The 70,573-nt window shown below is 49.1% G+C and overlaps 2 protein-coding genes across 3 annotated transcripts; one reads left to right on the forward strand and one right to left on the reverse strand.

Annotated features, from left to right (window-relative positions):
- Positions 1-681: 681 nt before the first annotated feature.
- PML (PML nuclear body scaffold) lies at positions 682-52,076 on the reverse strand. Of its 2 annotated transcripts, XM_052659426.1 has the most exons (9): positions 51,853-52,076; positions 49,162-49,628; positions 23,090-23,670; positions 21,411-21,481; positions 15,131-15,250; positions 14,462-14,720; positions 13,101-13,153; positions 4,117-4,267; positions 682-3,089 (listed from the first exon to the last, which is right to left on the reverse strand). In XM_052659426.1, exons 1-9 carry the CDS (start codon positions 51,985-51,987, stop codon positions 2,311-2,313), a joined length of 2,616 nt encoding a protein of 871 aa, XP_052515386.1. In that variant the 5' UTR covers positions 51,988-52,076; the 3' UTR covers positions 682-2,310. The 2 variants fall into 2 exon arrangements, with proteins under 2 accessions (XP_052515386.1, XP_052515387.1); XM_052659427.1 differs by lacking the exons at positions 682-3,089; positions 4,117-4,267 and adding an exon at positions 11,474-12,428.
- Positions 52,077-54,781: 2,705 nt separating this feature from the next.
- STOML1 (stomatin like 1) lies at positions 54,782-63,565 on the forward strand. The gene is made up of 7 exons (XM_052659822.1): positions 54,782-54,914; positions 56,491-56,597; positions 57,829-57,978; positions 58,250-58,453; positions 61,496-61,691; positions 62,151-62,360; positions 62,884-63,565. Exons 1-7 carry the CDS (start codon positions 54,782-54,784, stop codon positions 63,075-63,077), a joined length of 1,194 nt encoding a protein of 397 aa, XP_052515782.1. The 3' UTR covers positions 63,078-63,565.
- The last annotated feature ends 7,008 nt before the right edge of the window (positions 63,566-70,573 follow it).

Below are 70,573 nucleotides of genomic sequence, written 5' to 3' on the forward strand. Positions count from 1 at the left end.
GTGCAGGAGATGCAAGAGACACGGGTTCGATCTCTAGGCCGGGAAGACCGCCTGGGGAAAGAAATGGCAACCCACTCCAGTATTCTTGCCTGGAAAATTCTATGGTCAGAGGAGCCTGGTGGGTTAGTCTATGGGGCCACAAAAAGTTGGACATGACTAAGTGAGACAGGTAGGTGAGGCTAAGGATGGCGGTACTGATCAAATCACATTACCTGGGTCCTCACGCAGGCCAGGGGGGCACTAATTCCTACAGTGCCTGTGCCAAGGGAACCCCTGCAGGCACCAATGAGAACTCCGCCAGGGTACAGTTACCCAGCAGGAGGCAGACGTAAAGTCCCTGGTCTCTCTGGTCCCTGACTCCCCCTAGGGGGTGATTCTTGAAACTGGTGCTTCTTTCCCTCCACGTGGTTACCCGCCTTGGAGATGATCCCAGACAGGTCCGCCCTGGTCTCCCACTTAGAACGGGGGCTCAAATCCTTGAGACCCTCAGCACTGAGCAACCAGGGGTTCTCAGCTCTGTTGAGTCCTGAGAGACGCCCTCACAAAGAACAGCTATGCCAGCAAGCTGCCCCTTCACCAGGCAAGAGACTGCTCAGGACTCCTGGGGTGGGTTGGGCAGTCTGATTGGCGCACCAGGCTTTGAAGATTCATGTCTTTATTAAAGGCTATGACATTGGCAAGAGGGCTGAACAGTCCTTTGCTATAACAAATGTGATCAACTCCATCTGAAGGAAGAAAGCCTTGTGGGGCTGGGCTTGGAGCTGGAAATCAGCAGGTTCAGTCTTGGGGTGGGGCTGGGGGGAAGATATGGTGAGGAGGGGCCCAAGTCCTGCCCTGCTGCCACCAAGATGGTCATCACAGGCAGACTGAGGCTCCAGCCCCCTCCTCCCCTCACCCAGCCGCCAGTTTTACTGAGCTTCAGAGCCAGCACTCTCACAGGGCAACCAGTTCCTGTGTGATCCCTCTGTGGGTCTTCAGGGTCCCCAGTGGATGGGGGCAGGGGTGTGGGCACACAGCCTTCACGTGTGTGAAAGCTGAGGCCATGGGGGTATCCCCAGGATCAGGGCGTCAAGGAAGAGGGATGGCAGAGGGGCTGAGGGGAAGGGGCAGTGGTTCCACTATGAGATGAGACCACCGGCCTGTGTTCTGCTCAAGTCTGGGGGCCTTAGTTAGCTTAGGGTTGGGGCCAAGGGCTCAAGAATGAAAACCTCCTTCACCACTGCCCCAGAGGCCTGCTGCTCATTCCTAAAACCCCAGAATGGTGGGGCTAGATGGGAGCTCTGGGACCATGCAGGCTAACCAGCCCATTTTATAGGTGGGGACGTGGGGGCTCAGGAAGGGGCCCTTTCCTGGGTCCCACTCAGCACACAGTCAGGGCCAGGACTTTCTCTGCTGCTCCACACTGCTTCTCCTGGGAGGACAGTCTATCAGAGCAATGGTGCTGAAACCTGGTAGGCCTCAGAATCATCTGGAGAACCTGCTAAAGCACCCTGCTGGGCCCCACCCTAGAGATTCCCATGCTGCAGGTCCCTGGACTCCACTGAGAGCAGTGCTGGGTTGGAGGTCACACCTTGGGAGGCCTTGGGGCAGGTAGTGGCATTGCAGAGAGCCAGAAGGGCCCAGTGTGGTCAGCAGGAGGGAAGCAGGCTTGGAAGGTCACGTCTGGAAGCAGGGAGCGGCAGGGAGCGGCAGGCCCTGTCTCCGCTGAGAGGAGGCCCTTGGGGGGTGAAAGTGCCCCAGAGCGGACGTGAACTGGGCTGGCCTCAGGGCAGGCAAAGGCTGGAAGAACCCAAACCCCCAGGGAAGGTTTGGTTTGAAAGGCACTTTGGCACCCGTGGGGCCCCTGGTGGTGTAGGCAGTGTCTGTGGGTGCTGTCAGCAGGGCCCCTGGGGCCATGCCAGGGCTCAGGGAGGAGCAGTAAGGGACCCTCCGGAAGCTGGGCTCGGTTGGCTGGGGCAATATGGGGGCTGCTTCGAGAGCCCAGTGGCCAGCCCTTCTTCATCAGGGACCCTGCCCTGCCCTCGCTTCTGGCTCCCGGAGTGGGAGGCCCAGGGGATCTTCGAGCTAACTCTTGGTGCTCCCAAGGCCGCCCGGGGATCTTGTGGCCCCCATCGGGTGGTTGCTTGGCCTTGGAACCTTCTCTGTGGAATTTTTAGAGAGGTGGAATTTGGTCCCGGAGAAGGAGAACTGATTCTGGACCAAATGACAAGAGAGATAACTGGACCTGGGGATGCTGTGGTGGGCAGGGGCTGGCTCAGGGACCCCATCTCTCTCTGTCCCCAGAGAGTCTGAGCCAGTCAGCCCCTCCCCTCAGGTCTGCTGCGTAGCCTTTTCTGCCAAGCTGTTGCCAGCCGGAGGGGCAGCGACGCCTCCTGCCCCTGCTGAGGCCGGCTCCCCCAGCAGGCCTTCGAAGTAGGTGCCCAGAGACTGCAGGTCGAGCGCAGGCTGGGACGACGTGGGAGTCTGGAGGCTCAGGAAGCGGTTATACTTCTTCAGGCCGCCCTGGGGGTCATGGTGGTGTGCGGTCAGCAGCTCTATGAAGGTGACCTTGTGGAGGGCCAGCAAGCGGGCCTCGGCCCGGGGCAGGATGGCCGCCCGCACCAGGGGCTGCAGGGATGAGAAGCACTGCAGGCTGCTGAAGGGGTGGATGTGTGGGGCCAGCTGGGGGCCAGGGGACACCTCGAGGAGTCGGCACAGGTCGCGCATGGCCAGCACGGCCGCGAGGGCGCTGCGTTCGCTCATGTTTCTTGCCAGGTAGGTCTTGGCCAGGCTCTTGAGTTTGAAGCTGCTGGCCCCCGGCACGCACTCCCGGATGAGGGGCAGGGTGGCCAGGAAGCCCGAGATGGACTTCTGGAACTTCCCCAGCATGTTCATCTCCTCCAGGGCCTGGAAGAAGCTGGGGAGACTGGGTCCCCACAGCTTATAGCAGGCCAGGATGGGCTGGTGCATGCTTGCCAGGAAATACAGGAAGTGCTGCAGTCCCACCTCTAGGGAGACAGCCTTGGAGTACACGTTGAGCGCCTCGGGCTGGATGAGCGCGCGGAACTGGCTTTCCTGGTTCACGGCTGCCAGCTGGCTAATCTTCTGGGCTGGGCAGGAGAGAATGGCAGCGTGAGGCCTCAAGGGCATGGCGGGGGGCACCAACCCCACCATCCAGAGACCCCACCTTGGGGCCTGATGGCAGGAATCAAGCATCAGCCTCAAACGCAGCTCTGACCCTGGCTCCGATAGGGATGCGGGTCAGAAGTGGAGGTGGGGCTGCCCTCCAGGGCCCCTTCCTCCCCTGCCGGGAGTCCTGTTCCCCCCTGCCCTGCCACCTTCCAGAGTCCACCAAACCCTTTCACTCCAGTCTGTCTGCTGCCAGCCTCCACCCACCTACCCTAGGGATCCCTCACTGCTTCAGCCTAGCCCTCCACTCCCTTTCCACCCCCCCACCTCCAACCCCATCAGTCACATAGTTAAGGCCCCCAGCCATCAGAGCGCTGGGTCAGAAAGCACATTTGCCCAATCCACTCCATTCAGAGCATGGTCCCGAATCTTCCAGTGAGGTCTGCAAACGGCTTCCCTGTCCTGTGAAATACCCGCTGTTTGTGTCTCCCTGGGCTGACCCCACGCTGAGCCCAGGCAACTGGATGGGACCTAGCCTCCCGCAGGGCTAGGGTAAGCACCACGAATTTGGGGGAGAAGGGGTCACATCTCTCTGTGACCTTGGCTCTGTTGGCCACCCCTTGCAGCAACCTTGGAAAGAATGGGCCCTGTACTCAGCCTAAGGCTGTGTTTGGATTGCTGGTGTCACCTCGGCGACTTTAAGGTTGTGTTTCTGTTTACAAGTGTGTTCCCAAGGCTCCCTAATGGAAGCACCAGTCAGGGAGGAACTCATGGAGGTGCCTGCCTCATGCCTTCAGGCCCTGGTCAAAGCAGACGTCCTTATTCAGAGAACCAAGTTCAAACACCCGAGAGGCCCCGGGAGGTGCGGTGCTCTGACCACCCTCTGGCTGCAACCTCTGGCCACAGCTCAGGGCTCTCCCGAGCTCACAGATGGCTCTGCCTGCACTTATCCTGGGGACTTAGGGACTGAGCAAGAAAGGGTTGGGGGGTGGCCACCGGAGAACCCACTTTCATTGTCAATCTTGAGGTCAAAGAAAACCAGGGGCTTGTCTTCCACCAGGGAGTTGGAGAGGCCATCGTCCAGGACTCCGAGGGAGCTGGGGCCCTCCAGCTGGAGGTCACTGGACTCGCTGCTGTTGTCGGCCAGCTCTCGGGAGTCCTGCAACACAGAAGAAATCAACAGGTCAGGGGCTGTGGGGGCCGAAAGGGGGCAGTGGCCATGTGAGCCAGATCCCTGGGAACAGGCGTGCATGCTGGCGTGTGCGTGAGTGTGGGGTAGAGGGCGATGAGAGCGCGTGGATATGGGGGGGGGGTGGTCTGTGTGTGCCTCAGGGAGGGCCTGTTACTGGAAAAGGGAGGAGGCGTTTCCAAGCGAGTGCCTGAACAGATGTGAATGTGCATATGCACGTGTGAGGGTCATGCGTGTGAACCAGGGCACGTGTGTCAGTGCGTGAGTAGGATGGGATCATGGGGGGAAGTGTGAGTGTGAAAAAGTGTGGGAATGAATGCAAATATTGTGTGTGTGTGTGCATGGGGAGTGTGGGTTTGCGAGCCTGTGTTGACACACGTGTGTGTGCAAGTGCGATACTGTGTGGCTGAGTGTGCACATGGGTGAGCAGGGCTGGGGGGTAGGCTCTGGGAAGGCGTCGGGGCCGAGATGGGCAGGGCCCCATGTGTCTGCTCCTTGCTTCAACTCCTTGAGCCGACTCAGAACAAACATCGTGAACTGGGGGGCGGTGGGGGAAGGAGTCCCATCTCGAACCTCAGGTGTTTCTCTGGAAGGGGCAGGATGCCTGGCTTTTCTTGTCCCCCAGGTGAGCTGAGGTCCCGGCACCCTGCACAAAGGAGAGGGGAGGGCCGCCCGGCCCCTGGGATGCCGCCTCCATGGGGCACACGGCGCCTGGCTGTGAGAGTAGTGGAGAGAAGCAGGCTCAGACCCGGGAGCCCTCTGCCATTTGGCGTCCAGAAGGCAGCTGCTTAGGCAAGCAGGCCGGGGCTCTGCGAGGCTGGGCACCTGAGGCTCTGTTCTCTGCAGCACCAAGGTGTGAACACTGTTGAAAGGCCCTGGGGGTGGGAGGGGCTCTAGCTGTAAGCATTTAAACCCCAGGGGCTAGGGCGAAGGAGGGAGATAGAGCCTTTTGTAATATAGAGTTAATTGCTTATCATCTGCACACCTGGCAAAGCTAGGCTTTGGGGGGCCTCTCAGAACTTCCTGTGTCACCTGTGGATATTAACCAGACACCAGGGGGAAGGGGTGTGGCCATTGACACAGGGCCTGCTGAGGGCACTGCTGGGACAGAGTCCAGAGCAGGCCCCAACCTTCCCCTCTGACAGATTGCCCCTGGTGGCTGATGGAGTTGGCCTCACCCAGGGCCATCCGAGGCCTCTCTGAACTCCAACCTCTGGCTGTCGTCCCTGGCCTGGGGCAAACTAGCCTTCTGTCTTCCGCCCTTCCACTCTCCAGGTGAAACCGCTGTTTTACTGAAACTTCAGCCAAGTGCAAAGTCTTTGCTAACCACAATGAAAATGTGCTGAGATTTTCCTGCGAGTGGCTGATTTGGGCTCTATTTGCATTTCATAGCCCTCTCCAACTTCCTTCTAGGCACTGATAAAAACAGACACTCCCTGAGTCCATATAGAGCTGGTTTGGCTTAAAGCAGCCTGAGTTTTCTGGGACTTTGTACCTGAGGCCCTACGGGGACAAAACATAGGCCTTGTGGACCAGTATCCTCGAGTTGGCCACGCATCCAAGGCTGGTTCGGCACGTCCTGCTGAGTCTCTGTCTTGCTGTCAGGGTTCCCTTGCTTCCCTGGAGCGAGCCTTCTCCAGGAGTCGTCTTTGAAGTTGCTAGAGCGCTGGCAGGAGACACCACCTTTTTCCGCCGTGGGAGAATCTCGTTGTTTCCTATCTCCAAGCTTCCAGTGCCTGTTCCGATCACAAGGCAGCGGTGCTCTCACACTTGGGCTGGTGGAAACAGCTGGACTCCCCTTGCTGTGGCCTCCCCTGGGCTTCAGATGAAGTGCTGTCCCCTTGGCCGAGTCTTCTCTGCCACCCACCGACATGGCCTTCCTCTCTTCCTTCTCTTTGCTCCAAACTGCCAAAGCCCTCGCAGTGGCCCTGAGTGCTTCCGTCTGTCTTCCGGCACTGTCTCTTCAGGCTGGAAAGCCAGTGTCTTCTCTTCAGATAGTCCTTTCCAAGACTTGATCTCCCTGGAGAGCAGCATCTTTGAGCTAACTCCCCCATCTTTATACCAGGGTCACTCATGATAGCCACGAGACCCTCACTTTTTAAGAGCCTCCCATGGTCCTGGGGTCATTCTCTCTTTTATAGTCAAGGAAATATCCTTTGTCCTGAACTTACTGAAGACCCTGCTGGCCCCCTTAATAAAAGAACACCCCTTTCCACCAAGTTGTCAAGGGAGGGAAGGCTGAATCTTCCAGCCCTGACTCCTTCCGCCCAGATTTCTCTTGCCCTTGGGGACGACCATAAAGTATGGCTACTCCACCGGGCTGGTCTCACAGGAATGCCTTCCACTGAACTCCAGCTAGCACTGCAAGCAGTTCCCCATCCCTGCCTTAAATCCCAGCAGTACAGCTGGGAAGTACTGACATTTAAAAAAGACTTTCCTAAAGACCCACGGTTAACAGAATCAGCACAGCTGATTATCCAACTGATATCCAGCTCCAATGCTGGATATCTTTCTGTCCCTCTTCCATGCCCCCCACTGCCACTCCTCGACCTCATTCCACAATCAGGATTAAGTGAGGAGGGGGGGGTGGTGGTGGTGGAGCATGGAGCATAGAGGGGGAGAGTAGCAGAGATCTGAACCCAAGAATCCAGGAGAGGGCCTTTCGTTGGAAAAAGCTTGAGATTTCCTTGGAAGGGAAAGGAATGGCAGAAAGAACCAGAGCAGGGAAGAGATCAGAGCCCTCATGTGAGGACTGGAAAGTGAAAAGTGAGAAAAGGCTTTGAGGGACCAGTGAGTAGGAGACGATGGTGGTGAGAATGAAGGGATGGATTCAAGGAGTGTTGCTGTGAGGTATGAGTTGTATTCTCTGTAACAGTCTTTGAAAGATGACTGGTTAATGGACTGTGTTTCTTTGACTGCAAAACTGAGCCATGTGGGATCTGGGATATTTCTCAGGATACACAGGCAATCAGGATACATGTGCCATCGGGTTGAAGAGCTCAATTTCACTTATCTTCATCACAGTCAACTTAGCAGATTAACCACACCTCAACTTAACACAGCAGGTGTAATGGCCATACTGAGGTGCTCCGAGGAAGCCGCTAGCTTATCACCTTCCAAGAAACCTCTAGGAGGTTTATCTGGAAAGACCCAGCATCTCCCCTTCCCAACCTGGATCATATCCCAGCATGTATATGTCACCTCTGTTCAAGGCTGATACATACACAAATGAGCAGCATTTCTTTCACACAGATATGCAATCAAATCCCTCAAGAGGAGAAGGGGGCGACAGAGGATGAGATGATTGAATGGCATCAACAACTCAGTGGACATGAGTTTGAGCAAAGGGAGATAGCAAAGGACAGGGAAGTCTGGTGTGCTGCAGTCCATGGGGTTGCAGAGTTAGACGTGACTTAGCAACTGAACAACACAACCTTGATTGTGCATAAGCAGTTAAAAAAAATCCTGATGTCCCGGCTGAGCCCCAGACCAATATAGTTAGACTCCCTGGGGGTGGGACTCAGGAATCTGTCCTTGGTAAAACCCCCAAGTGATAGCAGTGCGCAGCCAGGATTGGGAACAACTGTCCTAATTACGGATTCATTCCACGTTTGGGCATCAGCAAATCAGAAGCCAAGCTCTCTGCTATTCAACATTTTCACCTGAAGTATCTAATATTGACATTAATGCTAATCTAGAGGTCCTTGGCTCCTGAGGAACTTTCTCAGCACTTGAGCTTACAGTTGGGATCAGAATGGCCAGACACATGCATGCCTGTATTTTGCAGGCAGAAAACCCTAGCTCTTGCAAAGCCTGAAGGCCCTAGAGATACCGCACATGTTATTTGTTAACCCAGATGATCCCATTAGCCAGCCTGTGGTCCCTACGGCCCTCTGCCTCCTGCTCTGGCCCCTCTGCAGGCTCCAGGGGCCACGGCTCCCATCTTCTCAGCTGAGCACCTGTGTCTTTTTCTGATGTGCACACTCACCACCACACATCCCTCCCCTGGGTCAGTTGCTCCCCTGGGCCTCCCTTCCACTGCTGGTCACCATGCACTTCTTCCGGGGGCTGCCCCCTCGGCAAGGCCACCTCCTGCTTCCACTTGGTCCTGTTGCTACCGGGAACTGGGGCATCTTCTGTTGCAAGAGTGGGTGAAGACATCTACCTTTTTCTCCTTTGGCTCTGTTGACACAGAGCCCGCAGTAGAGGTGTGGCTGACCCACCTCATTTTTAAGCACAGTCCTCACCACCATCAGACCTGGGACTCCCTCTCCACCCCAAGACTACAGCCCCACTGCCTCTCCCAGCAGGGGCGAGGTCTCTGACAGAACACCTGTGCTGCTCGAGCAGCCTCTCCCCAGCCCTGCCCACCACACCAGATCAGTGCCAGAGCCCCGACATGTCTGGATTCCAGCCATTGACACAGCTGCAGCCCAAGCTGGGGGCTTGCTTGCCCTGGTCCACTTGGAAAACACAGTATCTTAGCAGGCCACTATTCCACAGCTCAGCAGGCAACATTCAAGAGATGTGAGTTCAACCCCTGGGTGGGGAAGAGCCCCTGGAAAAAGAAATGGCAACACTCCAGCATTCTTGCCTGGAGAATCCCATGGACAGAGAAGCCTGGTGAACTACAGTCCATGGGGTCACAAAGAGGTGGACACAACTGAAGCAACTAAGCAGGCATTCCGAAGCTCTCACACAGGGGCAGGATGGATAAAGGCCACAGGGAGGGGAGGACGTGGGAGCCGGGAGCATCCTGCAGACATCGCCCTGCCCCCTCCTGCTAAGGAACTCTAGGGAGCACCAGGGGTCTGGAAGGGGGCATGGCAGGTGGGTGAGAGATGCATCTACTTAGGAGGACCTAAATTGTTTGCTTTCTAAAATTTTTTTTTTCCCATTAAGTTTCAGACTCCCGTAATGGTTAATTTTAAAAACGTGTCTGAAGAACGCCCACACAAAAGCAGTGACCCTCTGGTTCTCTTGCCTCCAACCTGGTCTCCAAACATGAGCAGCTGCTTCTAATCATTTAATTCTTTGTAACCTGAAATGCACTTCTTCTTCCTGAGTTGATCAACCTCAGATAGCACCTAGTGGCTCCTTGGTACTGACAACTAAGTACTAGTCTGACCCCCCATCCCCATGCCACCAAAATATTGCTGGTTTCAGTGCTTCCACCTGACTCTCACAAAGCCTGGCCAGATTAACAGCATTCGAATCCTTTTCTTGCTCTTTCTTTCTCAGGCTTCTACTTCCATCCAGGGTTAACCTTGTTTTCATGTTATCAAGATTATGGGATAGAAAGAAGTAACCAGCTTTCTGAGGAATTGAGAACATGGTAAGATTCACAAAGTGACTGGCTCTGAGGAATAGTGAAAAGGGTGGGGGCACTCCTGGGCAGCTCTGGGGTCCCAGCTTCTGCAACTAGGCAGATGTGTGCAATTTACAGAAAGAACAAGAGGCGAGGTGAGTTTGAGGTTTCTGTGGGGCATCTGACTGGAGACACTGGGCTCTACTGGTCTGGCGGGCAGGAGCCCATATGCAGCCATGCACATGGTTGAGATCATGGGGAGAGTGTACAGATTCTAGAAGGAGATGAGATCCCAGAACCTAAGCTGGGGGAACAACATTTAGAAAAACAAAGAGACCTGAACGGGGAGTGAGGAGGACCAGCAGAGCTGCAGGAGGAAACTTCCTGAACCCAAGGGAAGCAGAGTGTGGGGGCGTTAGGACTGAAGGTGACCACTGGACTGAGAGGCACGGAGGTTACCCTGGAGGTGGTGGCAGGGCATGGTGGGGAAAGGCACGGGACTGGGGCAAGGAAGGAGCACCGAGGGGGTGAAGGTTGAAGGGTAAATGGTATGTGTGTTGGGGGGTGGTGCATGCAAAGATGGGACTTTCTCCAGGGTGCTTAGTTATAGCCCACAGGAAGTGTTTGAAGATGCAAATGAGGATGGAGAGATGGAGGGAGGTTCCCCAAGGGGGCAGGAGGGCATGGCCAGGGAGAGGAGGAGTGAGTCCTAGAGGGGGGTCCTCTAGTCCTAACAGAAGGGACGGGCAGGGATGTGATGGGGTCGGGTTAATCAGTCATCAGAGAGCAAGATATGGGCCGCTGCTGCGCCACCTGTCCTGTGGTCCTCCTGGGGCAGGAGGTGCAGAGCGGCCAAGAGCGAGGGTGGGGAAGAGGGAGCAGAGCTAGGGAAGCAGGGGTGCGGCGAGGTGCCCTGGAGAGCAGGGGGCGGGGCATGCCTAGGCAGGAGGCTAAGGAGTCCAGGAGACAAATCGTTTGTAGCTTTCCTGCCTTCGACTTTTCTCCAACAGAAGTTGGCCTCCAGGTGGCAGTGCAGAGCAGGGGACACGACTGCATCCTTCCAGGGCTGTCTTTGGAGGGCAGGCTACCAGGAGGGGGGCGGTGGGGAGACAGGGCACCAAGATCCTGGTGGAAGACTGGCTGAAACGGTGGACCTTGCTGGCTGGTGGGAGGGAGGTAATGGCAGAAGGAACTGGGAGGCAAACAGCCCAAGTCCTGGAAGTAACTGATGGAGAGCTCAAGGAAAAGGAAGCTATGGTCAGTCTGGGCCAGTCTAGAGAGGGAAAGTTCTCAGTGATGGAGTGGTCTGGGGGGAGGAGGTAAGGGGGATGGGGCTGGCAGCTACAGGGGAATGGGGCAAAGATCCCTGAAAGGTCAAGGAGAGGAGAGGCCAGGGTGGTGGACGTTGAAGTCATCCAGGAAGAAAGTGGGACCCGGGTGGGGAGAGGAAACCTAGGAGGCAGTCTTCCAATACAGTGGGGGAGCCCAAAAATGTCTAAGATGAGGTGGGGAAAGCAGGGTTCATCTGGAGGGCCCGAACCTCAAGGGCATGGAGGATGTTGCCAGGTGGCAGAACCAAGACAGTCCAGGAGGCACAGAGGGCCTGGACCCCACCTCCCACCTCTGCTGCTCACACAGGCTATGGCGGAACGAGGGTCACAGCAGCCCCACAGGTGAACCGTGCAGAGGAGACAAAGACCACTAGCCGGGAGGAGAGGCCCAGCAGGGAATCTGATGGTCATGGAAGAAGGGTTTGCGAGGGTAATTGTTCAATAAGTGTTTATTGAGCAGCTGCACCTGCCAGGGCCTGGGAGCCACACAGTCCCTGCCCTCATGGGCTTACATCCTGGCAGAGGCCCAGTGGGAAGGCTTGGGGTGGGAGAATGGGGCGCGAGAAGCTTCCTTGTCTTGGGCAAAGAGACTTGAGGATGTGAGGAACGAGAATATCCTGACTGGGGAGGCCTTAACCCTCTTTGTTCAGAGGTCCATGGAGCCATGCATTCCCTGCTTCATTCTGTGACAAGACGTTCGGGATGCCAACCTGCCAAGCTCCAGGGCTGCAGAGGAGGGAGGCGCTTGGGACACTCAGAGGCTTGTCTGCGGGGTGTCTGTGCTGGTGGGTGGCCTCTCCAGAGGGTGGAGTGGTAGGAATGCACTTGGAGAGGCCTTCGGCGGGACCTGGACTGGGGGATTTTCCATGGGGGCCCTGACAGAATCTCCAGGGGAGACCCCTGCTCCAGGAATTTGGGATGCTCTGCCTCCCCCCATTATTCTCCTATAAAAGGTGTTACGCTGGGAGATCCCAGGGGAGTGAGGAAGGGGAAAGATGTTGAGCCACTGGGTCACAGGAGGGAAGGGGTCAAGGGGTCGTGCAGCCAGTTGCACCAGGTGAGGTTGGCCGCTGGCCCTTTGGGGGCAGGTGGGATCCTCCTGGGGATTGGCAGGTTGGCTGGGAGGCCCAGTGGTGGCCGGGGTGGTGGCTTGACCCATGGACGGAGGCCAAGGCCACCTGTGGGCACCATACGTTTTGAGGGGCAGGTGAAAGGTGCTGCGAGGGCGCAGGGCTCTTTGCGCCCCACGTGACAGGAAGCTGATCCCACGGTGGACGGCGGCTTGCTCCTGGTGACCGGCAGGCTGGCTGGGACTCTCAGCATCGGGGATGGCAGCTTGCTCAGCAGGATGGTGGGGAGGCCAAGCCGAGGGGCGGCATGTGCCATGGGACAGACGAGAGGCCCGGAGGGAGTGGGACGCTCGGCGAGCTCTCAGCGGGGGTTGGACGGATGAGGAAGGAGGCAGGACGGCGGTCTCAGTGGGCTCCGCACGCTTTCCAACACAGAACCTCAGACTGAAGGCTGGCAAGGGCCTCAGGGGCCACCCAGTCCAGCCTTCCACTCTAATTCCGATCCCCTTCACCCCTGGGCAGGTGACAGCCCGGCCTTTATGAACCTCTGTGAACAAACCTCCGGGGACAGGAGGGTCACAACCCGTGCGGCCACGTGTCCCACTGTGGGATGGCTTTAAAGAAAGTTCTGCTTACGTGGAGTCACAGTGTACTAGTCTGGGCCCTGCGTGGTGCTGCCCTGCGCCCTCATACCCCCACGTGGCCCTGCATCACTGCTGTTAACCGGGGAACGGGTGCAGGTCCGCCCCCCTCACTGAGACTTAGGAGGGCAGAAAATGCATAAGGAAGCCGCAGACACAGGCATTGGCTAGTCCAGAAAAGACATAGGGCTCTGAAGGGAAGCCCTGTCCAGGCCTTCAGAAAGAGTATGTGTGATTACTGACGGCTCCTACCCTGGTACGATGGGAGGGCTGGGGCGATCCAGGCCACAGCTGGCAATTGGAGACTATCCTCCGGACAGCTCAGGACTCACTGCCTCACTGATAAATCCCCTGGGCGCGAGGTGAGTCTGAGAGTCACCTGCTGGGGCTGTGCCCCTGGGGACCTGGAATGGGGGGAGGCAGTGTCCTGGGTCAGACTTCTGAGCAACTCACCGGGTTTTCAGCATCTGAGTCTTCCGAGCTGCTGATCACCACGACGCGCTCCTCTGAAACGGAGCAGGGGAGACGGGGTTAGGCCCTGCCAGGGCTGCTCGTGGACGGAGCCCAGGGTGTTCTCCTGTGGGAATCCTTGCAGGCCAGTGGGCTGGGTGGGTGACATGTGCCCTGCAAGGGGGCTGTCAACATTCAGCATGTGTGCCAGCGTGGATCTGCCTGTTTAGTCGCTCAGTTATGTCCGACTCTTTGCAACCCTGTGGACTGGAGCCCGCCAGGCCTCTCTGCCAGTGGAATTCTCCGGGCAAGAATACTGGAGTGGGTTGCCGTGCCTCCCTTCAGGGGACCCCCAATGCAGGGATCGAACCCGCCTCTCTGATGTCTACCTGTGTTGGCAGGCGGGTTCTTTACCACTGGGCCACCTGGGAAGCCAGGATCTGCCTGTACGGAGGGGTTACTCAAGGTGGCTTTCCATCACTGCCTGCTATGCCTTGTCTGTGACTACTTAATTCAGCTACCGGCCCTGGAATGATTCAGAACTGACTACCCGTGGAGGGGGTGTGACAAGCACCACCTGGTTTGGAACCTTTGGCCATCCTAAAGCAGCACACTGGTTGTTCCAGTTCTCAGCTCTGTGAGCTGAGATGTTTGAGTTAAAAGATACTTTAGGTTTACAAAACCTTCTGATTACCAACAGCATTTGTGAGCGAGGATTCTCCATTGGGGCTGAGTGTATGGCCAGGGTCAGGGTTCAGTGTGACCGGGGACAGGGGTCAGTGTGGGACCTAGAATGAAAACAATGCTGGACACTGGGTAAAACAGCTCCAGGAAGAACAGTCTTGAACATTCCAGGATTCTGGGGGTTGACCTCCACTCACATGAAAGGACTCCCTGTCTGGCAGTGGCCATAAAAGATACCTTGAGGAAGCGTGGATGGCCTTTGTAAAAAAAATTTGGGAACCGATGGGTGTGGACTTTACCCAAGTCTTCTCTGAGCATGTGTTAGACACCCACCAATAAACATTGTTTGGGGAGACCCATCCTGTGCAGAGGCATAGTACTGGGTTCGAAAAGGGTGTGTCAGGGGAAGGAGCTAAGGAAATGTGTTCCCCAGGCTATCATGCTCCCTATATGGGCATCCCAGCAAAGCATGGGCTAAACCGTCTGCGCTAGCCCCCCCCCCAGACAAACCCTGGGCTTGCCCTTCCCCATTTGGTGGCAGCTGAGGGCAAGACACACAGGGAATGCTGCTTGCCTTGCGCTTCCTGGGAAGGGCGTCAGGATGCAGAGGAGGGGTCCCACCCAGCCCCTGGAAGACAGCATGCAGGCCTCAGCCCATCCTGCCCATCCCCACTCCCTACCTGTCTCTGCAGGGTCGCCGGTTTGATGGTTGCTCTCAGGCAAGGGAAGCTCATCTCTTATGATGGGGCTCTTGGGGCTGGAGGGCCCATCCAGGTGGGGTGGCGAGACTGCCCTGGAGGTGCTGGGCCTGGGCTGCTCAGGGGAGCTCTGAGCCAACCTAGACTCTTCCCCCTCCTCAGACTCCATCTTGATGACCTTCCGGGGGCACTCGGTCTGGCAGGCCTTCCTCTTCTGCGGTATGGCCGTGTGGGTGCCCTCCTGTGCAGTGGGGTGTCACAGGGCAGGGTCAGGAGCCTCCAGGGGACTGGGGCCGTGGGCAGAGACCCAGACCTGAGTGGCAGGAATCTGTTCCCCGCCCCATGCCCTTTGCTCCTGCTGTCCCCTTTGCTATCTGCCATGCGGATCACACCTCTCTACACAGAGGTCCTCCCAAGTCAGCAGGCACACTGGCCCTGCTGGTGACCACTGACCACCAATCTCTGCTGGCTTCTGACTGCCCTGGGAGGGGCTCCTGCTTGGAGGGAAGCTTCCTAACACGGCAACCAAGAGCTGGGAGAGTGCAGAGTCAGTGCCTATTGAGGTCTGGGTTCTCACTTCCATTCCACTTCTTACCACCTAGTGGGATCTGGGCCCTGGGAAGGGGAGGGGAGGGCTGGGGAATATCTTACTTCTCTGCGGGAGGGGTCTTGGATGGAGAAGGCGTACACTGGCACAGGGTGTGCCCCTGGCACCGGCTGTACCACGGCCAATCCCGCGGCTTGCATCTGGTCCCTCGGCACCTCCTCTGGCTGCAAAGTTGGGACACAAAAGTAGTCAGAAGTGACCAGGCAGGGGACTTCCCTGGTGGGCCAGTGTGTAAGTCCCGTACTCCCAATGCAGGGGGCTCAGGTTTGACCCCTGGTCGGGGAACTAGATCTCACATGCCGAAACTAAAGAGCGCGTGTGCCTCAACTAAGACCCAGTGCAGCCAAATAAATAAATATAAAAAACAAAAATGACCAGGCAGTAGGACCACCCAGGTGTGGGGTCAGCTCAGTCTCCAAGGCCTCACCCAGACATAAGAGCTGGCTCCTGGTCCAATACCCAGAGCCTACTGGGGACCAGAAGTCTTCCTTGCAGCCTCCATGACTTCACCTTCTGGCAACCCTGAGGTGCTGGCACCCCAGGGACTACGTCAATGCCTGTGCATCCTAATGGTGCCAGAAGATGGCCTCAGGGATCACACTGCCAACACCTCAAGGCTCACTTGACAAGTAGACCCAGCCTAGACAACTCCAGGGCTTCCCTGGTGGCTCAGACAGTAAAGAATCCACCTGTAATGTGGGAGACCTGGGTTCAATCCTTGGGTGGGATGATCCCTTGGAGGAGGGCATAGCAACCCACTCCAGTATTCTTGCCTGGAAAATCCTCATGGACAGAGGAGCCTGGCAGGCTATGGTCCATGGCGTTGCAGTCAGACATGACTGAGCGACTAAGCAGAGACCAGCACAGACAGCTCTAGGGACAAAGTGGTGGTGGTGGTGGTGGTGGTGGTGGTCCCTACTAATGGTAGTAGCTCCTCTCTAGCCGCAAATTCATCATAGAGAGGGGACCCTGCCACTGAGCTGACATTGCCCCCTGCCCCATCACCTGTTCACAATAGCCCAAAGGTGGAAGCAGCCCAAATGTCAACTGATGGAGAGATAAAATGTAGGGTAGCCATTCAGGAGAATGCTATTCAGCCAGAGAAAGGAATGAGTTCTGACCACACAAGGTGGAGGAACCGTGAACGCATCATGCTAAGTGGACAGCTAGCCACAAAAGAATGCATACTGTATGATTCCATTTATACAAAATATCCAGAAGTGCCAACTGCACAGAGACAGCAGACTGGGGGTCGCCAAGGGTTGGGGGAGGCAAAGTGAGGAGTGACTGCTCCATGGATACAGGCTTTCCTTTTGGGGAAATGAAAGTACAGGAACTACAGTCTGGGAGAGTTATACCAGACTGTGAGTGCACTAAATGTCACTGGATGGTATACTTTAAAATAGTGAATTTTACAATGAAATTACAGTAAAAAAAAAAAAAAAAAAGGAGGTGGTACTATATTATGATTATTGCCCATCTACAGAGAAGGAAATCAAGACACAGAGAGGTTAAGTGATTTCCTAAGGTCATATACCTAATAAGAGCCTGGACCAGGGGCTTGAAACTAGTGTTCTTTTTAATTTTTTAAAAATTTATTTTTGGCTGCATTGGATCTTCGTTGCTTTGTGTAGGCTTTCTCTAGTTGTTGCAAGAGGAGGTTACTCTCCAGCTGCGGTGTGCGGGCTTCTCTTTCTTAGCGCACGGGCTCTAGGCGCGTGGGCGCCGTAGTTGCGGAGCTTGCTCTGCGGCATGTGCAATCCTCCTGGACCGGAGATTGAACCCACGTCCCCTGCACCAGTAGGCAGATTGTTATCCACTGTGCCACCAGGGAAGTCCGAATCCAGTGCTTTTGAAATGCAAGTTCCCTTTCTGCGCCTGAGTATGTTCCCTTTTCTTCACTCACTGTCTCCTTTATGTCCCTCTGCACCATCTTTCCCTATCATGGGAAACTTAAGAGTAAGCTGGAGCTTTTGCTGAAACGGTGTTTGTGATGTGGCGAGCATCCCTCTGCAATGAGAGGCCCAGATTCCGGGGCTCAGTCCAGGGGCTCCGGCCTGCCCCTCCTGCCTCCAATCCTGACTCCTTGGCGCCTCACACTCCCTGTGTGCACTCGGCGGATGAGGGTCCATCCGGAGCCCAAAGTCCATCCACACAGCTGGAGGGCGCTCTTGGCTAAGCTGAGCTGCGTTAGAAAACCCAGGCACTGAGCTGTAAGAGGGTGAGGTCAGGAATGTGGTTTCCTCATGGGGACAGGCTCTGTCTGCTCCCGAGCAGTGGGGCACGGGGTCAGGCCCACCCTCACAGGGTGAACAGCAGGGCTTACCTGGCCAGGCCAGGGCAGGGGCAGTCGGAGAAGCCCGGCACGACCGGCCGTGTGCTGGGGACCAGGACCCTGCGGTGGGGCTCTTCTTGATGTCAAGTGCCTTCATGTCAAATGTGGGTTCCCAACTCATGGACTATCATGGACTGATTTCCTCCCCTCCTTCCTGGGTTTCTTTTTCTCAACAGCTTCACAAAAAGAGAGGAGAGCTGTCTCTCTGAATCAGAGTGGACCTGTTTGGGGTGGGGGTGGGGGTGACGGGTTGTGTGGGAGGAGGGGATAATTTGGCAGGTCATTTTCTCCCAGGCCTCTTGGAAAAATATACAATCTCCAGGGTACTCTCTGTGCCAGTGTTTTACAAATTACAGTTGTGACCCATGAGTGGATCATGGCAACAAAGTCATGACTAGCATTTTTTGTATTACATAGAATGCTACAGAACAGAAAAGTCTTAAGAGTACATTCCATATTTATAAGTGTAATTTATGGCACAAAACTTCTGTTTTAGCTATAGGTATGTGCATGGGTATACACCAGTAGGTCAGATGTAAAATATATCTTTTACAGTGGGTGGTGGTCAAAAAGTTTAAACCACTCCACAGTCATTAAGATGGCCACTACTTAAAAAAAGAGTGTGAATGAGAAGGAGAAACTGGAACCGTTGTGGACTGTTGGTGCACCCATGCGGTGCAGCCACTATGGAAAATTTTATGGTGATTCCCCCAAAATTAAAGACAGAATTATTACATGATTCAGCAGTTCCACTTCCAGGCAAATTGATGTTATATGTATTTGATCACCATTAAAAATGAAAGAGTGGGGACTTTACTGGTGGTCCAGTGGTTAAGAATCTGTCTTCTAATGCAGGGGACCTGGGTTCGATCTCTGGTCCAGAAAGATCCCATAGGCTGGGGGGCAACTAAGTTTGTGTGCCACAACTACTGAGCTTGCATTCTAAGAGTCTGTGCTCTCCAACGAGAGGCCACCACAATGAGAAGCGTGCACACTGCAACTAGAGAGGAGCCCCTACTTGCTGCAACTAGAAAAAGCTCGAGTGAGCAACGAAGACCCAGTGCAGCCAGAAAATAAATACATTTTTTTTAAAAATGAAAAGAGTTCGAAAGGTCTTGGTCTGCCTGCCTGTGTGTGTCTCTGAAAACTGCTGGCATATAACAGAACCTCGTTCCACGTGGGCTGTGAACTCCCCAAAGGCAGGGCTGGGCTCCTCTCAGCCTCTGCCCCATCCTTCCTGACACCACCTACCCATGTTAATGAAGCAGGGACACACATGAGAGCTCAGTAAAGAAAAAAAAAAAATCATCATGACTGATTCATAGTTATTTTACAGTTTTAAAACAATTTATTTTTTCCATTAAAGTATGGTGACATCATTACAAAAAGAACCAAGGGGGAGAGAGGAAGGACAATGTCCGAGGTGCCGTCCTACCCAAGCGCCCCTAGTTAATTACACCAGTTGGTATTCATCATCCTCTCCACCTAGGCACGGGGCTTCCCTGGTGGCTCAGAGGTTAAAGCGTCTGTCTCCAATGCCGGAGACCGGGGTTTGATCCCTGGGTCGCGAAGATCCCCTGGAGAAGGAAATGGCAACCCACTCCAGTATTCTTGCCTGGAGAATCTCATGGACAGAGGAGCCTGGTAGGCTACAGTCCATGGGGTCGCAAAGAGTCGGACACGACTGAGCGACTTCACTTTCACTTTTCACTTTCACTTTCCACCTAGGCATGGGGTGGGGATTAAAAAAAACCAGCAGTTTCAAGAGGGATGCGTGTTGGCGCTGGAAGCCCAGTTCCTGCCTCCTAAGGCAGGAATGTGGATCCAAGCGGTGCTTCTCTCCTAGCACAGCCAGACCATGCCTGCCTCCCTCAAGCAGCTGCACCTGTCCTTTGCACTCATGGTGTATGACCCACTTCCATTCCCCAGCTCCATCCATCCCCACCGCCAAGCCTATTATGAAAATGAAAGCAAGAAGAGTCTGCACAGAGCATTCTTCTGATGCTCCAAGTTCAACCTGCTTAGAAACTGGCAATGAGAGGGCACAAGACGAGACCCAGAAAAATGCCCAGACCTTCTTCACACAAGACAACATAGGCTCTCTTGCTGTTGTTCATTAACTAACAACTGACACCTGGAAGCCAGAGCAGTCTGTGGCCCTGGGGCACTTTTCACCACCATTCATAACTTCTTTGAAGACTATTTCTCATTCTAGCATTGTCTATCATATCAAAATAACCTAAAAGCCAAGGAACTGGCTAAATAAATCACACTACACCTATTTTAGCACAGACCACTACGCAGATGTAAAAAGGCATCAGGAAGCTCCCTGCCTACTGATGAGATAAGAATTCCCCAATAGTATTGTGCCCTAGGCATAATATATATGTGGCACTGTGCTACCTCTGTCCCAAAAAAAAAAAAAAAAAGCAAGTATATAGTCATATTTACTTGTAACTACATAAAGAAATTCTGGAAGGATATATAAGAAATAAGCGTGGCTCAGTGGTAAAGAATCAGCCTCTCAGTGCAGGAGATGCAGGCTTGATCCCTGGGTTGGGAAGATTCCCTGGAGAAGGAAATGACAATCCACTCTAGTATTCGTGCCTGAGAAATCTCATAGACAGAGGAGCCTGGCAGGCTGCAGTTTATGGGGTCGCAAGAGTCGGACACAATTCAGTGACTAAACGACAACAATATGGGTGTAAACACTGGTCAGATGGGGGACAAGGTGGGAGGAAGACATGATCACTTTCTATGTTTTTATTATGATTTCTGACCATGTGATTGTATTACTTGTCCTAAATATCCAGAATTAAATGTCCTTTTAAAACTTTTTATGTGTGTATATGAGAATGCAGTACACAAGACAGTTGGGAACTGGCTTCAAGTCCTGCCCTTAGCATTAGCATGCTGTGTGGCCTTGGGTTAAGTCACACCCTCTTTGGGGTCTTAGCTTCATCCTCTATACAAGAGCAGGTCAGACTCCAAGATTTCTCCTAACTCTAAAGCTCTCAAATCCTAAGTTCTGCTTCCTACAGGAAGCCTCTTCTGATTGCCTCAACCTACAGCAATCGCTGTCTCCTATGGGCCACACCATGGCAGAGCTAGAAAGGCTGACTGCCCTCACCAGAAGACCTGCTTTCCAAGGAGGACCAGTCAATCCTGGGCCCAGCTCCTTGACATGCACACACACCTGGATGACCAGGATGGGGAGCAGACCAGGTGCCCGATCCAGGGAGGAACTGAAAAAGCTTATCCTGGGAGAGAGGAGAAACGCGTGCAAGTAGCCAAGAGGACAGGTAACAGGATGCCACTGCATTTGCACCCAGGGATGTGCTCTAAGAGCACTGCAGAGATGGGAGTGGCTCAAGCCTCAGGAATGAGCAAGCTTCCTGCCCCTGGAGGTGTGTGCATGGTGGCTGACAGTCACAGGTCAGCGGCGCTGCAGAGGGAATGACGGCATGAGAGGGAGCGCAGGCGCTTTCCAACCCTGAATACTACGGCTCTTAGGCCTGTGATGGCCCTGAAATCACATCGACGGAACCCAGGCTGCTGTGATCACTGTCTGACACCTGGCCTCATTCTCCATTCCTCTCCAGAACCCTCCGTGGGGGAAGGGCCACATATCTGGAGTGGGGCACACAGAGGGGAGGGTCATCTGCCATGTCTATCAAGGGCCTGCCTGCCAGGGACCACTGCTTTATCTCCTGTCCATCCCTGGGCCTAACACCTCCTGGAGACCTACTATGACATCAAGACCTACTATGGCACGTAGGAGCCCAGAGCCAGCCAGCCCTTCCTCCGCCCCCTCCCACTGAAGCTGCAGTCCAGGCCCCTGCTGTCATTCTCTCAGGTGCTCTCTCCTCTGTTGCCTGCAGACACGGGGACAGCAAGACTCAGCTTCCTTCCCAACAGAGGGGAACTCCCAACCCACCCGGCCTGCAGGATGGACCACCTCCCCCCTTCAAACCTCAAGTCCATCTCACCGGGTCAGTGCCACAAGTGTCTCTGGGAGTGCTGGCAGCTTCTGGGCTGGCTCTCCTGGATAGAGCTGCATCTGGAGAACACAGAGAAGGTCATAGGCAGGTCAGGGACATCCCTGGTGAGAGGCATCCTGTCTTAGGACAGTGACAAAGGAAACATTCCTGTTGCTTTTCCTGGAGACCCCTTTTCCAGGGCCTCTGGCAGCTCCATGGAGTGGCTGTAGTTGGAAAGAAAGCTCCCTGATTGCAGTGGGCATGAACTCACCTAGAAGGAAGAGAGGGGTGGCATGGGAGAGTGCTTGCCTCTGGCTCCAGACCCCAAGCACAGCTCTCTCCAACTTGGGGCCACCACCAAGGCAAAGCACAGACAATTCTAACAGTGTTACTGCTCACTGATTTCTCTGCACAGTGAGAGCTCCATGACACTCTTCTGACCTGTGGCCTGTTTTTATTAAATCTAAATCTCTCATGCTGGAAGATAAAATAACTCCTTTCTCTGCCACCACCGAGGCAAGCTGTTTTATGGAAGTCATTTCCTGTACATGCGGTAATAGTTACCACCTAGGTGGAGAAGGCACATGTCCACGCTAGGACTGCATTTTGATGAATCCACATCCACTAGCTCCAAGGCCAGGAGTGAGCAGGTCTCCATCACTGCCATCTGCCCAAGAACCTTCAGATTCTGAGGCTTCCTTCCCCTTTCTCAGTGAAAGGGCATCCTCACACCAGAACTGGAGATTTTGTCAAAGAGCCATTTCAGCCTCCCTACCCTGGAGGCCCTCCTGTGCAGCCCCTGTCTCTCCTGGAAGCCTCCTTGCTGCCTCCAGCACCTAGAAAGCTGCTGTAACTCCTGGATTTGGGCTACAGAGCCAAGCACTGTCTCATTCTCCAGCCACATGATGTGACCCAACCTTGTCTCCTAGTCGGACTGGACAACTCCAGGTCAGAAACTGGTCCTCTGTCTCCTCACTTCCCCAGTGCCCAATACCAGGCAGGGCCCACACAGGTAGGCAGCTAGTCCAGATGGCAGCGAGGGGCAAAAGATCCCTTCCACTGAGCCTGGTTTTGGGTAAGCACCTCACCAGGGGATGGGGGTGGGGGTTAGGAGTGGTGGTGGTGGTAGTGGTCGGCCCCTCTGGGGCTAAAATGATACAGGGTATGGTTCTCAGCTTTATAGTTTCTTAAGTCCCTTGAGGGGCTTCCCCCAGTGGCTCAAGCAGTAAAGAATCTGCCTGCAATGCAGGATACCGGGGTTCAATCCCTGGGTCGGGAAGATTCCCTGGAGAAGGAATTGGCAACCTATTCCAGTCCCTCTTGCCTGGAGAATTCCACGGACAGAGGAGCCTGGTGGGCTACAGTTCATGGGATAGCAGAGTTGGACACAACTGAGTGACTTTCACTTTCAACTTCCTTGAGAGTCACAAGATCACAACTAATACTTAGGGTCTTATAAATCAGTCAGACGTGATCCTACTGGGTGGCTGCAGGCTTCCGCTCCCCCAGACTTATCCTGCGTTCTGTAACCTACAATGTGATCAAACCCAAGAGACTTAATAAAAACCCCACAGTTTCCTCTTATGTCACATGGGGCTGAACTTTTCCACCTGCCTTTCCCCAGGGGCATCAGCAGGCCCAAGCCCTCACAGGGTAAACAGGCCAGCCATGAGGTGATGGTGGCTTACCTCTACCCTGGGTGATGCAAGAGACGAGCCCCTGCAGGCGCACCCTGAATTCGTTGAAGCTGTCTGTGTGCACAGTGGCTCGCAGACTCTGGGGCTCCTCTTGGCGCAGCTGGTGGAGTGCCTTGCGCAGGAAGTCATGCATGTCCAGCACCTCCTGATCCGAGGCGTATAGTTTCATCCTCTGCACCAGCACGCTGCCCATACGGATCCGCTGCAGTACAGCATCCAGCCGGCCCAGCTGGCCCGCTATCTCTTCATAGTCGCGCTGGTACCGCGCACCCACGCCTTCCAGCAGCTCACGCTCCTGCTCTAGCACGTGCGCTACCACCTCGCGCACGCGCTCACGGATGAACTCCTCAGTGTCGGCGCGTACGCGGCCCAGCTGGCTGATGGCAGAGCGCATCTGCGCCTGCGCTGCCCCGAAGCTGCGGTCCTGCTCCTGCAGGTCCTGGGTCATGGTGTCCAGCTCATCCTGCCGCTGCTGGATCTCCATGCTGATGTCGCACTTGAGCTCGCCGTGGTCCCTATCCAGGAGAGCGCACGAGCAGCACAAGGGCTTGGAGCAGCCTCGGCAGTAGATGCTGCGGACACAGAAGGTTAGCCTGATTTAGGGGATTCCTGCTTTCTTTTTCTCTTTAAATATTCTTTACTAAATGCCTCTTCAAAACAGTTACAAAACTTTGAATCCTGGTATGTTTCTACATCTGTGCTTTTCTCAGTTCAGTGTTTCTGGTTATGGGGATAGTATCCAAACTACCAATAAAACTTATTGGAACATAAAAAAAGTTACTAAAGTAGTAATAGCTAGCCTCCATCCATGAAATACTGTATATTAACACATACATGTAATTTAGAAAGACAGTAACAAAAGTCCTACATGCAGGGCAGCAAAAGAGGCACAGATGTAAAGAACAGACCTTTGGACTCTATGGGAGAAGGCGAGGGTGGGATGATTTGAGAGAACAGCATTGAACTATGTACATTCCCATATGTAAAATAGATGACCAGTGCAAGTTTGATGCGTGAAGCAGGGTACCCAAAGCTAGTGCTCTGGGACAACCCAAAGGGATAGGGTGGGGAGGGAGGTGGGAGGGGGTTTCAGGATGGGGTGGCACATGTATGCCCATGGCTGATTCACGTCTATGTATGGCAAGAAATCATCACAAAATTGTAAAGTAATTATCCTCCGATTAAATAATTTTTTTTTTTAAGCAGAGTTAATCATCATCAGAAGCACCCAGCACTTCTGAATTTCTTTTCTCCACCTCGGAGGCAACCAGGAGAGCATCCTGGGTGCATCCTTCACACCTCTGGCTCTTCAAACCACTTCACATAAATAGTCACACTCTTCTGCTGCTAGCAGAATTCCAAGGACTTGATACATTTCATCCCACTTAATCCTCCGTAGAGTGTCTTAAGAGAATGATTATTATCCTCACTTCACAGACAGAAGAAATCAAGATGTTCAGAGGTTAAATAACTGACTCATACCTACAACAATTTTGGGCAGGTTGATGTTTATTTAAAAAAAAAATCAGATCATGCTAAACGATTATTTTGTAACTTCCTCCTATAATTTAACTTTTGTTCAGGACACTCCTCATCTAGGTCTACAAGCATAATCTTCAGTTCAGTTCAGTCGCTCAGTCGTGTCTGACTCTTTGTGACCCCATGAACTGCAGCATGCCAGGCCTCCCTGTCCATCACCAACTCCCAGGGTCCACCCAAACCCATGTCCATTGAGTCAGTGAGGCCATCCAACCATCTCATCCTCTGTCGTCCCCTTTTCCTCCTGCCCCCAATCCCTCCCAGCATCAGAGTCTTTTCCAATGAGTCAACTCTTTGCATGCGGTGGCCAAAGTATTGAAGTTTCAGCTTCAACAACAGTCCTACCAATGAACACCCAGGACTGATCTCTTTTAGGATGGACTAATGTATTTAATAGATCCATTACATTCCAGATGGACCACACTGACTCAGTCATTCTATTAATAATGCATTGGATCAGTTTAGTGGAAGACAATTTTTCCACGGGGTGGGTGGGAGGGGTGTCTGCAGGGGAGGGGGGATGGATTGGGGAAGGGGTGGCAAAGGGTGGTTCAGGCAGTAATGAGAGTAATGTGAAGCAGCAGATGAAGCCTCCTTTGCTCCTCGCCAGTTCCTAACAGGTTCTGACCAGGATGGGTCTGCAGCCCAGGGTGTTGCAGAACTCTGTGTTAACGGGCATTCCAGTGATTTCCTGTTTGTGCATTTCCCCCCAATATGGACAATGCTTTATGTAGCCTAATGCATAGATCCTTTTGTTTCTATGAAATATATTATAAAATAATAGAATTGCTAAGAGAGTGTATATTTTAATATATTTTAGCCAGCAGACACTTCCATAGTATTTACTATGTGTCAAGATACTTATAAACATTTCACAAATATCAACTCACTTAATCCTTATAACAATCCTGTGGAGTGGGAATTATCATTGTTCCCATTCTAATGATGGAGAAACTAAGCATGAGGTGCAATAACTTGTTCAAGGTCACACAATTAGAAAGTGACAGAGTCCAGAAGCAAATTGTAGTAGGCAGAATAATGGTGTGCATTCAAGTACTAATTCCTGGAACCTGAATAGGACCCCTCACATGGCAAGAAGGGCTTCCCTGATAGCTCAGTTGGTAAAGAATCTGCCTGTAACACAGGAGACCCCAGTTCAATTTCTGGGTTGGGACGATCCCCTGGAGAAGGGATAGGCTACCCATTCCAGTATTCTTGGGCTTCCCTTGTGGCTCATTTGGTAAAGAATCCACCTGCAATGCGGGAGACCTGGGTTTGATCCCTGGGCTGGGAAGATCCCCTGGAGAAGGGAAAGGCTACCCACTCCAGTATTCTAACCTGCAGAACTCCATGGACTGTAGAGGCCATGAGGTCGCAAAGAGTTGGACTCAGCTGAGCGACTTTCACTTCACTTCATTTCACATGGCAAAAAGGACTTGATAGGTGTGATTACATTAAGGATCTTGAGATGGGAAGATTAGCTTGGATTATCTGGGTGGACCCAGTGTAATCACAGGAGACCTCATAGGGGAAAGAGGAGATAGGCAGGAGAGTGAGAGAGGGAGAGGAAGTGGAGGTCAGAGTGATACTGTCCTGGTGGCTTTGACGGTGGCAGGGGATCATGAAATACAGAATGGAGGCAGGGACTTCCCTGGAGGTCTAGTGGCTAAGACTCTGCTTTCCAAATGCAGGGTCCAGGGTTCGATCCCTGGTCAGGGAACTAGATCCCACATGCCAAAACTAAACATTCCATGTGCTGCAACTAAGACTGGGAGCACTTAAATAAATAAATAAACAATATTTTCTAAAGAAAGAAAAGAATGCAGGCAGCCTCTAGAAGCTGGAAAAGGCAAGAAAATGGACTCTCCTCAAGAGCCTCCCTAAGGAACACTGTTCTACAGACACCTCGATTGTAGCTCAGTGAGACCTACTGCAGACTTCTGACCTCCAGAGGTAAATAACCATCTGTCTGTAATGGTTCAAGCCCCTAAATTTGTGGTAAATTGTTACAGCAACAATAGGAAACTAACTAAAACCCAAGTAGCCTGGCTCAGAGTCCATGCTCTGAAACACTGCATTAAATATTACTCTTCAAATAGCACCAGGAGGACTTCCCTGTGATCTCGTGGTTAAGAATCTGCCTGCCAAGGCAGAGAACATGGGTTTGACCCTTGGTTCAGGAAGATCCCACATGCAGGGAGGTGACTAAGCCTGGGCACCACAACTACTGAAGCCCGTGTGCCCTGCAGCCTGCGCTCTGCCAACAAGAGAAGCCAGTGGAATGAGAAGGCTGAGCACCACAGCGAGAGAACAGCTCCTGTTCAGTGCAACTAGAGAAAGCCTGCAGTGCAGCAACAACGGCCCAGCGTAGCCAGAAGTTCATTAATCAATAAATTAAAAAAATATTACCAGGAAAAATATTAGTTACTTCCCTAGAAATACTGCTGTAACTTACTCTCGCCAGCAATAAGAATAACAAGTAAGCCCATCTAAGGCCAGGAGAAAGGATTTTAGCTGGGGCCACTTTGGTCTCAATTACTGAGATCAACTTGTCCCAGAAATGCCAACAGAGAGCCTGCTGGACAACCCAGTTCCGAAGTCTTGGCACCAGGTACCAGGTACGAGTCCTCAGCTTTGCCAGCTCTCAACCTTCCTAAGTTACCCAAGGTGGTAAGTCCCAGGGCTTGAGCCTCTTGATCAAACAGAGGAGACTTATTTCACACTAGCAAAGCTTCTCTGGAGACAGAAAAATGTGTGGAAAGGAGAATGAGGGTCACTACTGGGTCATGAGCCTTCAACACCTCCAGCCTCAGCACACTGGATCTAAGTAACAGCCTCATCTAGCCTGTGAGGCAGGGCCAGTGACTGAGGTAAGTGGTAGTGGGGAGCAGAGAAAAAAGCTGGGCAGATGCGGATCTGACCTCAGCTCTGTGTCCTTCCTTGGCAGGTCATGTAACCTCTCTGGACCTTGGTTTTCTTATCTGTAAAATACAGGTAATTCCCACCTCATATGGGAGTGCTACTACTGCTGCTGCTAAGTTGCTTTAGTCGTGTCCGACTCTGTACGACCCCATAGATGGCAGCCCACCAGGCTCCCCCGTCCCTGGGATTCTCCAGGCAAGAACACTGGAGTGGGTTGCCATTTCCTTCTCCAATGCATGAAAGTGAAAAGTGAAAGTGAAGTCGCTCAGTCATGTCCGACTCTTCATGACCCCATGGAATGCAGCCTACCAAGCTCCTCCGCCCATGGGGTTTTCCAGGCAAGAGTACTGGAGTGGGGTGCCATCGCCTTCTCCATGTGGACAATTAGATAGGCTATAGACATAAAGGGAGAACTAGAACCAGCTGTCATTTTCTCAGCTTTGGGTCCATGGGAGAGGGGCTGAGTCTGTGGTGAGTGTCCCTTTCTCAGAAAAGGTGCTCCATAGGGATTTCCCTGGTGGTCCAGTGGTTAAGACTTCACCTTCCAATGCAGGGGGTATATGTTCCCACATGCCTCCTGGCCAAGAAACCAAAACATAAAACAGAAACAATATTGTAACAAATTCAATGAAGACTTTAAGAAATAGTCCACGTTAAAAAAAAAACAACAAACTTAGAAAAAAAGAAGAGTGCTCCAGGCTGGGAAGGGGACCCCTAGAGTGGCCTGGCTGGAGGGAGAGCAAAACTTGCCGGGTGGACCACAGTCTCTGCTGGGTCCTCTTCTTTGGCCCCTTCTGCCCCAAGTGCGGTCTCCCAAGGGAAACCAGCCACCACTCCCCTTCTGCAGTCAAATACTCTACCACTGAGTGATACCCCCACCACGCCCCCTCTGGATGGAAGGAGACAATTAGCTTCAGGTCTCTCTCTGTTTGGGGCCTTACAACAGACACCCTGGGGCCCAAAGCCCCCAACTTTCTGCTAAGACTGAGGTGCAGGCTCTGAATTAGAATGACCCCTCACGGGGCTGCCACCCAAGACCATGAATGATTTCCTTGGCTTAGCTGTTCATTCAAAAGACACTGAGCACTTCCTGTGTGCTTGGCATTTTTAGGGGTGACAGAGGTGAGATGGGCACCTGCCCATAGGAGCTCCATGATAAGGATCTGGACTTCATGCAGAGAGGTGTAGCTCTGGAGAGCAAAAGGGCACTCATTTACTCCTGGAATACTCAAAAGAACGAACTAAAACACCACAGAATCAATACGCCAGAATTAAAATAGCTTAATTCTATTCCAGCAAAGCAAACGAAAAGAAAATATGGTAAATATTTTCCAGTCCCCATTCACAATGGCAATTTTTAAAATGCTAAAAAAAAAAAAACAAAACCTAGACATAATCCTAACAAGAAACGTGTAGAACTTATATAGACTAAACGACAAAAAACCCACTAAGAGAGAAAGTCTAAAAAAAAGAGTGTATCAAGGTCCCAACTACAGAGACTATTGGAAGGTTGTTGAATCATGACGCTGGGATTCTTGGCCCCCGAAGGAGAAGAATTCAATCTGGGGCCAGAGATGAGGCTCGATCGCTCAGAGCTTTTGTGTAATAAAGTTTTATTAAAGTATAAAGGAGATAGAGAAAGCTTGTGACACAGGCATCAGAAGGGGGCAGAAAGAGTGCCCCCCTGCTAGTCTTCAGCTGGATGTTATATAGTCACCAGCAGTCTGTTAATGAAAGAAAGGAATGTCTCAAAACTCAGAATGGCACCAGGCCCTTCACTCATAAGATGCATTTTGGGATAATCTTGGCACCAAACGGTTTATCTTGGGCCATAAAATGATTAACTTGAATCCTGAAGAAGGGCAGAGCACCATACAAATAGTGTCATTTACATAGATTAGAGGAACAATATCGGAGTATAACATACTGGTATATCAAGTAGCTTCTGAGCCAAAAGGCGAGACTTGAAGACAGAGTTTGGGGTAAATGCATAGTATATTAGCATAGCTTAAGATAAACATTTCCATAAGAAAAAGGCATTGGTTAACTTCAGGTGAAACCAGGTGTCACTATGGCAACACAGAATTTTTAGAGAAACTTCCTTTTAAATTTGTGTAGATAAGGAAAAAATATTGCTAGTTTGTTTCCTCCTGCCTCTTAAGAGAGAGAAAAATGTCTGACACTTGCAGGCTATTTCCTCTGGAGACCCCTGGCCTTCCTGCCTGTTACCCTCTCACTATTATTAATTTTTCCAAAGTTAATATAAAGGTTTGAAGCAATTTTAGGCAAACTACGAATGAGATTTTAAAGCAATTAAAACATTTTTTAAATTATTATTATTTTTGGCTGCACTGGGTCTTCGTTGTGGTGTGTGGGCTTTCTTTAGTTGCAGAGTTGGGGGGTTCTCCAGTTTCAGAGCATGGGCTCTAATGCACGTGGGCTCTCTAGTTGTGGCACATGGGTTTAGTTGCCACTCAGTATGTGGAATCTTAGTTTTCCGACCAGGGATCGAACCTGCATCCCCTGTATTGGGAAGGCAGATTCTTAACCACTGGACAACAAGGGAAGTCCCAAGAATGAGATTTTAAAACTTAACCAATTGATTCTAGATTTCACATGAAGGAGTAAACAGATCAAATAGCTAAGAAAACTTATGAAAAATCCGTGTAAGGATAGGGATTTTTAGTGCCACTGACAACATTACAGAACTACCACTATTAATGTACTGGTCTAATAGCCAAGAGAAAGATCAGCACAACAGAAAGCCCTGAAAGAGACCCTGTCATCTATCAGAATACAGCATTTTACATAATGAAAAAGAGCATCCCAAACTAATGGACATTAAAGGGGTTTTCAACAATTTTATCAGGAAAACTGGTTACGGGAGGGGGCAGATAAATCAAGTTAGAGCTTTGCCTCATACACTACAACAAGATATATTTTTGATGAATCAGACTTAAATATGAAAAATAACACCATGGGGATATAACAGTTGGCTATTTACTCTCATGATGGTAAAGACCTTATAACCAAGGAAGAAAAAAAATCATACAATCAACAGATGGAGTCGCCTGAAAATTCAAAATGGTCTATTTTTTGAAAAGACATGCATGAGCTCCTATTTTAAGGAAATTACACTTTGTGACACTCAGGGATGTTCATTCTGTTTTAGATAATTATAGAGACAGCAGGAAGGAAAGGAAAAATTCTATACTGATAGTAGTTACCTCTTTCTCTTCCTCCCTCCCCCTTTTTATGTACTGAGATTTTCCAAAAGTTTCCATAATCAATTCTAAACAAAGGCTTTTGGACTTTAAATAGGAAGCAATGGGGAACCAACAGAGAACCCATTCCAACTGGGAATTACAACAAAGCTCTATCTCTTCTGTTTTGTGACACGTTGTTCGGTTTACTCCGTTATGACTGGGCAGTGAATTGACTGCACTATGACTATTTAAACAGAAGCTCCAGTAAGTTCCCTGGGTTCTCAGTCTTCCCATTCCTAAGCTGCCTGTGTCTAAACATCCACACCAGAGGCCACTCGACCGTGGACAAGGCATCTGGAGCTCTTCCATGATTCCTATCTATGAGACCATGAGTGAGTGAATTACGTTCTCTCTCTGAGTCTTAATTTCCCCACCTATACAATACGGACAAAGATTCTGTCTCACAGATGGTTACAAAGATGAGAGGCTGGTGTATGGGAAGCAAGCAGCACAGTGCCAGGTACACACTGGACATTCTGGAGTTGTGGAAGAAGACAAGACATTAAGCACATAGCGGGGCTGTGTGTGCGGGGAGGGGGGCTAGCCCTGCTGCTGGTGGGTGAGCCTCTCAACCTTGGGCAGTAAGGAAATATAAGCACTGAGTGTGGTCTCTGGACTGCTCCCTTCCCAGTATGGACATGCCACCCTAAACCAGCCTCACCTTCCAGGAGGACCACAGCGGCAAGCCACTTTCGCTGTCCTAGGAATCTTGCATCCTCAGAATGCAAGAAGCAAAAATCCTATGAAATCAGGACCCGTGGAGGAGAGCTGGCCCCAGAGCAAAATTCCAGGGCAGGGCCTGGCTTGGTGAATGGTGACAGAAAACTGTCCACGTCACACCCCCATCTCAACAAGGTGACTGGGAGCTTTCACTTCTGTGGAGTAGTGAAAGGAAAGGCCTCCTTTGAAAATTCAAATAATTAGCTAGAGGGGAATTAAAGGGCTCCATTAGTCATTTGCATGACTAATGCAGTATGAATGCATTTAACGGGACTGGTTTCCTGCTATCTCCAGGGTGACACAGTTGAGGAAATAAGATTTCTGAAGCCAGGAGAGGAGATGCATAGTTGGAGATGCCAAGATGCTCAAAGAGACTGAAAGCATTATCCATTAACTAGCCATTGGCTGAGGGTGTGGTGGCAGAGATGGGGAAACCTGAGGTCTTAGGAAGATAAGAGAAGTTAGGAAAGAGGGGAGAAGGAAGCCTTGTCTATTTCCCACTGTCTCCTTATACTGGCCCCACAACCAAGAAAGAGGAAGAGAAAATTTGTACTTTTCCTCCCCCACTATTTTCTGTGTAGGTCTCTGCTTTCAAGATGAGGCGGTCAGTGTTCTGTTGGGCCATGTCACTCATTCAGCAGGAGCCCTGCTGCATGGGATCCCGGCCTCCCCTTCTCTCTTTAGGGCAGTGAAGGGAACTAACATCCAAAGGCCACTCAAGCCAAAGATCAAGGGGAATTCCAGACTCCTCCCCTCCTAGACTGCTTCAACAATTACTCATCGTTAAGTCTTATTAAATTCTATCTTCCTTTACTTAAATATAATTACTGAATACCAACTATGTTGCAGCTATGCGGCTAGAATGTAGAGATGACTAAGGCAGAATTCTAGTTCCTAGATCTGTCATACCAATTCCCAACAATACTGCCTTTGTTCTTGCCCCAATTATGACTTTGATGCCTTTAAGACTGTCCCTTTGTAGGCCTCCTTGGTCTCTCCAGTCAACCCTTCCTCCACATAGTATTTCTAATATGTAATTACCATCATTAGCTTAAGTGATTGCAATGATGCCCCTTGGAAGTACTGCCAGAATAGTTATCAAGTGCAGGAAATATTTTAAGTGACGTGTGAAAGTAAAAGTGAAGTTGCTCAGTCGTGTCCGACTCTTTGTGACCCCATGGACTGTAGCCTCCCAGGTTCCACCATCCATGGGATTTTCCAGGCAAGAATATTGGAGTGGGTTGCCTTATGTTAATGAAGGAGATTCAAGTTTGAGCAAACTTAGATCACTTGGGCAAATTCATTGAGTTGTATAATAATACACTATAATTATATAGTATTGAATACTAGTCAACATGAACATGATTTCGATTTAATTGTCAGTAAATCTTGCAAGACAACAAGACAAAGTTTATCACATAGATAGTAATTATCAAGCTATTTTAATTTCTGCTTTATTGACTATGCCAAAGCCTTTGACTGTGTGGATCACAATAAACTGTGGAAAATTCTGAAAGAGATGGGAATACCAGACCACCTGACCTGCCTCTTGAGAAACCTATATGCAGGTCAGGAAGCAACAGTTAGAACAGAACATGGAACAGACTGGTTCCAAAGAGGAAAAGGAGTACGTCAAGGCTGTATATTGTCACCCTGCTTATTTAACTTCTATGCAGAGTACACCATGAGAAACGCTGGGCTGGAAGAAGCACAAGCTAGAATCAAGATTGCCAGGAGAAATATCAATAACCTCAGATATGCAGATGACACCACCCTTAGAGCAGAAAGTGAAGAACTAAAGAGCCTCTTGATGAAAGTGAAAGAGGAGAGTGAAAAAGTTGGCTTAAAGTTCAACATGCAGAAAACGAAGATCATGGCATCAGGTCCCATCACTTCATGGGAAATAGATGGGGAAACAGTGGAAACAGTGTCAGACTTTATTTTGGGGGGCTCCAAAATCACATCAGATGGTGATTGCAGCCATGAAATTAAAAGATGCTTACTTCTTGGAAGGAAAGCTATAACCAACCTAGATAGCATATTGAAAAGCAGAGATATTACTTTGCCAACAAAGGTCCGTCTAGTCAAGGCTATGGTTTTTCCAGTCGTCATGTATGGATGTGAGAGTTGCACTGTGAAGAAAGCTGAGTGCCGAAGAATTGATGCTTTTGAACTGTGGTGTTGCAGAAGACTCTTGAGCGTCCTTTGGACTGCAAGGAGATCCAACTAGTCCATCCTAAAGGAGACCAGTCCTGGGTGTTCATTGGAAGGACTGATGCTGAGGCTGAAACTCCAATACTTCGGCCACCTCATGCAAAGAGTTGACTCACTGGAAAAGACCCTGATGCTGGGAAGGATTGAGGGCAGGAGGAGAAGGGGATGACAGAGGATGAGATGGCTGGATGGCATCACCTACTCGATGCACATGAGTTTGGGTGGACTCCAGGAGTTGGTGATGGACAGGGAGGTCTGGCGTGCTGCACTTCATGGGGTCGCAAAGAGCTGGACACGACTGAGCAACTGAACTGAACTGAACTGAATTTCAATAAATAAAACGACAATTTCGCCTGCAGTGCAGGAGGCCTGGGTTTGATCCCTGTGTTGGGAAGATCCCCTGGAGAAAAGAAAATCTACCCACTCCAGTATTGTGGCCTGGAGAATTCCATGGAGTCCATGGGGTCGCAAAGAGTCAGACATGGCTGAGCGACTTTCACTTTTACTTTATGGGGGCTTCCCAGGTGGCGCTAGTGGGTAAAGAAGTCTCCTGCCAGTGCAGGAGCTGCAGGAGACACAGGCTCAGTCCCTCAGTCTGGAAGATCCCCTGGAGAAGGAAATGGGAATCCACTCAAGTATTCTTCCCAGGATAATCCTATGGATAGAGGAACCAGGCAGACTACAGTCCATGGGGTCGCAGACTCGGACACAACTGAGCATGCATGCACGTATGGAACTTAATACTTTATTAGTTAAGGGACATAGGATATAAAGAGGCAGCTCTTCTATTTAGTTGTACCAATCTCAAAATACCTCTCCAACTCTAACAGCTTTGACAGAACAAATGCAAAGCAGGTATTTGTTACGCAGTTCAATGACTCTAAAGTTAATCATTAAATGTAAATAGAATCTGGGGACATAGAAAACAAGTAGTAATTCCTTATGTGACAAACAATTTTGACATTCTCAAGTTCTTTTATAAAAATGTGTATAAAATGATTTTATGTAGTTTTGATGTCTACTGTGGTTCTGATCTTTGTTGTTCATTCAATACTCATTAAACATATACAACTAACTCCAGTATTCCTGCGTAGGAAATCCCATGGACAGAGGAGCCTAGTAGATTCCAGTCCATGGGGTTGAAAAGAGTCGGACATAATTTAGCAACAGAAGTACCACCACAATTACTCTTATAAAAAAGATAATAAAATGATTTTATGTAGCTTTGAGGGTCTACTGTGGTTCTGATCTTTGCTATTCATTCAAAACTCATTAAACATACACGTTTCCCCCAAACTGTAGTAATACTGTTAAGATTATTAATCTGAAAAACAATAAAATCATAAATTTAAAACTGTAATACTAAAGGTAACAGAGCAAGAAGAAAATCAGTAAGAGGAAGAAAGAGGAGGAGGGGTAACATAAGAAATTTTCACTGAAATAGAACTTTTAGACTAAAGGAGCAAGATAGGGTCTAGAATAATTTGATGCAAAATGCTCAACACTAAGACAGCTTGGTTAAATTAATAAATCTCAGGAATGAAAAGTATCTTTCGGCATCAAGACAGAAAAAGCAAATGAATCTGCCCTCAGGACTCTCCTGGTGAACATTTGATGCTGAACAATAATTCAGCAAAGTCTATAAAGCGCTAAACAAATGACATCTGGACATCACCAGATGGTCAACACCGAAATCAGAGTGATTATATTCTTTGCAGTTGAAGATGAAGAAGCTCTATACAGTCAGGAAAACAAGACTAGGAGCTGACTGTGGCTCAGATCATGAACTCAATATTGCAAAATTCAGACTTAAATTGAAGTCGGGAAAACTATTAGGCCATTAAGGCATGACCTAAATCAAATCCCTTATGATTATACAGTGGACGTGACAAATAGATTCAAGGTATTAGATCTAAAAGATAGAGCGCCTGAAGAACTATGGACAGAGGTTCGTGGCATTGTACAGGAGGCATGATCAAGACCATCCCCAAGAAAAAGAAATGCAAAAAAGGCTAAATGACTGTCTGAGGAGGCCTTACAAATAGCTGAGAAAAGAAGAGAAGTAAAAGGCAAAGGCGAAAAGGAAAGATATATCCATCTTAATGCAGAGTTCCAAAGAAAAGCAAGAAGAGATAAGAAAGCCTTCCTAAATGAACAATGAAAACAAATAGATGAAAACAATAGAACGGGAAAGACTAGGGGTCTTTTCAAGAAAACTAGAGATACCGAGGGAACATTTCATGCAAAGATGGGCACAAGAAAGGACAGAAATATTATGGACCTAACAGAAGCAGAAGATATTAAGAAGAAGTAGTAAGAATACACAGAACAATACTAAAAAGATTTTAATGACCCAGATAATCACAATGGTGTAATCACTCACCTAGAGCCAGACATTCTGGAGTGTGAACCAAGTGGGCCTTAGGAAGCATCACTATAAACAAAGCTAGTGGAGGTGATGGAATTCCAGTTGAACTATTTCAAATCCTAAAAGATGATGCTGTTAAAGTGCTGTGCTCAATATGCTAGCAAATATGGAAAACTCAGCAGTGGCCACAGGACTGGAAAAAAAATCAGTTTTCATTCCAGTCCCAAAGAAGGGCAATGCCACAGAATGTTCAAACTATCGCACAACTGCACTCATTTCACATGTTAGCAAAGTAATGCTCTAAATTCTCCAAGCCAAGCTTCAATAGTACATGAACTAAGAACTTCCAGATGTTCAAGCTGGATTTAGAAAAGGCAAAGGAACCAGAGATCAAACTGCCAATGTCTTCTGGATCATAGAAAAAAATAGAGAATTCCAGAAAAACATCCACTTTTGCTTCACTGACTATGCTAAAGCCTTTGACTGTATGGATCACAACAAACTGTGGAAAATTCTTCAAGAGATGGGAATACCAGACCACCTTACCTGCCTCCAGCAAAACCTGTGTGCAGGTCAAGAAGCAACAGTTAGAACTGGACATAGAATAATGGACTGGTTCAAAATTGGGAAAGGAGTACAGTAAGGCTGCATATTGTCACCTTGCCTATTTAACTTACATGCAGAGTAATCATGCAAAATGCTGGGCTAAATGAAGCACAAGCTGGAGTCAAGGTTGCTGGGAGAAATATCAATAACCTCAGACATACAGATGACATCACCATTATGGCAGAAAGTGAAGAAGAACTAAAGAGCCTCTTTTGAAGGTGAAAGAGGAGTGTGAAAAAGCTGGCTTAAAATTCAACATTGAAAAAATGAAGATCTTGGCATCCAGCCCCATCACTTCATGGCAAATAGATGGGGAAACCAGGGAAATAGTGAGAAACTTTATTTTCTTGGGCTCCCAAATCACTGCAGATGGTGACTGCAGCCATGAAATTAAGACACTTGTTCCTTGGAAGAAAAGCTATGACAAACCTAGATAGTGTATTAAAAAGCAGAGACATTACTTTACCAACAAAGGTCCATATAGTCAAAGCTATGGTTTTTCCAGTAGTCATGTACGGATGTGAGAGCTGGACCATAAAGAAGGCTGAACGCTGAAGAACTGATGCTTTTGAACTGTGGTGTTGGAGAAGACTCAGGAGAGTCCCTTGGACAGCAAGGAGATCAAACCAGTCAATCCTAAAGGAAAGCAACCCTGAATACTCATTGGAAGGACTGTTGCTGAAGTTGAATCTCCAATACTTTGGCCTCCTGATGCAAAGAGCCGACTCACTGGAAAAGACTCTGGAGGCTGGGAAAGATTGAAGGCAAAAGGAGAAGTGGGCAGCAGAGGATGAGAAGGTTAGGTAATATCACTGACATGAATCTGAGCAAACTTCGGGAGACAGTGGAGGACAGAGGAGCCAGGCACACTGCAGTCAGACATGACTTAGCAACTGAACAAGTCTCATTTTACTTCAATATCTTTTTCTTTTAGTCAAAGTCAAGGAAAATTAAACGTAACATTGCTTAAATAGCAAGCTTCCTTTGAATAATTTAATTCTAAGGGAAAATACAATCTCAGCTCTAAACAAGCAACTTGCAGAATTCTTTTTTTGCAGCTGGGCTGGTTGTTAGTTGAAGACTGCCGGCAAGTGGAGGCTGGGAGTGCCAGGACAGGCTCTGTGCAGACAGAGTCTGCAGTCAGGAAATCTTGTGTCCTGGCCTGGTCCTCGCTCAGATAAGTCCTCTTACTTGGAAATGAGCTCCCTTTCATGTTCTGGCCTCTTGCAACAATTCTTTCTTTCTCAATAATCTTATAGGAGGGTGTGGAACAGAACTACCCCATGACCCAGCAATCCCACTCCTGGGCATATACCCAGGAAAACCATAATTCAAAAAGCTACATGCATCCCAATGTTGAATGCAGCACTATTTATAATAGCCAAGACATGGAAGCAACCTATATGTCTACTGACAGAGGAATGGATAAAGAAGATGGATACAGATACACAATGGAATATTACTCAGCCAGAAAAAGGAATGAAACCACGCCATTTGCAGAGCTGTGGATGGACCCAGAAACTGTCATACAGAAGGAAGTAAGTCAGAGAGAGATAAACAAATGTCATATAACATCGCTCATATGTGGAATCTAGAAAAATAGTATAGATAATCTTATTTGCAGAGGAGAAATAAGACACAGATGTAGAGAACAGAAGTATGGTTACCAAGGGGATAAGACAGGGTGGGATGAACTGGGAGACTGTGATTGGCAAATATATGCACTACTATGTATAAAACAGATAACGAATGATAACCTGTTGTACAGCACAGAGAACTCTACTCAGAGCTATGTGATGACCTAAATGGGAAGGAAATCCAAAAAAGAGGGATATATGTATATGCATAGGAAAAGGCAACTCACTTCAGTATTCTTGCCTGAAAAATCCCATGGACAGAGGAGCCCTGCAGTCACAAAGTGTTGGACACGACTGAGCGACTGAGCACGTATATGTCCAGCTGATTTACTTTGTGTACAGGAGAAACTAACACACCACTGAATAGCAACTATACTCCAACAGAAATTAATTATAGAAAGAAGAGGGCAGATCCAATCAGAAGAGCCCATTCTCTGACCATACTGGAAAAGGCAAAGTTTCCTACTTGAAAAGCACTGCTCCGGTTACCAAGGAGTCAAAGAGCTCCACTCAAGGCTGGCTTCATACCTGTCCCCTGCACTCTGCTTTCTGTGGCCACCGCATGCTGTTGCCTCTGCCCCGAACCCTTCCCTGGGCTGTCCAGGGTGCCTCTCCCTGGACCTGCTGCAAATAATCCCAACTTCTGGTCTTGGGAACCCTTGTCCCAGTGTATCACCTCATCATACTTCTCAAACTCGATTACTTTTTGTTTGTTCAGTTGCTCTGTCATGTCCAGCTCTCTGCGATCCCATGGACTGCTGCTTCCAAGACCCACGCGAGAGGGAGCCCAAGGTGGGGCACCCTCCGCTATTCAAGCAGGCGCCTGTGGCCTTACGTAGACGGTGTAAGCCCCTTGTCTCAGGGCTTTATTTGGCTTTCTATGTAAACCAAGGAATACAGCCTCTTTTTCTCCTCTATTTTCTTAACTGCAAACTCTTTCCTTATCTCTCTCTAAATTTATATATCTCTCTCACCACGGCGTCCCCATTTCGAATTACCCTGGATCCACCAGGGCTGGACCCCGGCACTAGGATGCACAGGCTTCAGTAGTTGTGGTGCGCGGGCACAGTAGATGGAATTCCCCAGCTCTGGAGCATAGGCTTAAAAGCTATAGGGCACAGGCTCAGTTGCTCTGAGGTACGTGGGATCTTCCCAGACCAGAGATCAAACCCATGTCTCTAGCATTGGCAGGCAGATTCTTATTCACTGAGCCACCAGGGAAGCCCTCTCCCCCATGTTTGAGCCTACTCACCCTTCTAGCCCCTGTTGTCCTGTACAGCCTTTACCTGGAGTTCCTAAAATGCAGCAGACATGCTGGAGCCTCTCCGTTTGCACACACTCCCTCCCTTTTCTGCTTCCTTACCTATCAGCCTAAGTATGACACCCCCTTGGAAGCTGTAGTCCCCAACCAGCAGCCAATCCAGGCTGGGCAGGGAGCCTTTCTTGAGCTCACTTGCCCAGTGTTCCTTCTTCCTCCTGTCCTTAAATAGATGCCTGAACACACATGGGACGTTGGCCCTCTGGCAAGGGAAAACATAAGGGAGAGGACAGCTGTCCTAAGGGCAACTATGGGCACAGACTGACCCAGGTGAACAGGCTTCCTCAAAGCCCTTTGCAGCCTTGATTGTTAACTGCAGATCTGGTTGCTTCACCAGACTATGACCTCAGAGGTCGAGGGCAGTATCTGTTTATATTTATACCCTAGCACGTAGCAGAGGGCCTGCTATGTAGTAGGAATGTGGGCTGAAACAATGGACTCCAGAGGCATGGTGACCAAATGCCGAGGGCCCCAGGGAGGACCCTCCCAGGCTGGATTTAGAAGTTTAAAGCTATTTCTGATGCTGCCTCCTAGTGTGAACCGTAAGTGAGCTCAATGTCAAAGGATGGAAAGGTTTATTACTGACTTGTAAGCTGAAGGAAGTTGTGGGTTATGTATGACACTGAGGTGTTGTGCAGAAGAAACATGTTGAGCTTTTCTAATAATCGCTGGTAAAATGTGAAACAATGTGAACTGTGGCTGTGTATGTATGATTTTTAAGTAACATGGTCATCTTTTTGAAGCCATTTACCATGCTCAAGGGAAAAGAATCCTGTCCTCTTTCTGGAAGGACCTCTTTGTACCAGGGGAGAAATCCATCCCTACCCCCACACTAAAAGTGAAGCACTCCATAAGCTACCACCATCCTGGGGCTCTGGCAGAGATCCTGTCCTTATTGCAGGGTGGGAGACACAAACTGTGGTTCATACAACTGCTGCCTATCAGCTACTAAAACTGTGCAATCCAGATGCTTACATTTACATGTGAGCAGACAACACAGAACCACAGGATTTATAGAGAATTAGCAGCCAAAATGAGGACCAAACTGCTTTCTGGCTCACACTGAAAAAAGGGTAATACAGGAAACATAAAACTTCCCAAACTTCTAAGCTTGTTAGGGAGATTTAAGAATATACGTCGAGAAAAGAAGAACAGGCTGACAAGAAAAAGCATCCTAAGGACATTGACCTTATTTGGCAATTAAAAAAAAAAAACATGATTGCTAGGGGAAAAACCTAAAAAAAAACCTCAACATAAGTAGTAAATAGTAGAAAGTAGTCTCAAAAAAAAAAAAAAAAAAAAAAAGCTGGTGGATTAGAAAATCAATTCAAGTACCTACGAGAATCTGGAAGAAAAACGGCAAAGTAACGGAATTAATGGAACTCCTGGTGGGCTACAGGCCACGGGGTTGCAACTGGACATGACTAAGCATACAGAGTGCCACACCGAGTGATGTTAAGTCAGACAGAGAAACACAAATAGCATCTGATATCGCTCATATGTGGATTCCAAAAAATGATACAAATGAACTTATTTACAGAACAGAAATAGAGGTACAGGTGTAAAAAACAAACTTATGGTTACCAGGGGGAACATGGGTGAGGGATAAATTGGGAGATTGGGATTGACATAAACACACTACCACATATAAAATAGATAACGAATAAGAACCTCCAGTTTAGAATAGAGAACTCTACTCACTACTCTGTAATGACCTATTTGGGAAAAGAATTTAAAACAGAGTGGATATATGTGTGCGTATAATTGAGTCATTCTGTTATACAGCAGAAACTAATATCACATTGTAAATTAACTATATTCCAATAAAAAATTAATTTTTAAAAAGCCACACACACACAAATACTTGTAAAAAGAAAAACATAAGCAAATTAACAAAGATCAACACATTAAAAAAAGTAGAATACAATTGGTTTGAGCTGAAGAAAGACTTGAATTTTCAGTTCAACAATGTCAGAGAGGATTACTGAAAAAAGAAAAGACCTATAGCTTGAAGAATCATTTTCAAGAATAAAGAAAAATTACATAAAAAGGGGCTTCCCTGGGGTCAAGTAGTTAAGAATCCACCAGCTAATGCAGGGGACACAGGTTAGATTCCTGGTCTGGAAAGTTTCCACATGCCTCGGGGGCAACAAAGCCTATGTGCCCAAACTACTAAAGCCCGCACTCCTAGAGCCTGTGCTGCTCAAGGAGAAACCACTGCAATGAGACGCCCAGCCCCTCTCTTTGCAACTAGAGAAAGGCTGCATGCAGCAACAAAGAAAAATAAAATAAAAATCTTTTTAACAATCCTTAGCAAAAAAAGAAACAAACAAAACCAATTTACCCAGAGAGGAAAAATAGACAATAATTGACTTTCTCACCTGCAATACCAAAGGCCACAAATTTACAAAGCAAAGCTTATATATTCCAAGATGAAAGACTTGTGATTGTGACCTCAGAATTTTACAACGGCTAAACTTTCCTTTAAATGTGACTCCATGGTCTCACTGCCTGAGGCCTGGGTTTGATCCCTAGTCAGGGAATTAAAACCCCAAGCTGCATGGCACAACCAAAAAACATTACACATACATAAATGTGACAGCAAAAGAATATGCAAGTTAAGATACTCAAGGTTCTGGAAAGTAAGCTCCAAAAATCAACCAGCAAATTTACTTGAAGTATTCCAGTCAACTGGGAAATGAATAACATTAAATAATTGAAGATAGAGGAAGATATTATAGAAAAAAAAATTGTGGGCAACAACACCAATTAGAATCTAAGATTATAAATAACAAGTGGGTTATAATGTGATAATTAACTGCCAATAAAGGATGCTTAGAATAGAAAAGACATAGAAGATTTGGCAATAATCTAGAGATAAAATTTCATGTTAATCCAACTATATCTGAAAGTGGGAATGGAAGGAGAGAAGAAAAAGTACGCTAAAACTTTTATCCTATCTGGAAGTGCAGTTGTAATTTGATTGTGTGGATCACAATAAACTGTGGAAAATTCTGAAAGAGATGGGAATACCAGACCACTTGACCTGCCTCTTGAGAAACCTGTATGCAGGTCAGGAAGCAACAGTTAGAACTGGACATGGAACAACAGACTGGTTCCAAATAGGAAAAGGAATACATCAAGGCTGTACATTGTCACTCTGCTTATTTAATTTATATGCAGAGTACATCATGAGAAACGCTGGGCTGGAGGAAGCACAAGCTGGAATCAAGATTGCCAGGAGAAATATCAATAACCTCAGATATGCAGATGACACCACCCTTAGAGCAGAAAGTGAAGAACTAAAGAGCCTCTTGATGAAAGTGAAAGAGGAGAGTGAAAAAGTTGGCTTAAAGCTCAACATTCAGAAAACTAAGATCATGGCATCTGGTCCCATCACTTCATGGCATATAGATGGGCAAACAGTGGAAACAGTGGCTGACTTTATTTTTCTGGGCTCCACAATCACTGCAGATGGTGATTGCAGCCATGAAATTAAAAGAGGCTTACTCCTTGGAAGGAAAGTTATGACCAACCTAGACAGCATATTAAAAAGCAGAGACATTTTGCCAACAAAGTTCTGTCTAGTCAAGGCTATGGTTTTTCCAGTGGTCATGTATGGATGTGAGAGTTGGACTATAAAGAAAGCTGATTGCCTAAGAATTGATGCTTTTGTTGTGTTGGAGAAGATTCTTGAGAGTCCGTTGGACTGCAAGGAGATCCAACCAGTCCATCCTGAAAGATCAGTCCTGGGTGTTCATTGGAAGGACGGATGTTGAAGCTGAAACTCCAATACTTTGGCCATCTGATGCGAAGAGCTGACTCACTGGAAAAGACCCTGATGCTGGGAAAGATTGAGGGCAGGAGGAGAAGGAGACGACAGAGGATGAGATGGCTGGATGGCATCACTGACTCGATGGACATGGGTTTGGGTGGACTCCGGGAGTTGGTGATTGACAGGGAGGCCTGGGGTGCTGTGGCTCATGGGGTCACAAAGAGTCGGACATGACTGAGTGACTGAACTGAACTAAACTGAATCTACTCTTGACAGTTCAGTAGGAAAAGAATCTGCGTGCAATGCAGAAGACCTGGATTCGACCCCTGGGTTGGGAAGATCCCCTGGAGAAGGGAATGTCAACTTAGTATTCTTGCCTGGAGAATTCCATTGACAGAGGAGTCTGGGGGTCTACAGTCAATAATGTCGCAAAGAATCAGACACAGCTGAGCAACTAACAACACACACACACTCACTCTTGATGGTGAGAGAGAGATACACATACACACATATGTTCTAATATGTTTGTTAAAAATGTAAACAAGTAGAAAGAGGAGCTATAGATACATCTCTACAAAGAATACACATTAAAAAAAATCTGAGGAATATGCTAGTGAAAGGAATATGGTAGGCCCCAAAGAAAACCTCAACATAGTCATAGATACAACTCTTAAATACTAGGAGACCATACTGTAGAAATTAACATCAAATATTTAAATCAAACAACACAAGCCACTTGAAACTTTTAGACAACGTTCTTCCCCAAACAAACTCTTCTATCAAAGAGAAAATGTCTAAAAAGAGAAAAGACTGAAATTAGAGATATTTGAGAAATGATTGACTATGATTACACTACTTGTCAAAGTTATGAAAGGCAGGCAATGTTATACTCAAGAGAAGAATGCGGTAAACAATGAGGATAGCAAGTAAATGAATTAGATGTTCAGTTCAGTTAGATGAATAATGAGAGAAGAGTACAACAAAGAAAATAATGATGCTAAAAATAAAATAATTAGCAAAAAAGGAAACAATATCAGCAAGCAATAAAAAGACCAAAAAAAAAAAAAAAGCTAGTGTTTTGAAAAGATCACTAAAATAAGCACAAATATACAACATTAGGAGGCTTCCCTGTTGGCCCCTGCCTGCAGTGCAGGAGACTCGGGTTTGATCCCTGGGTCAGGAAGATCCCCTGGGAGAAGGCAATGGCAACCCACTCCAGTATTCTCGCCTACAGAATCCCACGGACAGAGGAGTCTGGTGGGCTACAGTCTAAGGGATTGCAAAGAGTCGGACACGACTAACACTTTAACTTTCATACAACATTAGAAATAAGAAAGGGGACACAATTACAGGTACAGAGGAGATATTTAAATTGTAAGATAACTCAAGATGAATTAGAAAACATTCCAGAAAATCTGATTCATGATCCTCCACAAAAAGGGAAAAAATCTACTCTCCAAAAAAGGCATCTGTCTCAGATAGCTTTTCAAGAAACTTCTGTAAGCTTGGATTGCTTATGTCCTTTATTCTACAACAGAGAAATTATAAGAATAGTATTTTAACATTTATTGAGTATTTAATATGTGCCAGGCACTATGCTAAGCAATTTATATATATCATCATGTTCAAAAAAGCTTACAAACTCATTGAAAGAGATTAGTATCAAATGGATATGAAAACTTGACAAGGAAACTTGATGTATCATATATGATATGATGTATATCATATATATGCATAAAAAATCACATTTATAAATATAGATAATAGCCTAGATAAAATAGTACTAAATGGAATCAAGCTAGAAATTAAAATAATAGTATGTCATGACCAAATAGTTTTTCCTCCTGGGAATTAAAATAATGGTGCAACGTAAAGAAACCTAGTGATATCATTCATTATACTAAACAGTGAAAGGACACCTTCAGAGTCCAAAGAACATCCATCCCCAAGTTAAAACAAAACAACAGCAACAACTAAACTCTTAGTAAACTAGAAGCACAAGGCAACTTTCTTAATGTGATTTTTAAGTCACCTAAGGAAATCAACAATAAACATCATACCTGAGGCTATGGTTTTTCCTGTTGTCATGTATGGATGTGAGAGTTGGACTATGAAGAAGGCAGAGTGCCGAAGAACTGATGCTTTTGAACTGTGGTGTTGGAGAAGACTTTTGAGAGTCCCTTGGACTGCAAGGAGATCCAACCAGTCCATTCTGAAGGAGATCAACCCTGGGATTTCTTTGGAAGGAATGATGCTAAAGCTGAAACTCCAATAGTTTGGCCACCTCATGAGAAGAGTTGACTCATTGGAAAAGACTCTGATGCTGGGAGGGATTGGGGGCAGGAGGAGAAGGGGACGACAGAGGATGAGATGGCTGGATGGCATCACCGACTCGATGGACGTGAGTCTGAGTGAACTCCAGGAGTTGGCGATGAACAGGGAGGCCTGGTGTGCTGCGCTTCATGGGGTCCCAGAGAGTCAGACACGACTGAGCAACTGAACTGAACTGAAGTGAACAAGAAAACATAAGAAACTTTTTCATGAAAGATAGGTACAAAGCAAAGTTGCCTTTTCTAACCACTTCACATTATACAATGTTGCCCTGGCAGTTCTGGCCAATTCAGTGAAACAAAGCTACAAAAAGGTAATATGTATGAATAATGGAAGGAAGAATTTTTTATTATTTCTAGGTGATATGACTATTTACCTAGAAAATCTTAAAAAAAATCAATGGAAAAACTTACAAGAATAAAAGAGCCCAATAGGATGGCTAGATATAGCGTGTGTGTGTGTGTGTGTGTGTGTGTGTGTGTGTGTGTGTGTATTAGTCACTCAGGTGTGTCCAACTCTTGGTGACCCTATGGACTGCAGCCGGCTAGGTTCCTCTGTCCATAGGATTTTCCAGGCAAGAATACTGGAGTGGGTTGCCATTTCCTTCTCCAATAGATATATACACATACATATTAGTGAATGTTAATGATAATCAGTTAAAAACTATAATGGAAAAGATTCCATTCATAATATTATTACATACTGTCTCATAGGCAGTGTGTGTTCAGTCGTGACCAACTCTTTGAAACCTCATAGACTGTAGCCTGCCACACTCTTTCTGTCCATGGGATCTCCCAGGCAAGAATAATGGAGTGAAAACAAACGAATAATGGAGTGGGCTGCCATTTCCAGATCTTCCTAACCCAGGGATCTAACCCATGTCTCCTGAGTCTCCTGCACTGCATGCAGATTCTTTACTGCTGAGCCACCAGGGACCTTCACTACATATTGTAAATTTAACTATAATTTAAAAGTTCAAGATATTTGTGAAAGTGTTAAAAGTTCACACAGGTATGCTATCCTTTTGCTAAAAAAGGGAAAAATAAGTCCTATAAGACTATATACTTATATCTGTGTATATATTCATAAACTCTGGAAACTTTTAAAGCTGGTGAAAGTGAAAGTTGCTCAATCATGATTGACTCTTTGTGACCCCCATGGACTATGCAGTCCATGGAATTCTCTTTCAAACCCAAAAGATGTAACCAGAGATGAGGTCAATTCGTCCAGGATTTAATTCCATCTCAATCAAAATCCCGAAGAACATGTGAATTCTGAAGCTGCCTGAAGCATAAGAGCCAAAGAAGCTGCACAAATTGTAAAAGCAAAATTATTTCTGAAGAGTGGGAATTCACCCTACCAAATATAAAGCTACTGAATGCCTTACAGCAGTAAGGATTAGCATAGGAGTTGGTTCTGCACTCTGTTGGTGCAGAACAGAGATTTACAAACATATTCATGACTACATGGACATGTAGTACAAGATTAAAAGGGCATTTCAGATCAAAGCCAAGAGCAGATTATTCATAAGCTAGAGGGATATATTGTATAACATGGGGCATAGAGCCAATGTTTTATAATAACTGTAAGTGAAGTATAACCTTTAAAATTGTGAATCACTATCCTGTACACCTGTAACTTAAAGAATACTGTACATCAACTATGCTTCAATTTTTAAAAAATGGGAAAAATCAAACAAAAAGAGTGGATTATTCAGTGAAAGTTGTTGAGAGAACTGGCTTTCCATCTGGAGAGAAATGAGAAGCGAATGTTCCTATCTCACATCACACAAAGATAAGTTCCATGGGAATTAAAGATTTAACAATAAAAATAAACTATTAAAATAGAGTATATGTAAATATTTTCAATATTGGCATAGGCAAAATCTTTCCTAGGATGACCAAAGCCAGATACCATAAAGGAAGAGATTAATGGATTAGACTATATAGAACTAAAAACTTGAACACAACACCTCATATTAAATGAATGGCAAAGGAAAAATGTCAGCACTATAACAAGCTCTTATAAGAGTAAAGAAATAAACAAGCAAAGGACCTCAGCAAGCAATTCACAAATGAAGAAGCTCAATGACCAATAAACACATGAAAAGCCACTGGACAACCTCAATAATAAACAAAGAAATCCAAACTCAAACAATAATATCAGCCCTTGTGGAATCTGGTAGTACAGGTGGTAAACCTCCTAGCAGGAAGCAAGCAAGTTATAGTTTAGCCAGAATGGAGCTCTGTCTGAGTGTGCCCCTTATGGGCAAGGAATACCTTCACTTTGTAAGCTGATTCCCCAAGAATCTTATACAGCTATCTATTGTAGTTGTGTGAGAAGAGAGCATTAAAAGTTCACACGGGTATGCTATCATTTTGCTAAAAAAGGGAACAATACGTCCTATAAGACTATATACTTATATCTGTGTGTATATTCATAAACTCTGGAAAGTTTTAAAGCTGGTGAAAGTGAAAGTCGCTCAGTCAGTCATGACTGATTCTTTGTGACCCCATGGACTACGCAGTCCATGGAATTCTCTAGGCCAGAATATTGGAGTGGGTAGCCTTTCCCTTCTCCAGGGGATCTTCCCAATCCAGGGAACCAGATTTCCCACATTGCAGGTGGATTCTTTACCAGCTAAGCCACAAGGGAAGCCCTTTAAAGCTGGTAACAATGGTTAACCTTGAATTGGGAAGGGAGAAGGGATGGGTATTAGGCGGATGTGGGACAAAATGGAATGGAGATTTTGTTCTCTCTATAAATTTTGTTAGCAATTTTTTGAACCGTATTAATGTATTTTATCTGTCTAAAAATACCTAAATTTAAATTCCTGTGCTGCGTGGTAAAAATAATTAAAATGGGACTTGACTTTCTTCATACAGATCCTCCCAGGAAGCTCGGGAGTGCTTTTGAGCCAGGAACCAACTACCCACATCTCATTCTACAGTCTAGCTATAGGGAGACTGAGTGGCAGTGCTTATGGAAAATTTCACTCTTTAAGAGTTTTTAAAGGGCAGTTTGGTAACATGTATCGAAATGTAAAACTTTCATATCCCTTCACCGAGTAACGTATTTTTAAAAATTTATCCTGAAGAAATGACTGGATATGGGTGAAAAGATGATTCTGCAGCATTATTTTCTTGTGAGGGGAAACTGGGAACTATTACTATCCATCCATTCGCACGGGAGAGCGTAAACTGTGGTCATCGCTACTGATGCTGCTGGTGTGTGGACCACACTGTGAGTTGCAAGGCCTCAGAAGCTCCTTGACCCACGCCCCAGCTATGAGGCTCTGGGTCTCTCCTCCCCGCACCCTCTACCTCGCCCTTGGATGCACCATCCCACCCTCGGCCGGCCTGCTCACCTGGTCAGCATAGGGCTGCGGTGGTTGGGGTTGGAGCAGAAGATGTTGTTGGACTTGCGGGTGCCGTCCAGAAACTCCCGCACCGACTGGCTGCGGAGCTCCGCCAGCGGCCGGGCCTCGTGCTTGAGGAACCACTGGTGCGCCTCGAAGCACTTGGCGCAGATGAGCTGCTCACACTCGAAGCACCAGTAGTGGGCCAGCTCTTTGCAGCGGGTGCAAAACGCCTGCTCGCGTGCGATCTGCTGGTACACCGACAGCCGCCGCTGCAGGCTCTCGAAGAAGACGTTGTCCAGGGCCTGCGTGCCGGCACCTGAGGGCCAGGGCGCCCGGCAGACAGGGCACTGTATGCCAGACTCCTCCAGGCATCCTGAGCACAGCGTGTGCAGACAAGGCAGCAGCTTGGGGCACTTAGCTTCTGCCCGGCAGCCCTGGCAGCGCAAGAACTGGAACTCTTCCTCCGTGGCTTGCTGGGGAATCAGAGAGGGAGGTGAGAGGTGAAGTCCCAGGAAGCCCCACCCAACCGACACCCACCCTGTGGCTGCACGCTGAGAGTGGCACTTCCTGTTTCATACCAAGCTGTCAATGGATGACACAAAAACCCAGGCTTATCAGTATCCCAGTCCTCCACTGACTTAGGCCTTCTCACGCTCACTCCATGATTTACTGAGCATCCGTTTCTCATAAGACACAGTACCAGGCCCCAAGATACACAGATGTATAGCAGCAGTCCCCAACCCTTTGGGGACTAGGTTACCATTTCCTGAAAGACAGTTTTTCTATGGGTGGGGTGATGTAGGGATGAGTTAAATGCATTATATTTATTGTGCACTTTATTTCTGTTTCCACTGTGATAATTCGGTAGTGCAAGTGATGAGAGCGGCTGTAAATACAGATGAAGTTTTGCTCTCTTGCTGGCTGCTTGCCACTGTAAGCCCGGTTCCTAATAGGCCAGGGCAAGTGACAGTCCGTGGCCTGGAACTTGGGGACCCCTGATTCCAGGACAAACCCCTGCCTTCAAGGGACTTTAAAAAAGGAGATTCATTAAATGTGTGTCATATAACCTCACAAAAAATGCTTACTGCACTTTGATGGTTCCTCAAAAACTTAAACATAGAACTACCACAGGACCCAGCAATTCTACACCTAGCTATATACCCAAAAGAACAGAAAACAAGGATCCAGATGCTTGTACATCCGTTATTCTGTACACAGCATTACTCACAGTAGCCAAGGAGTGGAAACAACTGAAGTGTCCATCAACAAATGAATGGATAAACAAAATGTAGTATATACATACAATGGAATGTTATTTGGCCTTAGAAAGGACATTCTGATACATGCTACAACATGAAAATACCTTGAAGACATCATGTTAAGTAAAACCAGCCAAACACAGAGACAAATACTGTAGCATTCCACTTATATAAAATATCTAGACTAGGCAAATGCAGAGACAGAAAGTAGATTAGAGGTTACCAGCAGCTAGGGGGAAGAGGGAGAAGGCAATGGCACCCCACTCCAGTACTCTTGCCTGGAAAATCCCATGGACGGAGGAGCCTGGTAGGCTGCAGTCTATGGGGCCACTAAGAGTAGGACACGACTGAGCGACTTAACTTTCACTTTTCTCTTTCATGCATTGGAGAAGGAAATGGCAACCCACTCCAGTGTTCTTGCCTGGAGAATCCCAGGGACGGGGGAGCCTGGTGGGCTGCCGTCTATGGGGTTGCAGAGTCGGACATGACTGAAGCGACTTAGCAGCAGCAGCAGGGGGAAGAGGAGAATGAGGAGCTTAAAGGGTACAGATTTTTGTTTCAGTGAAAAAATTCTGAAAATTGACTGTGGTGATGGTTACATTGTGGAATGCATTTAATGCCACTGAATTGTACACCTAGAAACAGATAAACCATACATAACATAATACAGTACCTGGCACGTGAGAAATACTCAAACATGTTAACTAGTATTGTAAATATTATTTCTAGGTGTTATAATGCAACAAATAAAAGTTAATGCAATATTATTTGTACTTTCATGAAGGAGAGTAAAAAGGGGCTGGAAGAAAACAGAGCAAGTGATCTAAGCACTTCCTTTGGGGGTGGGGAGTTTGTGCAGGAAAAGACCAGAAAACCCTTAAAAAACTCCGGATGGGGGTTGAGGGAGCACAGTGCTCCAGGAAAAGGATCCAAGTAGCTTCCTAGAGGAGAAACCACAGGAATCCTGGGCCTTAGCCAAGACACCCCTCTCCACTTTCTGATCTGAGGACAAAGATTCTGGCTTGTCCACACCTGGAGCTTGTCCGGGTCTGCCAGGCGGGTGCGATAAGACTACTACCTCCATTTTCCTTAACAGGTGGTCCTTCATCTGAGGTAGGGGATAAGAGGCATGTCGCCAGCTTGGGCGGAAGAGGCTTGGGCGGAAGAGTCTGGTTCGGGGTGCCACTCACCCTCAGCATCACCCCGCTGCTCATGGAGAATCACAACCCACAGAGACCTCTCCCCTCAAACTCATGCTGACCCCCTTTTCTACTTTCCACGACCCCTAACCCAGCCGAGAAGGTCAGGACCCTCGCACCTGGTCTCCCTTCTTTACGTCATTTTTCAAGGTACTTGGTTAAGTTCCCCAGTCCCTCCATTCCACCGACCATACCTAATTAACAAAGCCCCAACCCCATCTCCCCAAACGCAGTAGTACCTCTGTGGGGCTGTCGCTGTGGCTGGACTGGTGGCCTTCGGAGAGTGACTCCGGGGGAGGCATGCTGGGGGAGTGGGGCAGTGCGGGGTCCTCCTGGGGCCCCGGAGATCCGGCAGGTTCCGGATCCTGCTGCATGGAATCCAGCGCAGTTTCGATTCTCAGTTTCGCTCTTCGAGAGCGGAGAAACTGAACCGGAGGCAGGCGCCAGAACACTGAGCTCCGGAGCAGCCCTAAAGGGGAGGTGCCAGCTCAGGGCCCGCCTCCCAGAGGAAGTGAGACACTAGCTACCGGCGGTTCTAGGGTCGGAGAGGCTGGCCCAGGGTCCTGAAGACACGCCCAGAGCGGCGAGGAGGGAGAGAAGAGCAGTCACACGCGGGACAGCGGCAGAACTGATGTTTGTGCAGAATGGAGGCCGTCCCTGCCCTCGGCTTGGAATCTTTCATTCAGCTCACATTGGCACAGCTTCATGCCAGCCCTCAGCTGGGAGCAAGAGCCACACAGCCGGGCCACGCGTGGCTCCTACTTTGGAAAAAAAAAAGGGAAAGAGTTAGTCTTCTAGTCGTGTCCGACTCTTTGGGACCCCATGGACTGTCGTCTTCTAAGGCTCCTCTGTCCATGGGATTCTCCAGGCAAGAATACTGGAGTGGGTAGCCATTCCCTTCTAAAGGGGATCTTCCCTACCCAGGGATGGAACCCAGGTCTCCTGCACTGCAGGCAGATTCTTTAGCATCTGAACCACCCCAGATCTAATGCAGGAGCAGGCCCCCAAAGGGAGATTTTCACAGTGTTGAGAGTGGCTGGACAGGAGATCACTCAGCTGGGATTTGAAGTGATGGTGGGAATTTGCCAGGGATTCAGAGGCTGGGGATGGGTGGGTGACACTTAAGACCGAGAGAACAGCATATGCAAAGCCATGGAGGTTTGAAACAGAAGCTGTTTCGAAACTAGTTTTGAAACAAGCAACTCATTTTGGTTATTTTCAGATTCGAGAGGGGATCCATGCATGATGTCAGACCAAGATGGGCTGGGCAAGATGAGATGGACCAGGGCTATGGACCACAGAGAGTTGGTGAAGGGTTTGAAAACAAGGAACCATGTCCATTGTATATATTGGGACAGTCTCTCTGACAACCTAGGGCCAGGTGGTCTGGGACAGTGGCTGTGGGATGAGAGGAGGGACCCGAGTCAGACTGGGAGGACGCTGAGTGGAGATGACAGCATCAGGATGATGCCTGATGTGACAGCAGAAAGGGCTGGTGGATCTGAGGCAGTAGGGAATGGGGAGAGCTGGTGGGCAGGTATGAGAAAAATGAGGAGACAGCAACTTAGCAATGGGTCAAAGGAGAAGCCCCAGCTTCTCCTGGTGAGGGGAGAAGACACAGCTCCAGGTGGCATCACTGGGCCAGTGCCCCTGTCTTCAAACCTCAATGCATTCCATTCATTGTGATGACTCCCATGGACCCATTTTGTGTTCAGTTCCAGCTTGGGACAGATTAGAAGGGCGGTGACAGGACTTTGCTCTTGTAAAACTTTAATAGTTGGGGCTGGGGTGAACTTATAGTTCAGGGTCAGGGTGGGAGGATAGGGGAGAACTAACTTCCTAGGGACAGTGCAAAAACCTCAAGAGCCTACTGCATGCACCCTGCTGCTTGATTAGTGTCCCCAGGGCTTTAGAAGCAGGCTATGAAGCTAGGAAAAGCCAAAGATGGTAAGGAGCCATTTGCAGAAGGGATCTGGAAGTGGACTATGGCTGAGGGGCCTTAGGAGGCAGGACCAGCATGTGTGGAACAAGAAAAGCTTTAATTTCTTTGCCCACTTTGGAACACAGCCTGCCTTGTTGGAAATTAAAATTTGTTGGTATACAGAGTAAATTAACCTTTTGCATTTGGTTTTCTCCAGCCAGGGAGAAGCAAGTTACCTTTGGGTACCTGGATTGTGGGGTGTGCTATTTCAGCATCTGTAAGTCTGAGGGTCTGTGATGCTTGGAAGGGCTGCCCTGGGATAGCACTATGCAATCCCCTTCTTTACTCTGCCATGTTCCCTGAGATCTGCACACAGAATTTCTTTCTTTTTGTGCCGAAGCTCAGGCCCTCCTGCCCCAGGTTGACCCATAATGACCTGGTTACCCCTTCATTCAACAGATAAGCACTGACATCCTCTCTGTGCCAGGCCCTGCTTGCTGGGCTTTGTTGTTGTTCAGTCGCTCAGTCATGTCCGACTCTTTGCAACCCCACGGACTGCAGCACGCTAGGCTTCCCTGTCCTTCACCATCTCCCAGAGTCTCCCGGAGCTTGCTCCAACTCATGTCCATTGAGTTGGTGATGCCATCCAACCATCGCATCCTCTGTCGTCCCCTTCTCCTACTATCTTCAATCTTTCCCAGCAACAGGATCTTTTCTAATGAGTCGGCTCTTCGCATCAGGTGACCAAAGTAATGGAGCTTCAGGGATACGAACAGGAATAATTTGCTGATCATGCCTTGGAGAAACCCTAAAGGCAATCTTCCCCAAATCCGTCCAGAGTTTGTCAGTTTGTGCTGAGAAGGCTGGTAGCATTTCTTTGCCTCTGGAGATTCAGCTCCTGAAAACTCCCTTACAAAGCTCAGCTTCTCTTCCTGCTCCTTTTCTAAGACCTAGTGGGAAAAGGTTTAGGAGGAGCGGACCGTTGTGGGCCTCCAGGACCACTTGACCACCCCCTTCCTCCCAGCCCCGCGATCGGAGTTCGGTCCTCCCAGCGCAGGGGGCGCTATGCAACGGTGCGAGCCGGGCGCGGTCGGCCTCCTCCTCCTGCACTCGGGCCGCCCCTCCCCCTCCCCCGGCAGCACAGGCGAAACCGGAAGCAGCGGTCGGCGGGGGCGGGGCGGTGTAGCGGCTGGCTGGTCAAGTCCCGCTCTGCCCTGGGGCGCGGGGCGTGCCCTCTGTTTGGAACCATGCTTGGCAGGTCTGGGTATCGGGCGCTGCCTTTGGGGGACTTTGACCGTTTCCAGCAGTCGAACTTCGGCTTCCTGGGCTCTCAGAAGGGCTGCTTGTCCCCGGAGCCGGGCGGCGTGGGGCCGGGGGCCGGTGAGTGGCCGCCCAGCGCAGCGGACCCGAGGGAGATCAGCAGGCACCCCCGAACTCTCTGCCTCTCGGGAGTCAGAGTGTCTTGCGTCCTCGCAGCCTAAGAGGAGGGAGCGAGAGGGGTTTTCCACGATGTGGAGAAGGGCTTGGATCAGGCGCTGGGACACTACCGCCCATCCGCCCTTAGAGCTACGGGGCGGCAGCACTGGAGCTCCCTTACTTTCAAGAAGCCTCGCCCCACCTCGTTTCTTCTTGGCATTTATCACCCCAAAGGTTTCAGGTTTCCATTTTGCCCAGAAAGAAACTAAGGTCAAGGCATAGGAGGTCACCAGCACGCCAAGAGCACTTGGTCGCCGAGAAGTGGCAGAATCTTCACCTCAGGGGACACCTCTAGATTCCTCAAGCTTGAGTATCTCCCGGTTTCCTGGTGGAGATGCGCCGGGCAAAAAGGCAGGCCCTTAGATGCCTGTCATGTCTTCCCAGGCCCTGTTTTTCTCCAAAGCCTTGAGTAATTCGCTTGACCCAGAGGTCAGATCCCACATGCCTCGGCCTGACAACCAAACCCCGGAGGATTCGGCCCTTCTGTGACCCCCTCCTGTAATGAGAGCTGCCCCTATCCAAGAGTTCTTTTCCTGCTGGGGCCACATGGGTCAGAAAGAAGCAGGAGATTTAGTATTCCAGTGCTCAGAGAGCCCAAAGGGTGTGGTGTTCCTGGAAGGGTGGAGCAGAAGATTCTGTCTGCTTCCAGTTCAGGGTTGGGAAGAGGATCCCCAAGATCATGGGGTTTTCTCAGCTTTCAGTCCCATCCTGGGGTTCTCATTCACCAGGAGCAGGGACCTGTGCTTCAGCCAAGTCTTTTCTTCCTAGTCCCCCTCCCCTCACCTCTCTTCTGAAGCTGCTTCAAGTGAAGCGTGCATTTTGATGGTCATTAGGACATTAAAGTGTGGTGAAGAATTGTGAGCTAAGAAAGAACATCTTAGCCCTCATCTGTGTCATCTGTTGAAGAGTCATTGATGCTTTATCTCTTTTGGTTAACGCCTTACCTCCAAATTGAAAGCACACTTCCGGGCAATAGTGGAGGAGGTGTTATGCCAAAAGCCTTCAGTTCAACCCAGCATGTGTTTACAGATGCTGAGTTCTTCCTGGCTTTACCAGAAGTGGGAGGCAGTTTAAATCAGACGAAAGGATTGACTCCTGCTCAGCCCATTGAGGAGAGCCGAGCTGTCCTGTGATTAACTTCTCAGTTCCAATGACTGCTGCCTAGCAGAGAATGGGCCTTGTGAGGCTGGGACTTGGAACAAATTGATTCTGATATGTGGAAGGAAGGAACAGTCCTTAACTAGCTCCTGCCCACAGATACGGAGTTAGTATTAGGCAAGGCAAGTATTTGATGGTTTTTAGGGCACTCCAGTGAAATGAAACACTGTGAGTTAGGAAAGAACATCTTAGCTCTGAGAAGGAAGGAGCCCCTGAAAGGGGAGGTGGGCAAAAGGTGCACTTGACTGAGTTCACTCAGCCTGCAGCTGTCATGCCAGACGCAGTTGGCATTTTTTGACTGTCTCTGCTCTTTTGTCCCTAGATGCACCTCAGAGCTGGCCCTCCTGCTTCTGCCATGGCCTTATCAGTTTCCTGGGGTTCTTGCTGCTGCTGATCACCTTCCCCATTTCTGGTTGGTTTGCCCTGAAGGTAAGGCTGGCTGGGTCAGTCCCCAGAGAGGTTGGGCCACACTGAGAGCTTTAACATTGGTGCATGAATTTCCCATCCTCTGCCTGCTTCCTCTAAGTATTATCACATCTCTGAAATGGGTGCAGATGGTAAAGAATCTGCCTGCAGTGCAGGAGTCCTGGGTTCAGTTCTTAGGTTGGGAAGATCTCCTGGAGAAGGGAATGGCACTCCACTCCAGTATTCTTGCCTGGAGAATTCCATAGACAGAGGATCTTGGTGGGGTCGCAAAGAGTTGGACATGACTGAGCAGCTAACACTGTGAAATGGGCTGGACAAGAATTGTTCATTCTCAGCTTTCAGATGAGGAAACTGAGGCTCAACTTTATTGGGAACCAGTAAGTGGCAGAAACAAGTCTTCCCAAACGCCCAAGTTTAGGGGTCTGAACACTGGTGTTAAGGTGCACAGGAATATCTTCTTCCCTTTGGGTTAGGCTAAGTTAGAAATGAAAAACACTCAACCTGGCCCAGCAAGTGATGAGTAAAAGGAATTTCAGCCTCGTTTTCAACAAGGGATGGGGCAGAAGGGAAAGGATGAGCTAGAGTAGAGGCTCCCACCTGGGAGCTGCAGTGGAGGTGGAAGCTGACCCTCACGCAGCCCCAGACAACAGCCACTGTCTCTAGAAGGTTTAGGGTTTGGGGTGGTCTGGAAGGGAGTCCTTCCTTAGGCCCTAAATCCTAATCCTAAAACTGCCACTGAAACAAGTATCTTGTAACCTTGGGCAAGTCACTGCCTCTCTGAGCCTTCTCAATTTGGATATATTTCCTTCCTTGAGGACTCCAGGAACCTGAAGCTGGCAAAGCCCTTCCCTCAGGGTTGCTATTAGAGCAGCCCAGCTTATGCCTTGACTAAGACAAGGGCAGACAGTTTCCTGGTTTGAGTCATGTTTAGCTTTAGACCATACAGATAAAAGGTTTCACAGACCATCAAGTCAGTACAGTATCGTAGTTGAGAGCATGGCTTTTGGAGTTACTCAGAACTGCCTTCAAATCTTGCCTGTTTCACCTGGGGGCTTTGTGGTTTTTGAGCAAATCAGTTAACCTCTCAGAGCTTGTTTTTTTTTTCATCTGGAAACAGAGCTAAGGATCCCTGACCCTGAACCTGAGGGAGAGAGGTGGGGGAAAAGACCTGGGCAGACATAATTGTCAGCATCAGCTCAGTGCTTTTGACCCTTTCCCTCGTTATAATGAGCAGATCGTGCCCACCTATGAGCGCATGATCGTGTTTCGACTGGGCCGGATCCGCACCCCTCAAGGACCCGGTGTGGTTCTGCTCCTGCCCTTCATCGACTCTTTTCAGAGGGTAGATCTGAGGACACGAGCCTTCAGTGTTCCTCCCTGCAAGGTGAGGGGCTTCTCGGCTGCCCTGGACAGAGGGAGTGGGGAGCTTATGCTGGGTGTGTTGTGGATGTCAGTACCTTGGCCTGTGAGTAGCCAGAAAAAGGAGGAGGGAGGCTGGGAGGACATCTTTGCTCTGTATATCGAACCCCCTGCACTTGGGGTTACCATTTTGTTCTCGAGGGGCCAGTGACCAGGCAAGTGGGTCGGGTTAGGTGGTCTCAGTGGGCCTGGCCTCCCTGCAGCCCCTGCCCCTCTTTCCTGGCCTCTCCTAACAGTTGGCCTCTAAGGATGGGGCTGTGCTGTCCGTGGGGGCCGACGTCCAGTTCCGCATCTGGGACCCGGTACTGTCGGTGATGACGGTGAAGGACCTGAACACAGCCACACGCATGACAGCCCAGAATGCCATGACCAAGGCCCTGCTCAAGAGGCCCCTGCGAGAGATCCAGATGGAGAAGCTCAAGATCAGCGACCAACTCCTGGTAGGCAGCTCTGCACCGGGCAGAGTTCCATGGCTGGCACGTGAGCCCGGCTCTGCCTGCTGGGGCACTTTAGCATAGCACCAGATCACTTTGGGCCTCAGTTTACCTTGTGTCCTAAGAGTGTAATAACTTGTGAAGAGTCAGTGGTCTTGGTGGGACTGTGAGCTGAGGAATGAAAGATGGGCACAGACCATAGCGATCTTGGGCAAACTGGGCCTGAGAGGTGAAGGGGCTGGGCCAGGGGAGTGGCCTTGAGTCTTGCCTCAGGTTTCACTCTTCACTGCCCTGCAGGCATTACAACGCTGGGCCTCAGGGGCACTGAGCGGCCTCCTGGGCGGGCAGGTGGGTGAAAGGAGCAGGGGCCTTCCTGGCTCAGTCACCTTCTGGGGAATTCCATGCTCCCCAAGGCAGCATGTGCATTTTTGTGGTTTTGTGTTCTTTGTTCTGGGCCTTTTTCCTGCCTCTTGTCTGAGTGTGAGCAGTTACACTGGAATTCACCTCAGATCCCTCCTGTGACAAGAGGGGTTGAAATAAATACACTGTGAGGGCAAGTCGCCTGTTCCTCATGCTCACCTCAGGCTTTCTCCCATGTCCTGGCAGGGGACCGTGGGTGAAGTTCCTCCTCGTTCCCCTAGGCTCTGCCTTCCCCAGGGTTAGAGGACAGGGAACGGAGTGGGTAATACCATTCCTGGAGGTTCCAGTCCCTTCAGGAAATAAATCAGCTGGCTGAAATTCCCAAGAAAATTCTATTTTTGATAGTAACAATACTTCTCACACGCATAGCATTTTGTCTGCCTCAGTGTATCTCAGCTTTGCATTTTGCTGCACAAAGGCTAGTATCACTCTTTTATTTTGGAGGAAGGAAATTAAGGCTCAGAAGTTATGACTTGCCCCTAAGAGCCGTGGTCAAGGGCAGAGCTGGGCCAGAGCCAGACCACCTGCCCCTGCCCTCCAGTCCACTGCTTGCTGCTGCTGCTGCTGCTGAGTCGCTTCTGTCGTGTCCGACTCTGTGCGACCCCATAGACGGCAGCCCACCGGGCTCCCCCGTCCCTGGGATTCTCCAGGCAAGGACACTGCAGTGGGTTAGTTCACTGCTTAGTCTTACACAAATCAGATTTTGTTCCTGGCCTTTGTTTTTGGCCTTGCTGCACATTACTTTGGTGCAACAAAGCCACCTGAGGCCATTTGAGGGTGTGAGTCCCATACCAGGGCATTAGAGTCCTGTAGGGCCATTACCCAGACTGACTTAGCTCCTGGCAAAGTGGATTCAGTACCTGGATAAAATGAAATCTCAGGAAATCCACCACCTTCGGCAAGGCCTGGTTCAGACATCCGTCTCTCATTTTCACTTCTCCATCTGCCTGTTTTGCACCTGGAGGGACTGCAGGCTTCCCACCTCTCCCTTGCTGGGCCCTCTTAGCTGCTTACCCACTTGTGCCTGCTGCTTTACCCCTCCAGGCCTGGCCCAGCCTCCCCTACTGCTGGCCCCACCCCCACCCATCCCTCTGCAGCAGGCCTTGCCTCTTGATCCTCAGGAGAAAGCGCTCTAGGGTGAGAACTCCTCCAGCGTCACCCCCTGAAGCTCATCTACCTCTGTGCTGTTTTCTGCCTCCCTGGAAGCATCTGGTTCCTCTGCACTCCCCAGTGCTCGGGGCCCAGGACTCGGCTCCCTCTCTCCACTCATCCTCTTCTTGCCTTTCTGCACGCTCTCCTTTTGTCCCACACCCCTTCTAGCTCTTCACCCCTCTCTTCCCTTTCCTTCCTCCCTTCCTCTTGTTACTCTAGGCTCCTAAGACTGACATCACTGCCAACCCCACAGTGACCTCCCTCTTGCCAGCACAGGAACACTTCTCAGTCCTTCCCTCTCGTCACCTGGAGGCAGCCTTGGACTCCATGGCTTGTCCTTCTCTTATTATTGGATCCCCTGTTTCCTCTGAATTCTGTTATTCCACACACCTGGTTACTCCCTGTCCTCCTGTTTCCAGGGTTCCCTCAGTGGTCTCTTTTCACCTGTGATCCCCCTGGGGCTGTTTGCTACTTCTGCACACTAATTATTCACGACACTCTGATCCAGTACCATTCTGTCCTACTTCCTGGACCTGCTTACCCAGTTGTGGTTGGCTGTCCCATAGACACCTCAAGCTTAATGTATTTAAAAATACCTTATTCCTTCCCTAAAGGAATACTCATCATTCCTTCCCTGCCCACCCCCACATCTGTGTCTTCCTCTGTGTGTGCTTTCTGGGTGAATGCCCACACTCATGATCTGTGCAAGGACCCACATCAGAAACCTGGCTTCCCCGGCTCCTCCCCATCCTTTCTCTTTTCGCACACTCAGGCAGCCGAGAAGCCCAGTGGTGCTGCTGCTTTAGGGTCCTTCTGTGGCTTAGAGTCTAAGAGTTGTGCCCCTCCGCCATGAGTCTCGGCTCAAAGCCGCCTCTGCCTGACACTGCGTCTGCGTAACTTTTGCCTGCGGTTTGAAACACCATCCTACCTGGTCTCCCTCCATCCTCACCCCCTCCGGTCCAGCGTCCACATAGCAGCCAAGAGAATCTTTGCAGCTAGGAAGACTGCTCTGTCACTTTGCTGCTAAACTCCTCTCGGGGGCCCCTTGTGCCTCAGAATAAGTCCAAATGAGAGAGAGCAGCCACCCTTGGCTGTCTCCAGTGTCCCAGCCCGCACTTGAGGGTCCAGCTACGTGGAGCTGTGGTTACTCGCAGTTCTGCAAACGTTCGAGGTGCTCCTCTCTGGGCTTTGTCACATGCTGTTGTCTGGAAGGGTCCTCCTTTATGGCCTTCACCTGGATAACTCCTCCTCCTCCTAGCATCACCCCTCCTCCCTGCCCCACACCCTCCCCTGGTGCACACTACAACTTCCCATGGCTGCGTTGTAATTGCCCTCTGCTTCTGTCCAGGCTGGGCACTTCTCAAGGGCTGGCCTGGCACCTCATGGGTCACCATGGCCATACCAGCCTGCCTAAAGAAGGTGCTCTGGATGGGACCTTTGTGGAACGAGTGCCATTTCTCCCCACACTTCCTCCAGCTGGAGATCAACGATGTGACCAGGGCCTGGGGGCTGGAGGTGGACCGCGTGGAGCTGGCAGTGGAGGCCGTGCTCCAGCCGCCCCAGGACAGCCCAGCAGGGCCCAGCCTGGACAGCACCCTGCAGCAGCTGGCCCTCCACTTCCTGGGAGGCAGTGTGCCTTCAGTGGCAGGAGGCGCCCCGCGCCCTGGACCAGGTGAGGAGCCTCAGGGAAAGGGTGGTTTCCCCCGCCGGGCGTTCAGCTTCGTGCCCAGCACAGACTGAGCTTCGCCTCTTGTTCCTTTAACCAAGCACCTTGTGCAGTGCACACCCTGCCCGGCTGTTCCAGCCGCCCTGATTCTAGAGCTGACTAGACTAAGGTAATGAGAAGAGTCTGAGTGTGCGGAGGCCTTTGGGAGCCTCCATAGGAGGAAGCAACAGCATCCGGAACAGAGTTTAAGACTCAAGGCTGGAGTGATTTAGAAATAGGGGTTGGGGTTATGGCTAGAAACTCAAGGGCAGCCTCTCAGCAGAGGAAGAAACTGAACGCAGGCCTGAAGTGGGTGTAAGAGAGAGCGCTGTGAAAGCACGAGGGCCACCGTCATCCTGACCTTGGCAGCACACTGACTTCCTTCTCTCTGCCTCCCTCCCCCATCCCGTTGGCCACCACCAGCAGATACCTTGGAGATGGTGAGCGAGGTTGAGCCGTCTGCACCTCACGGGGGTGCTGGGTCCAGCCCCAAGCAGCCTGTGGCCGAGGGGCTGCTGTCGGCTCTGAAGCCTATCCTGTCAGAGGCCCTGGTCAGCCAGGTCGGGGCCTGCTACCAGTTCAACGTCATCCTGCCCAGCGGCCCCCAGAGCATCTATTTCCTGGATCTCACTGCAGGTGCCGCTGCCCTCCCTGCCCTCTCCTTCCCCGCTGGGGTTGCTCATAGCCCTACCACCTGTGGTCCTTTTCAGACCAGGTCCTATTCCTGCCAGCAGTTTAGGGCAAACCCATAGCTATCAGGAGCTCAGATGGCATTTGCAGGCAGTGACTGCCCAGGCCTTGGGCTCCCTGTCCCATCCCCATGAGCAGGACTGCCCAGATGGCCCAGCTGCCTAGACCAAGAGCCCTGCACACGTTGCAGGCCAGTTCGTGCCAGGCTCTGTCTGAGTGTGTTTTGCGCATCATGTCACCTACTTCTCATCATAAACCCGTGACTTAGTGATTATTATCATCCTCATCTCACCAGTTTGGAAACTGAGGCTCTGAGTGGTCACACAGTCAGTAGGACTTGAACCCTGGGTATTAGCACCTGAGCTCTTAGCCACTCTTTCCACCCCTCCCAGTGGGACGTGCTGACCTCTTCTTCCCTCTGTAGCATAGCTGTCCCCTCACTGATTCTCAGTTTTCTTTCTCCCCACAGGGCAAGGGAGGGTGGGACGTGGAGTGCCTGATGTCATCCCCGACGTGGTGGTGGAGCTGTCCGAGGAGGACCTACGGGCCCTGTTGTGCAGGGAGCTGCGGCCCCTGGGGGCCTACATGAGTGGGCGGTTGAAGGTGAAGGGCGACCTGGCCGTGGCCATGAAGCTGGAGGCTGTCCTCAAGGCCTTGAAGTAGCAGGTTTGGCTGCCTGTCAGTAGCCTGGCCCCGAGCTGGGCACCAAGCCAGGGAGACATCTTGGAGGCAGAGGCTCTGGCACTGCATCTTGGATTGTTGAAGCCCTGAGGAGTGTCAGACCCAGCGGGAGACAGTGAGTGGAGGCTGGGAGACACTGGAGCTAGGAGAGGCTGAGTCGGGCACCCCTGCCCTTCTCACCCACAGTGGTTCTCTCAGCAAGCGTTTGCTGATCCTGGTCCCCTGCCGAGTGCCCTACCTGAACTGGGTACCAGGCAATGACAGGAGAGCCAGGCCTGCTCTGCTCCTCTGGCGACCTGGCTGGAGAGGAGGGGCTGACGGAAACAGCCCAACAGCAGCTGGTTTGGTCCTGGTGTGAGGGAGCTCTGCATGTGACTCAGGCTTCGAGTTCCAGGAGAGGGGGCTCAGAGACAGGGGTCAGAGCAGCTCGGGGAGGGAGAGAGAAGGGACCAAGCAGAGGTCCCTGCATTGGGAGGGATCTGAGATTGGGCTGGGTATGCCTTGCTGATTGCAATCCAGGCCCAGACTGGGGGTGGGGGAGTGGGGGAGACAGCGGGGCAGGGCGGTGTCTCCCTGGCCCTGCTCCTGAGGGTGTCTTGACTCATCTCCCAGCCTCAGTCTTGCATGCCTGACTGGCTGGGGCCAGGGCAGCATGACGGAGAGCCCTGCTGTTCTTGTGCTTCTTACCAGAGGTTTGAAAACCTCAAATAAACGTGCTGTTTACAGTGTATCTGGAGAGCAACAGGGGGGTGGGGAAGAGGGCTCCGAGGTGATGTCCGAGCTGCCAGCCCGGGACCCAGGCCCTGAAGGGTGACCCGAGCCCCAACAGTGATCTGGAGTCACCCACAGTTCCCCTTCCTGACAAGGGCCTTGAAAGCAGGCAGGAGCAGGCACTCTGTTCCTCTTTATAGTCTGGGGAGAGCTTTGCAGGAAGGACGTGGGTGTCGCAGCACTGGTTGGGCAAACTGTTCATCCAGCGAAGGGCAGGGGCTCCTCACACTCGAGGGGAGATGGAGCTGCCATCTCCTGCCCCTCCTGCTGTACCCCTGGTCACTGGTTCCCTGTTGGTCCGGCCCAAACCCCAGGGACCCCAGAGAAGGAGGGCCTTAGACATCTTGAGTTCTAAGGAATGAATCTCACATCCCAGAGAGGCTTGTGAAAAAAAACCCACAGAAATTTGAGCCTCCTCTTTGAGGAACAGCCTCTGGCTTGTCCTCTGGCACCAAGCCTTCCCCGACAGGTCCCTCTCCAACTGCCTTGGCACCAGGCTCCATCCAGTTTACCCTTTGGTTCCTGCCAGTGCCTGTCTTGGCCCGCCTCTTGTAGGTCCTCCTGGAATAGACCAAACTGCCACTGGGTTTAGGTTTCAGCCCCAGGGCCCCTCCCTGAAGGGCCAGAGCCCCAGGCTGCTGACCGCCCCCTGTCCCTCTCTCCACCTCTCTGGAGGCCGCCCAGCTGGGGCTGCCTGTTCAAAAGCCTTCCCTCCAATCCCCACCGCCCATGAGCCCCAGTGGGGCCTGGGCTCCCTGACTGCTTCAGGGCTGTCTTTGTGCCCATTCCCCACTGTTTCTGTTACTGTTCTCGTGTGAGTGTCCGCCCTCCCTGTGGGACCTTGAGCTTCCTGCCTGAGCTGTTCATCATTGTTCCTTCCGCTGCTGCTGCACACAGTGCCCCACAGGGTGAGAGGGGAAGCCCCAGGCGCCTTCCTCGTGACAGCTTAAGGGAAACCGAAACTCAGATTTTCTTTGTGGGTGTCAGAGAAGCAGCATCACCAGGGGAAACTGAAGCTTTTACAGATGTCTGTGTGGGTGGAGAATAGAATCTGCTGCTAGCCGTTAATGCCCTCATCCCATCGAGGGGAACTCATTCCTTGGCGAGGTCAGCGCTCCAGAACAGGGAGCCCACAGGCTCAAGGCCTCTGGGCTTCGGAGGACCCAGCAGACTCTGCAGTCCCTGGGGGTGGGGGTGCAACGAGGGGCACCTAACGGGGCCAGGGTGTGAGGGGGCGGGGGAGGAAAGGGTGTCCATCAGAGAAAGCTTTCTGAGGAGTTGATCCCAAGATACAGTTTACATGGAGATGAGAGAAGAAAGGAAATGGGGGAGACACTCGGCAGAGGGGAAAGTCCCTGTGAGGCCTCAGGAAAGGGTAGCAGGCACCTCCGATTTGGGGAACTGAGACCTAAAGTCTGAGGGGGGATGTGTGCAGGGATTTTGTAGTAGTAACTGATACTGCGTGCCAGCTATGCCCCTCTACTGCATTAGACTCTTCCTGTATTTGTTTCCCCAGGTAACTTGATGAAGAATGGTAACTCAAATAGTTATGTGATGCTTTTTCTATATATAATGCATTATTCTGATTTTATTTTTTAAATAAGTATTTAATTTTGAATGCTGCTGCTGCTAAGTCGCTTCAGTCGTGTCCGACTCTGCGACCCCATAGATGGCAGCCCACCAGGCTCCCCCGTCCCTGGGATTCTCCAGGCAAGAACACTGGAGTGGGTTGCCATTTCCTTCTCCAATGCATGAAAGTGAAAAGTGAAAGTGAAGTCACTGAGTCGTGTCCAACTCTCAGCGACCCCATGGACTGCAGCCTACCAGGCTCCTCCGTCCATGGGATTCTCCAGGCGAGAGTACTGGAGTGGGGTGCCGTTGCCCTCTCCGATTTAATTTTGAATAGAGAAGTTTAAAAAGGCAAGCTGCAAAAATTGTTCCTCATACTCTTGACTCCATCCACGGAGTTTCAAACAGATATCCTCTGGTATTAGTTTCCAAGTTATTCTTCCAGAAGTTGGGCTCTGGGGATTTCCCTGGTTGCCCAGTGGTTAAGGCTCTGTGCTTCCACTGCAGAGGGTGCAGGTTCAGTCCCTGGCCAGGGCGCTAAGACCCCACATGCTGTGCTGCGCAGCCAAAAAAAAAAATGAAGTTGGAGTTTTAAAAAAATACGCTTACAAGAAAATCCACATGTATTATTTTTTGGGATTTTTTTTTTTTTACAGAAATGGCAGCATAGCAAATACAATGTTAATTTGTTCACTTAACATTGTGCTTGAGAGTCTTTCCATATTTGCATACCTAGACTTTCCCTATTCAGTTTTATATTAATAGTTACATAGGATTCAGTTGTATGGGTGTATCATAGTTTATTTTACCTGGTTTGGATTGATAGACATTCAGATTATTTTTTTATGTTTTGCTATTTTAAACAATCATGCAGTAATAACCTTTCACATATGCTATTGTGGCTGAAGTTCATCTGTGGGATAAAGTCCTAGAAAGGAAATTGCTAGGTCAAAGGATTTATAATTTAATATTGCCCAAATGCCTTCTTTAGGGATTATTCTAATTTACATTCCCATCATCAGTAAGTGAGAGTCTGTTTTTCCTCACAGCCATGCCAACACAATTAAACTTTGGAATTTTTTGACAGTCCAGTAAATGAAAAAGCTCAGTGAAAAAGTAAATAAAAAAGTTCAACTTTTAAAAGAGTTGTTCAGTTGTTTATTGCTTTTTAAGATTTGGATTTTCCATCCCAGCAAAAGCACAGGGTTTCTTTTCAGTCCCAGGTAAAAAGCACAGAATTTACCTTTTTAACAGATAATAGGATAAAATGTGTTCATTTTTTAATAGCAAAAGATGTTTATCATTTTTCACACTAAGTAGCCAGATAAATGGTAATTATAATTACAAGCCATATGGAAACATGATTATCCTAAGAATATGAAATAATTACATACAGTTTGGGGGGTATACATACAATATGTTTTCATCCACCTGGCCAGTCTGTGTCTTTTGGTTGGTGCATAAAATGCACCCATTTTAAGTATACTTTGACAAATGGAACACCATGTAACCACTACCCACCAGAATCAAGATATAGAACATTTCCATCAACTCATGTGGTTCCCTGTATCCCTTCCCATTCAATCTTCAGTCTTCCCACCCCCACCCCCAGGCCCAGGTCACCACTGATCGATCTGCTTTCTAATAACTATTGATTAAATTTCACATTTCTAGAATTTCATACAAGTGAAACCATGCCATGTATATCCTTTTGTGTCCAGCTTCTTTCTGTAGTGCTTTTGAATCATCTATGTTATTATGTGTACCTATAATTTGTTCTTTTTTATTGTTAGTGATACTCTGTTGTATGGATAGAGGTACAATTTACATATTCACCTGTTGATAGACATTTGAGTAGTTTTCAGTTTTGATTATCAAAGCTTCTCTGGACATCTGTCTGTGTATGAGTCTTTGTATGGGTATATGTTTTCATTTGGGTAAATACTAAGGAGTAAAACTTCTGGCCCTAGAAACTGCCAAGCCAATTCCGGGATGGCTGTGCCAACACTTGGTGTTGTCAGTCGTTTCCAGTGGGTCTGCCTGATGACTTGGAGCCCCTTTTCGGGTGCTCATTGGGTATATGTCTTTTTTGGTGAAGTATCTGTCAAATTTTTTTCTCACTCTAAAATCTGGCTTTATCTTATTGGTATAATATTTGTATTAGTTCTAAGAGTTCTTAGTAAATCCTGGATACATGTCTTTTAGCAGGTATTTGAAATATTTTCTCCCAGACTGTAGCTCGGCTTTCTAACTTCTTAATGATTAATTTTTTAAAGCAATAGATTTTAATTTTGATGAAGTTAGTCTGTACTTTTTAAAGTATTTATATATGTGTATGTTTGTGTCGGGTCTTAGTTGGGACACGCGGGTGGGGTCCTTATTGTCATGAGGGGTCCTTGCAGCGCACAGACTCCTTAGTTGGGGCACTCAGGCTCGTGGTTGTGGTGTGTAGGCTCCGGGGTGCGCTGGCTTCAGTAATTGCTGCCCATGGTCTTAGTTGCTCCATGGCGTGTGGGATCTTAGTTCCCATCCAGGGATCAAACCTGCATCACACGGTGGATTCTTAACCACTGGACCACCAGGGAAATCCCTATAATTTTTTCATGGTGAGAGGTTTTGTGTCCTTTCCTGGAAGTCTTTGCTCATCTTTGCTGAAGGTCTTGAAGATTTTCCCCTGTTTTCTAGTACTTTTAGCCACAGTGCCTTAAAGTACTAGCTGAATCTATAAACTTTTAGAAGTGCTTTTTTTTTTAGTACTTTTAGGTCTGATCCACTTTGAGTTACTTTTTGTATATGGTATGAGATAAAAGGCTGAGACATTTCCCCCGGCCCTCCCATGTGGGTATCCAGCACATCTTGAAAAGGTGTATTTTCCCCATTGAATTACCTCAAAACTTGAAATTTATCATGTCTCTTATTTTGTGTGAAGTTGAAATTTTGTAATATGTTTAAGAGCTATTGTGTTTCTTTTTCTGTGAAATGTTATTTCATGTATTTTTTTTTTTAGTGTTGGTTGTTTCTATTTTTGTTTTGACATCTGGAACTCTTTATAATAGAGAGATTAGTTCTTTTTGATATAAGTTGTAAAAATGTTTAACCCAGTTTGTTGTTTGTAGTTTGACTTTGCTTATATTTTTTCATGAAATTTGACAAATGTATTTGAAATGATATATATTTTACTTTATGGCTTTTAGGTTTTAAGTCATAAGAAAAACTTCCATTCTAAGATCATAAAGGAATTCCATGTACTTCCATTATTTTATTTTTTACATGTAATTGTTTGACAAACCCCTTGGGATTTAAATGAGCATAAAATATATAGAATCACATTTTTTTCAGTGCTATGTATTTCTGTTTGCCTTGGGATCTATCTCTGGGTTTTCTGTTCTGTTCCATTTGTCTGTTCACTAAGACCACATGGTTTTAATTACTGAGGTTTCATAAAATGTTGAATATCTATAAGATTAATTCTTTTTAATGCTTCTTAAGACATTCTTCCTGGGAGTTTCCTGGCAGTCAGTGTTTAACCACTCAGCACTTTCACTGCCGAGGATGTGGGCTGACTCCCTGGTCTGAGAACTAAGAGCCTAGAAGCCACACAGCGTAGCCAAATTAAAAAAAAAAGAAATTCTTCCTGCCTATTCTTGTTGCTGTTTTAAAATAAACTTTAGAATTACCCTAGTAACTGTTTAGGGGACTCTTGTTGGTGGTCCAGTGGTTAAGACTCTGCTCCCAACACAAGGAACTTGGGTTCCATTTATGATCGGGGAACTAAGATCCTGCCTGCCAGTGGAATGGTCAAAAAATTGTTTATATCTTTATGGAGACCATATTAAATGTGTGAAGTAACTCAAATAATTGCAGTCTTTATGGTACTGAGTCTTCCTGTCCATGAACTGGCGTGTTTTTATGTTTTTTTTTTTTTCCTCTTAGTGTTCTTCAGAAGTTTTACAGTGTTCATACTGTAGAATGTCTTGAACACTTTTTAAAAGTTTATTCCTAGGTACTATATCTTTTCTGCTACTACTGTAAACAGGGTCTTTCCTTTCATTATATTATCCAATCAGTGTGCAATTTACTTCTCTGTAGGAGTTCTGTACCTTACTAACTTAATTCTTACCTTACTAACTGTATTTTTACTCACAGTGCTTCAAAGTACTTCATCTTCAATATAGAGTCAGATGTTGACAACGTCACCTCCTCATATCAGTGCTTTAAAATGCTTTCCCTTTTATAGTTGCATTGGCTAGCGTGGAGGTGGGTGTTTATAAGGTGAAAGAGAGAGGATATTATGGGGAAAGATCCGGTAGAGAGAGAGGCAGAGGGAGACTGTAGAGGAAGAGAAGGGAATGGGCTCCTGAGCCCTGATGGGATTAGCTCTGGACAAAGACTTACACCTCACCCTGGAGAAAGAAGGGAGGAAGTAAGGCTGGGGGCAGGATCCCGGCACTCCTGTGTGCATGGGGGCGGGCCGGGGTAGGCGGCAGCTCCGGGGTGTTTATTAACTGAACAGTTTGCAAGGGAAAGTGCCAGTGGTAAACCATGGTCACTGTGTCACTCACACAGGCCTCTCTGGGTTAGCCCTTTGGTGGGGCCTCCAAGCCCAAATCCATGAAATTGAGAGTGATGAGGTGGTGGGGACTTGGGGAGGTTTGTGTATTGCAGGGGTAGAAGCTGGGAGGAGAAATTTTCTGGTTCCTCCTGGTGGGTGGTTCTTGATTCCCATCCGCGGCCAAGTGGAGTCCAGCACCCCCAACCAGGGCAGCAAGAAATGGTTGGTCCACAGATGGGATGACCGAGCACCAGCAGGCCCCCAGAGGGCCTTTCCAGAGGGATTTGTGGCAGGACTGGGCCCAGAACCTGTTTCTCATGGCTCCAGCCCATGACTTCCTCTTCTGTCAGTGGGGACTGTGGGGCAGTGGGATTGGCTTGGAATAATGAGTGTCTTAAGATGCTGGCTTTGTGTTGCTCCACTTAGCCTGGCTCTACTGTGTGGGAATGGGCGTGGACTGTGTGGGGGTGGGCAGAGGGGGGCATATTCCCCATCTGCTGCCCCAGGTCCTCTGCCACGCAGTCAGGAGAGAGGCTGGAGAGAGAGAGAGGAAAGGTGTGAAGAGGGGAGAGGAGAGGGAGGAGAC

The sequence above is a fragment of the Budorcas taxicolor genome, chromosome 21 (genome assembly GCF_023091745.1).
Source record: "Budorcas taxicolor isolate Tak-1 chromosome 21, Takin1.1, whole genome shotgun sequence".
NCBI lineage: Eukaryota > Metazoa > Chordata > Mammalia > Artiodactyla > Bovidae > Budorcas > Budorcas taxicolor.

Excerpts from the sequence above, each read along its gene's own strand:
- PML (XM_052659426.1), bottom strand. The coding sequence starts at position 51,987 with ATGCAGCAGGATCCGGAACCTGCCGGATCTCCGGGGCCCCAGGAGGAC. Across the intron at positions 23,671-49,161 it reads CGCAGCCCTATGCTGACCAG|CATCTACTGCCGAGGCTGCT; the intron begins GTGAGCAGGCCG and ends CTGTGTCCGCAG. Across the intron at positions 14,721-15,130 it reads AAGACCCCTCCCGCAGAGAA|GAGGGCACCCACACGGCCAT; the intron begins GTAAGATATTCC and ends CCCACTGCACAG.
- STOML1 (XM_052659822.1), top strand. The coding sequence starts at position 54,782 with ATGCTTGGCAGGTCTGGGTATCGGGCGCTGCCTTTGGGGGACTTTGAC. Across the intron at positions 58,454-61,495 it reads AGATCAGCGACCAACTCCTG|CTGGAGATCAACGATGTGAC; the intron begins GTAGGCAGCTCT and ends CACTTCCTCCAG. Across the intron at positions 61,692-62,150 it reads CGCCCCGCGCCCTGGACCAG|ATACCTTGGAGATGGTGAGC; the intron begins GTGAGGAGCCTC and ends CACCACCAGCAG.